The sequence below is a fragment of the Borostomias antarcticus genome (assembly GCF_949987555.1).
Source record: "Borostomias antarcticus genome assembly, chromosome: 13".
In the NCBI taxonomy this organism is placed as follows: Eukaryota; Metazoa; Chordata; class Actinopteri; order Stomiiformes; family Stomiidae; genus Borostomias; species Borostomias antarcticus.
The window spans coordinates 13,658,277-13,730,365 of NC_140246.1; the positions used below are offsets into that span (position 1 = coordinate 13,658,277).

Here is a 72,089-nt window from a genome sequence, read left to right on the forward strand (position 1 = left end):
ACACACACACACACACACACACACACACACACACACACACACACACACACACACCTCTCTTCTTCATCTCTCTCTCTCTCTCTCTCTCTCTCTCTCTCTCTCTAACTGGCACTGAAACACACAAACACACACACACACACACACACCTCTCTTCTTTCTCTCTCTCTCTCTCTCTCTCTCTCTCTCTCTCTAACTGGCACTCAAACACACACACACACAAATCTTCTTTCTCTCTCTCTCTCTCTCACTCTCTCTCTCTCTCTAACTTGCACACAAACACACACTCCCTCTCTTCGTTATTGCTTTCTCTCCCTCTCTCTCGCTCTCCCTCTTTAACTGGCACTCACACACACACACACACACACACACACACACACACACACACACACACACACACACACACACACTCTCTCTCTCTCTCTCTTTCTCTCTCTATATGTAAACAGTCTCCTCTCTTCCAATATACAATCTTCCTCTTCTCTGTCCCCCCCCCCCCCCCCCCAGGCCGTCTTTAGAAGAGGGATCATCCCACGTTGCATTTTCAAACCTACAGCAGAGAGATCATAACTGTCCATATACACTATTGTTCTCTTCCAGAAGCATCATTGAATTTACGTAAGAACAGAGTTCAAATGAAAAAAAGAAGGGATTTGTGATTGGATGTGACTGTGAGTGAGGAGGAGCCTGAGTGCTGATGTCAGTTTTGACAGCAGCGTGGCGTCTTCGCTCTACGCACCTGTCACCGGCCCGGCCGTCACCGTCAGCAGTCCTGAAAGCTCCTGGTGTAGTGACACGTTGACACCACGTCGCTACAACCACAAACCCAGGTGGAGTGTGCGTGCGTGCGTGCGTGCGTGCGTGCGTGCGAAGCAGCACAACGCTTCTCTACGGTGAAATCCCCCACACCAGAGAGCCCCCTCCCATTTCCCTGAATGACACATCACACGACCAGCGACGGTCAAGTCCGGTAAGAAACCAACCAGTCATCTCACGACGGGTAAACTCAGGTAAAGTCATCTTAGTAGCCTACACCCTTCACCACAGAGCACCGAACAGAGAGCTCGATTTGACTGTCAGCCCCACAGGGAACCCAGATGAGTACATCCACAGCTCTTATTAACATATCAAAAGCATTACTGTTGAATGAGAAATTAAGTCATTCCTTTCCAAGCCCTTTCATCAACCATGAAATCTTGAGGGGAGCAAAAAACCAATTCAACCATAAAAGTGTTACAAGCTCAGGGACGCTGTAATAAGCACAAAGGAGGAGAAAGGCTTTTTTCACTCAGCAGCAGCAGCAGCACAGATAAGTGGCTACAGAAATAGGACAAATTATGAATGATGTACAGTACCTGCTATTGAAAGTGGCTTTTATGATCCAACCCCCCCCCCACCAGGATCCACCCTGAACTTTGACCCTGGCCTCCCCCGCTGTTCCCCCTCCCTGTCTATCATTCAAGCACCAGCAGTTGGGGAGGGGGTTAGACAAACACACTGGAGCAGCAGTCAAGTTGCTTTGAGCTGGGGGGGAAAAACAGCCTGAAAAACAGCCTGAAAAACAGCCTGAAAAACAGCCTGGCGACCGTCTAGAACAGCAGCTAGGGCAGAACAAGAGGATACTCACCCCAGGAGAGAGAGCAGCGAGGAGGAAGGGGAGAGCAGCAGACACAGACGAGGTACGCCGCTCAGTGAACCTGTGATCTACCCTTTTCAAATACCTCTCCCTCACACTGTTCACCACTCTGACATCACAATCTCCCTCTCTCTCTCTCTCTCTCTCTCTCTCTCTCACACTCACACACACACACACCACACACTATCATGAATGAAACTAGAACATGACTCATACAAGCAGACACATACGTAGAATACACGCATCACAAAAGTATCTTAGATTAGACACACACACACATACACACACACACACACACACACACACACACACACACACACACACACACACACATACACACACAAGGAGTATTACTTTTTGTAGTGTAGAGGCAGAGCTCACAGCCCCAGCACCCACACGGACATAGCCATAGCCCCAACACACTATAGAGAGAGAGAGAGAGAGAGAGAGAGAGAGAGAGAGACAGAGAGAAAGAGAGATAGATAGATAGATAGATAGATAGATAGATAGATAGATAGATAGATAGATAGATAGATAGATAGATAGATAGATAGTTAGATAGATAGATGGATAGATAGATAGATAGAAACAGAAGGAGGGAGAGAAAGCGGGAAAGAAAGAGAGTGAGAAAGAGAGAGAGGGAGGGAGAGAAAGAGAGCAAGAAGGAGAGAAAGATAGTGATAGAAAGAGGGAGAAAGAGAGAGAGAACTCCTCGATTACCTACTGAGTCTGACTATATCCAACTCCATATTCAATTTAATCCTCAAAGAGTACACAAAACTGAATCAACTAGGCCTATATATGATATAACTCAATCTGATAATGTCGGCTAATCTGACCAAAATCTGGTTCCTGCCTTGATTTAATACCGTATGCTGCTACTTATGTCAGAGCAGCCCAAAACACCCCCCAAAACATCGTAATTACCAGCATCCACAATAACCATTGGCTCATCGCTGCTTTTGGACGCATCACAACCAATAGCCAAGCAGGGCAGTCTCAGCGACCTGTCAGTCCTATTACCCAACATGTTGTGTTTCATAGAGGGGTGATGCAAGGCTAGAATTCTATCTTACAAAAACAACAACAACAACAGAGCAGGAAAACAAGTGGGAGAGGTCACCCCATCTGTGGATGAAATCAGACTCTGTTCGGAACCTTCTGGACTTCCCCCTACCCCACCAGTCCGATGGGCCGAGGACAGAGGTGCAGTGTTGTTGAACTGGGGGTAAACATGGGAAAAATCTAGCCTGGCTCCAGCCTCTGAATCTGAATTTTCAGATTCTGGGTCTGGAAAGGCTCTCCTCCAGAATGATTTCTAAGTTGAAATTCCAACCAGGCCAATCGGCGTTCTTTGAATGCGATGACGGAATTGGTTAGGGGATGAGCTAATCACTGAGGACTCCTTTGGCAAACGGCTCCTCTTGGAAAACGGCTGCAGTGGGAGGCTGTTCAGACTGAATAATGAAGCCAGACTGAATAATGAAGCGAAACAAAATGGCCGTTCAGTCTGAGTGTCAGGCCAGGAAAAATCTACCTGGAATCCCAATTTCAAATCATACAGGACAGAAGACCCAAGTTGCTGACTAGCCACTGTCTAGCAGTGTGTGTGTGTGTGTGTGTGTGTGTGTGTGTGTGTGTGTGTGTGTGTGTGTGTGTGTGTGCATGCGTGCGTCCGTGCGTGCGTTGTTTATTTGACCTGCAATAAAAATCTTGTCACTGCTAAGAGGTTGACAGCTGCTTCCCACATACACACATATGCTTCTCCAAGCGCACACACTCACAATAACTGAAGATTCATGGGTGCACATCCATCATCATGTTCTCACCACATACCCAATCAGCCGCGCAGACCTTCAGCGCTCTCCAATCGCCCGCACCGTCCAGTTCTCAACGCTCTCCGAACCTCACTCTTCTCACCAGCACATTTCTCTCTTCTACATCCATCCCCCACCTATGCCCTGCCAAATACACTATCTATCTATCTATCTATCTATCTATCTATCTATCTATCTATCTATCTATCTATCTATCTATCTATCTATCTATCTATCTATCTATCTATCTATCTATCTATCTATCTATCTATCTATCTATCTATCTATCTATCTATCCTTTATTTTGACGGCAAAGTGAATGGAGGGTGAAAGGACTGTTGTCTGGCATGAGCGGGCATTCGACAACAGGTCTGAGAAGGGCTATCTATCTATCTATCTATCTATCTATCTATCTATCTATCTATCTATCTATCTATCTATCTATCTATCTATCTATCTATCTATCTATCTATCTATCTATCTATCTATATATGTCCTATTTCCTTCATAAGCTGAAGGTGTACACCACAAGGTCCTGATAGTAGGCTATAGTTTGTTCTACGAAATCTATGGGATTTCTAGATGTAGAGGTTCCACCCCTGGGTGTGATCAGCAGTACCAGTCATGAGGGTCAGTGTGACCCATGGATGTATTAATAGAACTGGATAGGGTCACTCCATTCACTGACTGCTCAAAAAAGTGAAGCCCTATAGGACCGCACCATCTTTGAAAAAAATATGTCACTGATACCTTTGACATGCGCAGTCAAAGGTATCAATGACGCATTCTTGTAGTCCACAAACAGATTGCGTTCATGGGTCTCCCCGCTCTGAGTTAGCAATGAAAAGCGACTTGCTTATTAATCTACTTTCGTCAGATATATCCGTTGGAAAACATCTTTTTTTATCCAGGCATCTTAGTTTTGACAGTATAATTGTGACTGAACATGTTTTGTTTGCTAATAGGTGGTATTCATTCTGTTTCGAGCTTGGCGGGTTAGCCGCGAACTTCATGCCGCAACGAGAGATCCCGTTTCTGGATGGACAGCTGTTCAACTCGCCTGGGATCAGGTACCCTGAAGCTATTTCGCCTGGCTATCCATCGCATTGTTGTGAACAGAATGAATACCACCTACTAGCAAACAAAACATGTCCAGTCACAATTATACTGTTAAAACTAAGATGCCTGAATAAAAAAATATGTTTTCCAACGGATATATTTGACGAAAGTAGATTAATAAGCAAGTAGATTTTCATCGCTAACTCAGAGCGGGGAGAGCCATGAACGCGCGTTTGCATTTCATATGAACGCAATCTGTTCGTGGACTACAAGAACGCGTCATTGATACCTTTGACTGCACATGTCAAAGGTATCAGTGACGCGTTTTTTTCAAAGATGTTGCGGTTCAATAGGACTTCACTTTAGATTTCGAATCCTGGGGGCCTGGTGTGACCCTAAAACCCCAGGTGAACCGATCCAGCAGCAGACAGAGAAGGTCATATGAGGTCGTCATGAAGCCTTGTGACCTCCTCACTAGGGTGTGGTTGCAGGGCTTGCCAAGTTTCATTTCGGAGAAAGTGAAACGTTATATTCCTAACACCTTTTTTTTTCTTAAAAAAAAAAGAAAAGAATCAATCACTCGCTGAGTCATGAAAAGGAATGATAATAAATCACATGACTTCAGTTACTATTTAAAAAAGGCCGACTGTTCTGCAGTGTGATTCAATTCATAACAGTTGATGACACATTTCAATGAACATCCTGCCCAAATAAGGCAGTCTCTCAGTTCACTGTCAGCTTTGCTCGGCACACTAATTTCACTCTGAAACGAAGGGCAGGTGTTTTTCCCTCAGAAATGAGGAAACTGCCATTGCCTGCCCTAGGGTGGTTTATAATTGACACTATAGACCAACTGTGAGATGAATGTGGTCTTAGAGAAACATTGAGAAGAGGTTTCTAATTGAGTGGCCAAAATGGAAACCGAGTGAACATACAGTAGGCCTGAGTACGACAGGACAGGCTTGGTGATCTGGGGCCCCATTAAAGAAAAACATCCTAATTTCTTGTCCTATCTTAATTAGGTTTCAAAGATAGGATTTTTCCTATTTTCCTACAGTATTACAGAAGCAATTCCTAAACTCAGGGCTGTATCATATCCTATCTCAGACCTCCTATCTTATCTTAATTTAGGAAATTCTAACTATAACTGTAAATTTTACTATTCAATCGGCACTCGTCCTGTCATGCCTGTATGTTTAGAATGTACAAAAGACTGTCGGCTACCTTTGATTAATACCGCTTCTCAACGCAGCCATCAACGGCTCTCACTTGTCACTGAGCTGGCTATGGATATGCAATGTTTCCCCCATAATTATAACAAGAACCATCACCAGTCCAAAAATAAATATTTTTTTTAATGGCAAAATAGAAGACTTTAAAGGACAATGTAATGGCGGTGATCGAACAACGAGAATGCAGTTTCTCAAAATCTATTTTCGGCCGCTAAACGGTTGTTTTCATCAATCAGATTGGATGAATCGACAGTTGAGATTCCTCAAAGCGAGGCATTGTTGTGGTTTTCAAATACGGGGTCTTTAGCCTCTGTAATATGATCTTTACACGCCTTTCCCCACTTGCTCCAGCACGCATGCGCACAGGCCAGCGCGCAGACTGGCTATTCTCCGGCTCACTCGCGGCTCAAAACGATATGGACGTCCGTCATATTCTAATTCATTTTCTAGATCCTCTAAATCTGACAAATATTCAGCCATATTCCCACAATATTCTAGGCACCAACAATCCGATCGTAGCGCAGAGAATGTGAGCCGCGAGTGTAGCCGGAGAATAGCCAGTCTGCACGCTGGCCTGTGCGCATGCGTGCTGGAGCAAGTGGGGAAAGGCGTGTAAAGATCATATTGCTGCATTCTCGTTGCCCCGATCACCGCCATTACATGGATATACTGGCTCGCGCTGGATTTTAAATTTCTTCTACAGGCCTCCGAACTACACAAAAGTGATCTCGGTGAGTCAAACTTCTTATAATATGTCGTAAATAAGGTCCAGGTTGTCAAAAACGAGCATTGTCCTTTAAGTCTTTAAGTCAATGGAGTTTAACATTAGCATCACGGCTAATAGCGGACATAATTCCTGGGTTTGACATAGCTGTATTGGCTAATAATCATTGCTAGTTGTGAGGACGTTGTGTCATCCCATTCACATATCAGCCAAGGACTACTGGGTCTAAATAAGTAAATATAGCATCTTAAAATGTAATAAGTTAGCTAGCTAGAAATCAGGTGATCAGCCATACACTCTTGCTTGACTCTGCCACCAATATGAGTTATGAATGAACTCCCACTTTATCTACACAGACCGTGGTGTCACCTAGTCCCTGAGCAGACAGATGACAGCATTGAAACTGCCAGCGATCTCCGACTGCGTGGTAGCAGATTTAGGAACAGGTGTTATTGTGATAAACTAACCACACGTTTGAAATCTACATGGTTACTTTCTACCCCCCAACATATTACAAACTTTAATAAAACAGTGTATTTTAGGCAGTTATATTGAATTTAGGACAGGTTCTATGCCATCCTAATTTAGGATTCCTAACTTGGAAAATCCCAAATTTAGGACGGTTCTGTTAAATTCCTATCCTAAGATGAGATAGGATTTTTTCCTAAATGCGGAAACGTGTTTAATACCAAAAATCCTAAATTTCATCCTAAACTGAAATAAGATAGGATTTCAGACTTAATACATTTCTGTAATGAGGCCCCTGGGCTCATATTCACAAAACATCCTAAGCCTAAAGGTTCCTCCCTAATGGCCGAATTAAGAGTAAATCCTAAAGAAAAGTGAGATTTTCACTCCTAAATTCGTCTCATAAAGCGTTAAGACAGCTCCAGGAATATTTTGGAATGGTGGAGAGGACTTTTAGAGAGGCCAAATTAAATCCTAAGGCAAGGGGAACGGCCGCTGCACGACATCTGAGCAGCAACGGGTGAACAAAGCAAAGCAAAGCAAAGCAATAAACCGGAGATGAAAGATGCAACTATTTGTTCTATTTGGCTAAAGGGAAAATCATTGCGCAGTGGTGATGATTTGGACTGAGCATAGCATACTGTACCACACATATAACCCAAACTATATGGGGCTGGATTATATGGGGCAGGATTAGGGTCTTTATGTTTGAAGTTATCTACAGTACTACAGTTATGACTGAAGTTATCTATTAAAGGGGCACAGTCATGTTTGTTTCAGTTGATATTTGGATTACATGTTTAAATTGAGTGTTTGCCTTTTTAAAATGACAGTCACTGTGGCCCTTTAAGAATGTGACAATGTGCGGTTATGTGTGGTTATGTGTGGTTCTTAAATCAAGCAATTGAAGTTAGCTGAGGCTGTCATAAACTTTGAAACTACTTTTTTTCAGTGAAAGAGAACAGTGGGGATATCATTTTGTAAGCTAAAAAGTTAGCCTTGCCGCTATTTGGTTCCGAGTTCTAAATGAAAAATGCCTAAAATGAGCTATGTGTTTAACAGTCCTAGTCTGAAGTATGTTTTGTTATAAAAGTTACAATAAATAATTGAAGATGCGTTTTGTGAGTTTTGAAGCCTTTAGTTGGTTCTGAGGTCAATGTTGCTAGTGCTATGCTAACCATGTTTTAAGCTAGACTACATAAGTCAAATGTGACAGCTGCCATGTTTACTGGGCTATGAAAATGTGTGTGGAATTCGCGCTCGTTGTAGCTAAATCTGTCTCTGGAATTCTGGGAATCTGTGGAGCTTTCCTCTGAGGTACGCTACTTACTCTAAAAAGTCCCTCCCACTTTGGTGATGACAGAGTCCTGTTTCCAGGAAAGTGACACATCACCAAGGTGGCAGGTCCTTCCCAGCACCAAGTGTTTCTTGGGAAAGCTGAGTACTTCAAACACACACACACACACACACACACACATACACACACACACACACACAAACAGACACACACACACACAAACATGCAGCATGAATGTGCCCCGTGTTCACTGAAACCCCCAGAGAACAGTCATGTGACCGTGTGGCTGTACCTCCTTTATCGCTCAGAGACTATCACAGCCTCATTGTGATTATTGGGTCCACAGATTTCTGAGCAGAAAGTCCCCTGCTGTCCTCATCAGACACAATGCCTGGGTTCCAGGAAACACACTCCACTGGCTCTCTATTCAGTTGGTCATTCTGAAACAGAGACTAGCTGACCAACAAGACCTGGCCACAGAGAGAGACAGAGAGCGAGACAGAAGAGAGAGACAGAGAGAGAGACAGAAGAGAGAGACAGAGAGAGAGACAGAGAAAGAGAGGGAAAGAGAAGGGGAGAGAGAGGGAATGAGTGAGAGAAAGAGTGCAGCGCCAATGTATGTGTGCGTGTGTGTGTGCGTGCGTGTGTGTGTGTGTGTGAGAGTGCGTCTGTGTGTGCGTGTGTGTGTTTATGTGCGTGTGTGTGCGTATGTGTGTGTGTGTATGTGTGTGTGTGTGAGGGTGGGGGGGGGGGGGGCAGGTAGGTAGGTGATGGAGAATAAGCAATGGTTACCTGTTTTTTCCTTTTCAAAACAGTAAAGCCTGTCTGAAGACTACTGTACTACAGTGCATGATAGACGTCATTAGGGCTCGTCATCCAGCGTTTGTATGTCAGACAATTCTATCACGCCCCCTTGTTGAAGGCACTGAATGGAAATAAACAATATCAATTTACAAGGACTCTTGTAAGTTCGAGAGAACTCAGCAGATACTGATGTCTCATTGTGCACCTGACCAACCAAGTCTTCCTTATTTTGGTTTTCATGTCTCAATTGGCTGCTGTATGGTCGCTGCACAACTATGACCGTTACGTCAAGCGACCACCGTGAATGACAATGAATCATTTATAGGTAGAACAATACTGCGTCCCACAAACAGTCTACAGCTCACTGTACTGTAGATGCAAATAGCTCACAGCAACCAACTCTCTCTCTCTCTAGCTTGCAGACAAAAACACACTCTTCTTTCTTCGTTATCGGTCCCCACCCCCCCCCCCACACACACACACTCAGAAAACTTTCCATTACAGTTTATTTGCCGTAGTAGCTTACAACATAGATTGTAATGCAATATTCCTTTGGTCAAGGTCAATCACCTACAGTAGTTGCCCTTCAGTAGTTACCGTTTCACTGTGTAATGGGTCACAACAACAACAGCCCAGGTCAAGGTACACTAAGGACACCCACTGGTCGGTAAAAGGGAGAAATTCATTGTTTTGAAATCCCTCTCTTTTAAAGCTTTCCAGGGTCCCATTGCCAAGCCTGGCACGCTGTTTTTTTCTCATCTGTCTCTTTTCTCTCTTTCACACCCTCTTTTTTCTGTCTCTGTCTCTCTCTCATAGTGTATTAGCTTAGGCATGTGTGCTGTTGTAAAAAGACAATAAAGAGGGTTTATTAGAAAATGACTCACGCCAGTTTTACCAGCCACTGACCTCCCTGCGGTTGCTATGGAGACACGGCGTGAGAAGTGCGGTGTCTTCCCTCCCTCTCAAAATGGGCCGACTCAAAAAGACTCAAAAATGACTCAGCCAGTCAGAGTCTGTTGTCAGGCGACCACTAGCCTTGACCAGGAAATTACTCTGAGTTTGAGATCAGAGACAAGAACCAATGATGTAGATTTAAGATAGGAAACGTGTCTCTTTACAAATTAGTTTCCCGTTTGCTGCTTTCAACCAATGAAACGCCTTGAATCCACGGCAAGCAGGGAAGGTCTAAGGATCATCTATTACCCAACGTGAAATTAGAACATGATGAAATATGAACTCCCCAACAGGCATCTCTCTCTCTCCTCCTCCTCCTCTCCCTCTCCTCTCTGTCTTCTCATCTCTGGCTCTATCTCCCTCCCTCTCCCCCGTCTCCCTCCCTCTCCCAACACACAGCTGCAGAGTCATGATGACTGAGGTCAAATCCTCCTGACAGCGTGGCCCCCACCCGCCACCTTCACTACCAGGAAGTGATGCGAGCAGACTGACAGTTTTGCATCGCTGCCTACCTCACCGTGTCGCACCAGGAAGGCGATACTCGAGTTTTGTGCTTTACAACTGATCCCGGATAAGCCTCTGCAACTCAGCCCTGATATTCCATCCAATGCTAACAGAAAAAACAACACTGTCCCTGGAACAGACAGAAACCATACGCCATACCGTATATAATGACTTAATTACGTGTAGCCTATGTAAATCACTGTGTGGGCGAGGAGAGAGGACTGTGGTGTAAGCAGGCCTCGTTACAGTGGGAGCAGTGCTGGCCGTAAAGATAAGAGAGAAACATGTTTATTACTCGGCTTTACTGCACGTCTTCCTCAGGGGCCGCCTCACGGGCACTCCAGCTGCACCGAGGGATGGAGGTAGGCACGCACGCACACACGCACGCGCAAACGCACGCGCAAACACGCGCACGCGTAAACTCTAAACACACAGGCAAAAATGCAGTCTGCTTCCCTGTCCCTCTCAAACAAGCAGGGGCGGACTCGCCATCGGGAGCACCAGGAATTTTCCCGGTGGCCTGGCGCGTAAACTGGGCTGGTGTTCCATCTCACCGCGTCGGCTCGGCCCGTGGCCTGACTGGGGCTACATTTCCCGGCATGAAATATTCACCCAGTCGGGCCCTGCAAACAAGGACACACACGCGAACACCCAGAACATGAATCATAACCAGCGGTTAGTGTAATTAGAGGCAAACATCTTAAATGTTCTAAACTTCCTCTCTCCAGAGAGGGGGTAGAGCGTGTTTATCGCGTTTCTCTCTCATAAATAAGAAATGCGCCTGAGTGAACCGAACAACCTCCAGCAATATGTGGGACACACCTCTTAATTGATATGAATCGCAATGTCCCCTTGGTGAATGATGGCTGGACAATAATAATAATAATAATAATAATAAGAATAATAAGAATACTTTAAAGGCCTATAGCACCTTTCATACAAATATGTAAATTCAGCTCTGTTGTAAAATGCTTTACAACAGAGAATGTGCATCCATGGAGTGCTTCACTCAAAATAGACATAAAATAAACAAGATAAAACACAATAAGAGATAATGACATTAAAGGGGATCTCTGTGTGTATGTGTGCGTGTGTGTGTGTGTGTGAGAGAGAGAGAGAGAGAGAGAGAGAGAGAGAGAGAGAGAGAGAGAGAGAAGCCAATCAGACTCTCCCACCCCTAAGCGCACATACCCATTACTGAGCTTATAGCGCACGCTCCTGTCTCCCCACGTGACCACAATGGCAAGGACTCGTTCTGAGAGAGACGCTCACGCGCACACAGACAAATGCTGGAGGGAAAAAAGGTGGTAGGACCATCTAGTGGAAATAAAGTGTACTGCTGCCTAACTGCACCGTGTGCATGAAAAGATCCTGAACAACATGCCTGACACAACGCAGCGATAACTGTACGCTCAAGGCTACAGGGACACTTTGAATACTGCATAAAATAAAAGTCTACGCCATACTGTGGTCTGATGTCTCTCCAGGCCAGTGACTGCTTGTAAGACTGCCAGATCTGATGACTGTGTGGATTACAAAACAGACATCAACAGAATGAAAGAAAGAGAGAGAGAGAGAGAGAGAGAGATGATGAAAAAGAGAGATGATGAAAGACAGAGAGATGATGAGACAGAGATGATGAGAGATAGAGGGAGATGATATCAAAGATGGCTGCCACAGTAAATTGGTTGTTTTGTGTTGTTTTGTGTGCACATTTCTAGTATATGTAAAAACTACCTGGCAATAAAACTGATTCTGATTCTAAGAGAGAGACAGGGAGATAGAAATTATGAATGAGAGAGAGAGAGAGAGAGAGAGAGAGAGAGAGAGAGAGAGAGAGAGGAGGGGGGGTGGGGGAGGAAGACCAGTGGGGGGAATGATAACACCACGAACAAAGTCACACATAACTTCCTCCGCCCACACAGTGCCCGCACATAGTACACAAACATAGACAAGTGTGTGTGTGTGTCTGTCACATAAGTTTCTGTGTCTGCTGTTGTATGCTAACAAGCAGCTCTGACTCTGTGTGTGTGTGTGTGCGCGTGTGTGCGTGTGTGTGTGTGTGTGTACCAGCCAGCTGCTTACATGTTTGGCACCTGCTGCAGTGGAGTCAAAGGCCTCTACAGTACGGCTGAGATACAGAGAGCTCTAGACGCCATGGCGGTGGAGGCGGTCAGAGTCTACAGTACGCCACAGAAATACAACCTTGACCGCTGCTGAACGTTATCAGAATACAGTCATTCCATAATATCTTCAGACAGAAATACACACCAGTCGCAAATCACACGTAGCATAAACAATGCCATACACAATTCCATAAATCTAATCCGACATGTCCTGTTCTTTAAGGCCTACAGCAGATGCCCTGACGTTTGAGATTATCTAACTTCCGTTGGTTGACGTATTTCCGACTCAAACCGGCTATAAGGGCGGGACATAACATTTAGAGGAATGTGATTGGAACGTTGACAAGTGGGCGGGTAATAACAACTTTAGACAGATTTGATAGACAGATACTGTAGCATTGATTGACGGGTGGATCTTGTGAGATTATTGGTTGATCTTGCTCTTGCATTGCTAACGTAAGCACTCGGGAGATTTTGTTTTACAGGAAGAACAAAATCATAGGATTTGATATAAGATTACAACAAAACTGAAATTCTGTATTTGTTGGGCATATATTGTTAAATAGGTGCACACTATGGCCAAGGATGTGATCCAAAATGGAAAAAAAAAGTATTTTTGTTTTCATGGCGTCTTTAAAGACTTGCCGCATGGCTCCGGAGCGGAGATGCAGAGGAAAGGGTTATAAATGGCAAAGTGTTCCAGGTCCATTCTCAGCGATCTAGGCCAGTCACCCTGACGCAGGGGAAGCACGGGAGAAGAGCTGGCGCAGCGCTTGTCAGCACGGAAACGGGATGCAAAAATCAACCTGTGGTTAGAGAACCGCGCGTGCGTGTGTGCGTGCGTGCGTGTGCGTTATTACTGTTCCTAGGAATCCTTATCAGCTCTGCGTTTCTCAGGAGAAACTGTCATCCCTCTTATGCAACCCTGCTTCCGTCTCTGACTGGACCCCCCCCCCCCCCCCCCGCCCCCCCCACCACCAGCCTGGAGGCCTCCGTGTGGAGAGAGAAGCCCCTTCAGCCAGACAGGGACACATGACAGGCCGGAAAAACTCTCCCAGGCAGTACCCAGAGGCGGATGTTCCCACACACACACACACACACACACACACACACACAAAGTAAAGATAAAGGCAAATACGACCATGTCGACAGCGAGGGCCGGCGAGTCGATTGGTTTGCCTTACAGTACTCGCTTGCTCTGAGTCTAACCCTAAACCGTTCCCTCTCCTTCCTTCTTCCTCTCTCTCTCTCTTCCTCCCTCTCCTTCCTCCTACAGTACTCCTTTGCTCTAACCCATGGGTTCCCAAACTCCATCAATGTGGGCCTCCCCTCTGAAAACAGTGACACACCCGCGCCCCCCCCCCCCCCAACCCCCCAAATTTGTCCATTTAAAGAAAAAAGACCTTGAAAATGTTTCATGTTTCATTCATAAAAACCATAGAAAATTCTAAAATAAAAAACATATTTTTCCTTCTTTTTTTTCTAACCATCCCTCCGCGCCTCACCTGAATTTCTTTGGGGCCCCCCAGAGGAGGCCCGCCTCACAGTTTGGGAACCCGTTCCCTTTCCTTCTGCCTCTGTCTCTCTCTTCCTCCCTCTCCTTCCTTCTTCCTCTCTCTCTCTCTCATTACTTCCTCTTTCTTTTTTCTGTCTTCTACCAAGTGCGGTGGTAGTCACGTTGCTCTCTTTCCCGAGAGAGAGAGAGAGAGAGAGAGAGAGAGAGAGAGAGAGAGAGAGAGAGAGATGGGGGTGGGAGCTGTCACTCTGGCGCTGGCTCACCACAGGTCACACAGACACAAAGGAAGTGACCTCACTTCCTACGTCCGAAACCGTAACCTCAGATAAGAACTGCATTAGATCCTGCATCATTTATACTGCAGGCTTGTCTAACCCCCCCCCGTACAGGTTACCACCCTTAATAAGCTCTGTGACGGGATAAGGAGACCTTTGTTTGATTATATGGGCCATTGGTCTCAAGGCACAAGATATTATGGGATGTTTAACATGTGCTCTATGTGTGTGTGTGTGTGCAGAGGGACTAGACACCAGAAGACATCTAAGCCGGCATCCATGTGACAGTGCAGTCCTTGTGCCTCTGGCCTACTTCTCTAGCTGTGGCATTCTGCACTTCCCCCTCCGACCCTCTGCTCAGCTGTCGACTGTTCCGCTTCCCCGAGGCAGGCCCAGACCCGGGCCCCAGACCGCGGCATAGACAGGGCAGCCTGGGTCCGGTACGGGTTCTGGAACGAGAACGTCTTGTTCTTTCTTCTGGTCGGAGTCAAAGCCGTCGGTGGACTGCCAAGTAAAGCTCATGTGGTGGCTGTGTGAAAATGCAACCCCCCCCCCCCTCTCCCCCCCCTGCCGGTCTCAGCTTGACAACGTTCTCGCTCTCTCTTTCTTTCACCTCCCGGAATTAATTTCTTGCTGGCGGATCTCTCTCTCTCTCTCTCTCTCTCTCGCTCCCACTCTCCCATCCAAATTCCAGTCTGCTTAATTGCTGTGACCAGACATATGGACAGTAGATTGTTGCAATTTCTCGTTTGTCCAACCTAATTATTGTCTCTACAGCAGAAATTCCAAACACAGAAACTCAAAACAAACTGCACAAATTGTAGGAACGTGTTGTATACATTTGAGAACAATCGGCACTGGGATCCCAGTGTCTCTCTTTCCCTCTCTCTCTCTCTCTCTCTCTCTCTCTCTCCCTCCCTCTCCCTCCCTCTCTCTCTCCCTCCCTCTCCCTCTCCCTCTCCCTCTCCCTCTCCCTCTCCCTCTCCCTCTCCCTCTCCCTCTCCCTCTCCCTCTCCCTCTCCCTCTCTCCCTCCCTCGCTCTCTCTCCATCTCTCTCTCTCTCTCTCTCCCCCTCCCTCTCTCTCTCTCCCTCCCTCTCTCTCTCTCTCTCTATCCACCACTCAATAAGGATGTGAGCGGGTGCTGTCTTCCCTCGTCGGTACCCTGCTGAGGCTTCCTGTAACATCCTCCCCAGGCTGCTGCCACTATGCCAACCGCCTCTGCCAGCTAAAACACTCTGCCCTCCTGCCTGCTCCTGCCCGCCCGCTCCTCCAGCATCCGGGTAGATCAGCCCTGGGAAATGACACTGTGCCACATTCCCCAGAACTCAGTTTCTAGTCAACCGATAAACAGAGTCATTATTTTCTATATAATTATATAAACATATAATGCAATATGACCTGTTCTATGTTGAAGAGTATTGATTGTTGCTGTGTGGACTGAAAAATACATTTGTGAAGACGTCTCAATCACGAATGCATTTCTTTCTGCGATCGTTTTCTCCCCCCCACCTGTCTCTGTACCAATCTCTCTCTCTCCCTCTCTCCCTCCTTCTCTCTCTCCGTCCCTCTCTGTCTCCCTCCCTCCCTCTCTTTTTCCCTCCTTCCCTCCCTCTCTCCTTCTCTCCCTCTCTCTCTCCCCCTATCTCTCCCGCCCTCTCCCTCTCTCTCTCTCCCGCCTTCCCTCTCTCCCTTCCTCTCTCTCTCTCTCCCTCTCTCTGCAGCACTTTAATGTTTGCAGCTCTTGCTTTTCAGCTGCTTCCTGCGTCACTTCCTCTCCTGGTTCTGTGAGATGTAAACACAAGCACAGCCATGCTCACATCGCGCACGCACACACACACTCACACACACACACACACACACACACACAGCCATGCTCACACACACACACACACACACACACACAAACACACAGACAGAGTCACATGGGCACATTAATCAAGACCACATACAGCGGAAATACTGTCACAAACTTTCCTAGCTGGGTTTAAAGCCATGCTCACATGAACAGATGTGCACACATGAATTATACAACATACTGTAAGCACTCCCAAGGCACATGGTTTTACATGCCTCAGCAAAACACTATATTGCTACATATGTCTTAGGAGAGCATAAACATTTCACACGTATTCTGTGACGCAGACTGTGGTGTGTCTGTTTTCCTGCATGCATATCCCCACACACGCGCGCGCGCACACACACACACGCACACACACACACACACACACACACACACACACACACGCACACACACACACACACACACACACACACACACACACACACACACATACACACACACACACACACACACATCCCCTGTCACCTCCATACTCAAGTGACAATCGAGACATTTCAAACATGTCAGTAATCTGCGTGCTTTTTTGGGAATGGAGTTCTGAGCATACTGCTTCTTTGCTGAGTGCTAAGCAATGCTCGAGCGGAAAGAACTGCTTATGGCTCCTCCGACTGTCCTCTGAAAGTGTTGCATCAGCCTGAGTACCATATTAAGAGCATTAACAACCCGCTTTGACAAATTATCAATTAGGGGAATGCCAGTTCAGCCCAAACTCACGTTTCACATTTCTACTGCTTGTTCATAAAGCCTATAGTAGCTGATTGCCCTACTGTTAACGAAGATGTGGAGAACATACAAATCCCTGTAAATGAATTAAACACAGGACAAACACAGCTGATTGCATCAATTACTACCGGATTACAAGATAAATGCAGAGAAAATTTGCAGCATTCACTGGAAACACACAATTTGAGTTCCACAGAAGCAGGATGTTGCACACGTACACACACATGCACACACACATACACGCACACGTACACACACACACACACACACACGCACGCACACACACACACACACACACAAACAAACAACTCACAATTCCCTGAAATTCATCCCATTCTTGTTCTTGCATAACAAATACAACATGCCCCAGCATGTGTTTGTGAACAAATCAAACATTACTATCATGCAGCTAGAACAAGCATCTCTGACTTAATAGACCTCGTTGTCATCATAATGGTAGCATATGAGAGCATCTTTGTGGCAGTATAGTCGAGTCCACAACTGTCTGATATTTGCAATTAGTAGGATTCAGAAAGTGTGTGATATCATCTCATCCTGTTTAGACATGAGCTCTTGCAATAACTATTCCCCCATGACAACGTGATGGCTGATAAAAAAAAACAACTAAAAAAACAAATGTTTACTGTAAAAAAAAAAAGAAAAGCTAAATGTAGGCTACCTTAAACATGGAACGATTTTATTATCTTAATGTCAAACTTATTTTATTGGGTGTTACATTGCTAGATCATCATTTTGAGACTACTCGGTGTTTAAAAATACGTTTCACTGCACTTTTTCAGAGACGGCTACAAGTGCGTAGCCCGTTGTACGCAGCATTCTATTCACTGCGGCGCGCTCCCGACCATGGTGCTCGTCCCATAGGCGGTCAGGTGCCAGGTTGCGCGCTCCCGACCATGGTGCTCGTCCCATAGGCGGGCAGGTGCCAGGTTGGTTTTGTCGCGGGCACAACACTTGAAGACAAGCAGTGACGTCGCATGTTTTTGCCACATTTGCCAAACATCCCTTCCATGGAAGGGAATGTTGAAGAATATTAAAGCCAAAGCCACGCCTACGTGTTTATAACAGCCATAAACTTTCTTAAGTAGCTAAAACTTGTCCATACCATAAATTAACATGTCAGGTTTGGCATGGATAGGCGAGCGATGTTAAGGCTAGTGGCTCTATTTAGCTAGGCTACTAAACTATGAACATCCAGAATCCTACTCTACCCCACAAACTCAATTTCTTCGTTATCCTAGGCTATATACTGGCTGTTGCGGCTGTTGCGTCAGGTTGTCATAGCTACCATTAATTCAGTGAAAGATTTTTTTTTTTTAAACATTGCAAAATCGTATTCACAATTTAAATCATTTTCAACCACCTTCAAATTCGGTTTAATCGTGTAATGTGGCCAGCCAATATAAAGCAAGTCATGGAAGCTTATGTGCGCAACTAAAGTGCGTAGGCTATGCGCTCGTCAGTGTGCACTCGATCATAATAGGCAGGCTATTGCCAATGCCAATTTAGCCTATAAAACTAAAAATGACCAACTTCAGTTTAACTTAAATCAGTCCAAGGCTTCTGTTCAACCATTAGTGTTGCCGTCCAGCGGGGCTATTTGCACGAACAAGCAGAAGGGGCGTGATGTTTTGAAGTGCACCCAGCCGTCGGCGATGACAGCTGAGGATGCTACTAAATCAGAACATTCATTCAACATCCAACATGAGTGGATAGCGAGTCCTTGGAAGCCAATTTGTTTACTTCCATTTCTATTTCAATCTGCGCAACACAAACCGGAATGCGGACACCGGCGAATATAAAGCCATGTGACATTTAGGTCCCAATAAAAAAATCTTCTCATAGCCTAACAACAGGAGTGGAGTGCATTTTCTTATCACGCACTTACAGAGCACATTCACCGATCAATAATACCCAAATAGTGTATCACACGCAAAGCAGGGAAAGCACCTGCGCTTCCGCGCAAACATGACAGCTGAGCGTACAGTAGCCTAGCTATAGAAACCATATCCCAGCTGCGTAGCCTATCAACCACCTGGGACATAATAAATAACTTTACTCACGTTGTACTGTGTCCCAATGCTTCTCCCGAGTGCAAATGGAATAAACATACACTTTTAGGCGATAATTCTTCCTTTACGAGAGCTTCATAGTCTGCAGGTGCAGTACGAATCGACTGCATGTCCCGTCAGCGGACGACGCGTTGTGGAGCGCCCGAAGTCCGCCGCTGCTGCGCTGCTCTCTGCTGCGCGACCCAGACCACTGGGTGTTTACAAATGATTGCGTAGATTGTCGCTTTTTTCATCAACCCAGAGTACACTCTGTCTCTGCTCCTACCATTTCATTATATCATGTCCATCATGTGACATGTTCAGTGCTCTGTCAATGGAAACTTAAAGGGACCTCCCACGTGATCTGATCCGTGCGCAGTCACGGCGGACAAGGGGAAGTCAGATGCAGCATAGTCCGCTTCATAAGCATTAATGAGCCGTATGATTTCATAATGGCTGTGAAGTTGCAATTCAGACTTTGACATAGCCTATTTATCATTATAATGAACTATCCATACTATCACAGAGCACAGTGGATATGACTCAGCTAACTCTAAAACAATTAGTCTATCGTTTAAAAAGAAAAACGCACTTTAGATATTTTGCTTTGAAGGCGTTGAAGTGGTCAGAGCAGAGGTCTCTGTAGAATTAGCATTAGGCCTATGCTATTGGCGTTTTACACATTTGGTGATTACGAAGTAGACCTAGGTTTCTGTGTCCATGAAAATAAGTGGATATACCCTGTATACAGCTGTCTACCACATGTCTTGGCTAGAGTCTGTAAGAAAGAGCCTTCATCAAAAGTTAAATCTGGTTATTGCAGATTAAAAAAAACTGGTAGGCTAAGTGAACATGGGCAATGTCACATTCATGCTGTAATTTCACTGCCACCTGCCCGTCTGTCTGGTCTGTCTGCTCGTCTGTCTGGTCGGTTCTCGCCTATTCCTCTGTGCCATCTCCCAAAACAACTCAGAAATTAATAATGACCACGCAGTGACTTTCCATTAACAGCAAATTAATATTAATCGCTGCCAAGTGCTGGACATACACTTAAGAGAAATTACATCGGTCAGGGTCTGTATCTTACCGCTAGCATCAGAAGCTTCCGGACAGTCCTCTTCCAGATGAGTCACTGGCCACAAATTGCACTAAAATTGAGAAATAACAGGATGAAAGCTTGCATTCAAGATCAAAGTTCTCACATCTTATAATGTAGATAGTGTGGAGCGTAGGCTACAGTGTTTAATTCCCCCCCCCCCACCACCGCCCTACCCCTCCCTTCACCCTGAGTTGTATGGTGTCATTGATGGGCCTGCCCCACACAGCCAACCGGGACCGTGTGAACATACCAGAGGTCCGGGTGTTCTGTTGCTCGCAGACCCCCCGTGGTCTGCATTAGAGAGGATTACAACTCGGACCAACAAAAGACACCTCTCCTTCCCTCCCCTCTCCTCCATGCCTGTAGGGGCAGGGCTATAACGGGGTGAGGTGACAGCCAGAAAAGAAACCTGTCTTTCCAAAAGCTATGGAGTGTATTTACTTCAGCCCGATCTCGTTAAATCTGCGTACAAATGATACGAGTTGACACCAGCAGCACTTCTATGTAACACAATATATAACAACATTCACACACACACACACACACACACACACACACACACACACACACACACACACACACACACACACACACACACACACACACACAGTGTATTGTATCACATTACATTACAGTAATTTAGCAGATGCTTTCATCCAAAGTAACTTACTGTACAATAATTGCATTTAACATGGGAAGTCAGTGTACTGCTACTCACCAGAAATCACAAGTGCATCTCCTTTCTAAACAATTGAGCATAATCTAGAGCTAAGCCAGCGTGCGAGTAGCAAACTAAATATATAACAGGTGCTTATATATATATATAAAAGAGAGAGAGAGAGAGAGAGAGAGAGGGGAGACACACACACACACACACACACACACACACACACACACACACAGATGAACATGAGTTATTGGCTCATGCTAACTGGAAATCAGATCATTATTGGAAACGGTTCCATCACGTTCAGAACTCCTCTGTTAGTCATCATGTGCCCTCTGAGAATGTATCAGACTACTGAGATCACTATTGTGGGGGGGGCTCAGACATCAGCCATGCCAGCACCTCAACCAAATAAAAAAAATGCCAGTGAACCATTCTAGCAAACAAGAATACTATTGATTCATTCTCTTATGCTTCTCTAGCATCTTTCACTGCATTGGCTATTATTCTGTCCAATTGTAGCCTATACAGGTATACCTTATTATAATAACAATTCAATCACAGCCACGTTTAGTATCATTCACTCTAGTGAAAATGTATTTCTTAGCACTCTGTTGTCGTTGAACTCGTTATAAAAATATATTTTTTGAAAGGTTTCAGTGTGTTTGAGTGTACTGTCTCTTTAATATCTGCCACCACTGTCACTATCGGGCCTTGGCTGCCTGGCTGCTCGCTTGTTATTTTGTGCAACAAGATGGCTGTCGTTCCTGAGAATAGAGTCCTCTCCTTCAGCGTTTTCAAATGGAGCTCTTACTCCTCCACATATTTACCAGAGTGAGTAAAGCACATAAACACATACACGTTTTGTGCGTTCGTTTCCGTGATTGCCGTGTCCTTTATCCGCACAATGCATAGGAATAGGCTTTCCTTGGCCTATCTTGACAGCGAGCCAACTGTCGTAAGCTAGTCTTGTGCTAGCTAGCTACTCAGTCTGCATTTAATGTTAGCCGGCGCTGTCGAGTTTCTTTGGCTGGCTATCATATTAGGTTGTTGTTTTACGTTTAGCTAGCTAGAAGCCCTGTAGGTTATGCAAGTTAAAGATAACCTGCTGAAAGACTAAAGTTAGCTAGACTAAGCTAGCAGCTAGGGTTGCATAGCTGGTGGTGCTTCTGCAGCTAGCTAACCAGATACCAGCCATCTAGCTAGCTATGCCATTCTAACAAATGCTCTTTTGACTGTGCGAGCAGAGTTCACCCGAACACATTTGCTAGCCAACTGGCGCAGGTAAACGCTAGTTTATGTGTCTGTTAGATACCTGCCTGTTTTTTTGCACAGGTATAGTTAGTGAACGTTAATTAACTGGTAGTTATCTGTTCTGTGCTTGGTCATGGATGTTACGTTTGCTGAACGGTCGTTGAAAACCAGAAATAAGCTAAACTAGAGAACTTCAACCCTTTGCGCCTCTCTATACAGAAACATCTTGGTGGACAAACCCAGTGACCAGTCCTCCAGATGGTCCTCTGAGAGCAACTACCCACCACAGGTAATGTGCCACGCCCCCTCTATAGACGCATAGCAACATGTATACATGTAACCATGAATAGTTTGGTTATGTCCAGAAGTAGAGTGTCTGTGGATGTTCCTCCAGTATTATAGAAATGGGTACACATGCTCAAGCATAGCTTGGAAGGTGGTTCCATGCTAGAACATATGCCTCATTGATGTCCATGATGGATTTGCAAGGGTGGCAGTTTGTGTGTGTATGTGTGCATTGGCTTGTCTGACAGGCTATGTTAACACAAGGTGGTTAGAGAAGAGTCTAGTCGTACTTGTTAGACGTTGTTTTCCCTATTGGCAATACATTTTTGCTGTGAACACTGAAACTGCTAGCCTAACATTATGTGTTTCAGTAAACATACATTCTTCTACTCGGGGATAATTCTACTTTTCAAATTCACAGTCTACATTATGTAAAAGCTTCCTGCCTTGTTTGATCCTTTATTTTTATTTTTTTTTATATACATGTGAAGAGCTTCATATGTTAGTGCGTCATATGAATTCAAAAAGAAATGACATGTTTCCATTCCATCATTGCCACAAAAGAATATGCATCATGATCGGGGAACAAGATGTTTACTGTGCACTTGTTAAGTGAGATCCTCTCTAGTCAAGCTCCTTTATTTAAAAAAAAAAACATTTTATTCATTCATTCATTCATTCATTCATTCATTCATAATTCACCTTTCTTACTTATCTAAAGACATTATGGCAAATGGTAAATAATGGGCTGCACTTGTATAGAGCTTTTATCCAAAGCGCTTTACAATGGCCTCTCATCCAGCCATTCACATGCACGTTCACACAGCATGCATGGTGCTAGCCTGCTCATTGGGAGCAATTTTGGGGATCCTTCTTGCTCACGGACACTTCAACATGTGGACAGGAGGAGCTGGGAATTGAACCGCCGACCTTGCGGTCATTGCACGACAGTCCGCTCTACCTCTTGAGCCACAGCTGCCCCCTCATCTTATTATAGCCTAGACACTATATTATGTGTAACACTATGAAGAGGAACCAGCCTCACCCCAGTGACATGCATGTGACCTCGCCAAGAAAGGAAGTTGTCTCTCTATTGAACCTTGGTCTAGTGAAGTACAGAGGGATGTAACACTAACTTTGCCATTAATTCAACTGGCAAATCCATTACGTCACTGTACAAACCAGCACTGAAAATAATGGACCAAAAACAAATGAAATGGCAGCACATTATAATTCTGGGAAAATTCAAGTTGCTCAGTTATGATGGCTTCATCAAGTTGTGACAAAAACAAACACCAATAGAATCGCCACTATAGGGGATGAACAAATGGCATCTGCAAGGTGGCACAGCGCAAAACCATGTTCAGTCAGTCTTCTTTTTCAGTAAAAGGGATTCATTTTTGGAATGCCCTACCAACTGAAATAAAAACACTAAACTGAAAATGTTTAATGACGAGGGGAAACACTGGCTGAAACAAAACCAAACCCGGCCGCGATCATTGATCATGCACTGACTGCCCACACGAATGGACACACACACACCCATAAACATAGATGTACAATAAGTACTGTAAGTAAAAGTACTTATAAAGACTACGCGCATGCATGCACACAGACACACACATCTATAAACCACACATACACATATTGCCATGAATTAGTGAACATACACGTGCGCACACACGCAACACATGTAAATGTGATGAAATTATTGTATGATGTAAACACTGTCATTACTTACTAGGTGCTCACTCACATCAATGCTTTTAATTTTGACATCTCATCAATCACTCATTGATGTGATTTATTTTGGCCTCTTGAAGCAATACATTAATGCAGAACCATGTGATAGGCATGGATCGAACGGATTGACCAGCATGCATTGCGCAAAACTGAGCGGGAGGAGGCAAAACGTGTCGAAGTTCGGCAGAACAACAGTGGTAGCCATTATTAACTCGAGTGAACATTTGTCACTCAGAACATTTGCCAGATCCTGTATCTAGCTATATTTGCTATTGAAGAAAAACACAGATGGTGCCAAAATACTGTGCAATTTGTGGAATCAAGGATTTACCTGCCTAGGGTAGCCTAGAGCTAGAGGGTTAGCATGGTGCACTCGAGTCCCCGTCTTCCTAGATGTTTTTGTTGTTGTTGTAGTCCTTGTTATTTTGCTTCTGGGGATTTGGCAACTCGTTTAGATGCGGCAAATCCCCGGAAATGCAGACTTCGTGAAGATGCTTTGTTTACATGGAGCAACTATAGTCAAGGAAACAACATTTTTCTTTATTGTTTTGTGGGTGTCTAGTTGTTGAGCCTAATGTTGTTCTAGGGTGGAATTCTTCTTTAAGAGTGGTATCCCCCCTTTTTTTTTTCTTTTTTTTTTCCTCCACTCGGCACAGCTGTGGCCGGATGGCATTATGTTTCCGGGTTGTCCGTCCATCCCATTCTTGTGAACGTGATATCTCAAGAACGGCTAGATGGAATTTGTTCACATTTGGCCAGAATGTCCAGTTACACTCAGGGATTAACTGATTAGATTTTGGTGGTCAAAAGGTCAATATCACTTGACTTAAGGTCAAGTTCACAAAACATGTTTAGAGCAACTTGACTTTTGGCGGACGCATACATCCACGAAGCAGTATTTCTAGTTTTCTATGAATTTTAATCAGGAAAGCTATTGTAGTGAACTATTGAGCATGTTGATCATCATTAGGGTTGCACAATTCCAGGAATATTCACAAACATGCATGGTAGTTAACAGAAATGTATGGGAATTAACAGGAATAAACGGGAAAACAATTTTTGCCTGTTAATTCCCATAAATGTCCAGTTTATTCTTGTAATTCCCATAAATTCCCATTGGAGGGGAATTTGGGGAAGTTTTAGAATATTCCTGGAATTTTGCAACCCCAATCATCATTAATTGTTGTCATAATGGAGTGTGACTAATTGTTTTTTTTTGCGTAGCGACGCACCAAAGATGGCAAATGTCCGGTTGCCCCTCCCTCCCTCCCTTCCTCCCTCCCTCCCTTCCTCCATCGGGTTGTTGACCTGCAGTTCTATGTTGCTACCACTGAGTCTGTGTTTTTTGTGCGTGGCTGTAAGCCAGTGCACCTACCACAAGAGGCAGTGGTTTTTGTGCGTGGCTGTAAGCCAGCGCACCAAAGACAGCAGATGTCTGGTTTTCACTCCCTCCCAAGGGGCCAGGAAGCAATTTACTTCCTGAAACATTTTGATCAGCGCCATCTTGCCGAATCGACCCCTTTTGACATGCGCAGTTGTGCTTTTCTCAGACCCTGCCGCGTTCACGAACAGTTTGCACGTTCCTGTGGATTTCCAATGCGCATTCACAGCTCCCCCCGCTCTGTTAGTGTGTCTGAATTAGCATTATGAACTAGCTTGTGTAAAATACTGATTCTGTCAAATATATTGTTTCTAAAAATTATTTCTTTATTCAGGCATCTTAGTTTTAACAGTTTCATTATAGCGGAGCAGGTTATATTTGCTCGTATGTGGTATTTATTCTGTTCACAACTTTGCGATCGTACAGCCAGACTACAGAGCTCCAGAACCCCCTATGCCAAGCCGAGCTGCATCACATTCTGGCTGGCCCAGAGAGCTCTATTGCGGGTACAAGCACAGGGCTAATAGCTCAGTTTGTGGTGCTATTTTCCATTCGCTGAGTACGGTTATGATAATAATAATAATAATAATAATAACAAGAAGAATCATAATGAATATGTTATAGATATGGATTTGTGTTAGGCTTCATCAAAGACGAATGGAAAATAGCACCACAAACTCCGCTATTAGCCACGGTACTGTACCGCAACAGGAGCATTCTGTTCCGGCCGCTCCTCTGCTATGGCTACGGTTTCTGGAGCTCTGTAGCCTGGCTGTACGATCGTGAAGTTGTGAACAGAATAAATACCACATACGAGCAAATATAACCTGCTCCGCTATAATGAAACTGTTAAAACTGAGATGCCTGGATAAATAAATTATTTTTTGAAACAATATATTTGACAGAATCGTGATTTGATGGCAGGTACTTAACAATGCTAATGCAGGGACACGCAATACAGTGGGGAAAGTGGTGAACATGCATTAAACATCCACATGAATGTGTTAACTTCGTGGACATGGCTGGGTCAACAAATCAGGTGGTTAGAAAGCACAACTGCGCATGCCTGTGACGCGAGAAAACACAGCTGCGCCAGGGTTTCCGTTAGAGAAAATCGGTACCGGTCAATGTGTCCGGGAAGATTAGACTTTTCCGGACAAACTGGAGAAATTCCGGTCATTATATTCTAATATAATATTAGGCCTATTATAGGTGTTTGTCGTGGTGATTGGCTGTTGTGTAGCTTATATATGCCATGTATTGTCTTATTTTGCATCCGTATGATTAAATGGGTGATAGGCTGTCATGATTCCATGCGCTAGGCCTATAGCCTATGTAATTGCGAAGCCACAAAAATAGTCACCTTTGAATTGCAACTGTAGCCTAGAACATGAATGTTTATTTCAATTGCATGAATCGGATTTGAGGATGCAGGCTAATTGGTTTGGGATTTGCGACAGTAGCCTAATATGTGTTTACTAATTTCTCTTTCCAGTTTTAGCTTACCCTTTTTATCAATAAAACAGCGTCATTATAACCACGGACATCGCAGTAGGCTATGAGGATGAGGAAGACATAACTGTTGAGAAACAACTGATAGGCGGGCTGGGCTAAATAAAGAAATGCCACAATGCATGTCTAGATATATAACATTTTTATTTAAAAGTGCAAGAGGTTAGGCAACTAGGCTTCTCGTAACATTTTAATTTAAGGCCTACGGCTGCGCTGATTGGAATTCATAGACTAGGCCTATAGTCTAATTTCGGCCTTTTATCAGATAGGCTAAAATAGAACAAAACTCTGAAAATAAATTATATAGCCTACTTAAATAAAGTGTAAGAACTTAGAACGTTCATAGGCTAATTTCCATTCGATATTAATAGGCCTTTCCATTTTTGCCTCAAGCTCCGTACCTGGATCAGGCTCCCTCTCGCTTGCTATGGTGGCCCGCTAGCCTATAGGCAGGTTTATCTTACGGCTGTTTTTTCATCGCATAGGCCTACTAGCCAATAGCCTATACATTAACCGAACAAAATTAATTGGCCTATTCATTTTTTTTTATATTCAAAAGGAATCATAATATATGGAAATTTAATTTTAGCCTATTGTAGGCCTAATACAATTAGGGGGAATTATTTCTCCGGACATTATGACCGGAGAGATTTTAATATATTGGACTTCAACGGATTTTTCTGGACAAAAAACGGTAATTACCAGCTAACGGAAACCTAGAACTGCGCATGTCAAAAGGGGTCAATGGCCCGTTCAAAAAGCTTCACTCTCAAGAACGAGGCGTCAACGTAGTCACAGCATCCAGTTCTATTAATACATCCATGCTCCCTCCCTCCTTTCCTCCGTCGGGTTGTTGACCTGCAGTTCTATGTTGCTACTACAAGAAGCAGTGGTCCCAGAACATCAAAACAAAAACATATTCCAGATTTTCCAGATCCCTGGTGGTCTAGTGGATAGGGCAGCCGCCTTCCATGCCAAAGGTTGCAGGTTCAAGCCTCAGTGTGGACAATATTTTGCCACTGGATGTTATAGAAGCTATGTAAAAATACAGTTACCTGGTGGTCAGTTATTGAATTTATGTGCAGTAATTGAACATTTGAAATACTCCTGTTTTGAAATTGTACCTACAGTATAGGTGTCTCAGTAATTACCCATTATATATTAGGCTATACTTTGCATGTATTTACCAGGTAAATGTTTAGTAATTGGGGGACTATGAAAGGAAGGGTTACCCAAAAAAATTTCTGAGTAAGTTAATTTAGCAATAGAAATACATAAGCATAAGTTCTGATATAGACAATAAACTACCGGTGGAATGGTGGTGGAGCATCCATCGGGGACCCGCTGTAGGTCCGCTAGCCTTGTGTTATCTGGGTTTATCCCTTACCTTGGTCCAGAAACAGAAGTTGAACCAATTGCAGCAAAACAGGTAAAGTTATAGGAATCATCAGTGTAACTGCTTTAACCACTGACCGCTAGCATTAATGTTATGGAAGCTGCTGCTAGTTGTTGTGAGCTCATGAGCTAACTGGCTATCCCACTCTTATGGTGCTGAATTAGCATTGGAAGCATTGGAACTGATGTGTCCAGGCGACAAGACCTATCTTAATTTATCAAACATTATTTCATGTAATTTCAATTCACAGCTACTGTATTTCAGTGGCATGACTAGCTTCTGTCCTACCAGTCCTGAACAGAAACAAGTCAGCCACGCACATAAGCCAGGTGGACCTGGCCAGGTTCTAATATGTGCCTTTTCTAAATGTGAATATTGACACCCCCTCCCATGCTAGGACTTATCAAACCATTTGTCTTTAGCCTTTTAATTGGTGATCAAGCACTGTTCTTACTCTTCTTATTAGATTGAGACGTCTATCCAAATTTTTTGTTTTAAATATATATTGTATATATTACATATAATACAAAGATAATTGTAAGTGCTGATGTTAAATTGTTAAATGAAAGAAAATTGTTTTGCTCTTCACTGTAAATATTGGCCTTAATGTTAGTCTGTGACAATTTAATTAAGGCATAGCTACTTTGTATACTATACTGTAGGCCTGAATCTTACTGACCAGTTGCCTTCAATTACCAGTCATGTGACCTACACCCCTTTATAAGGAGAACTCATGCCCTCTGTAGACCTGAGGAAGATTCTCACGGATCGAAACCTATGTCCTAATAAATTATAAGTTATATTTTGCAGCTCAGTGGCCTTGTGGTTAGTGTCCGCCCTGAGATTAGGAGGCTTGGAGGTTCGATCCCCGGCCAAGTCATACCAAAAACTATAAAAATGATGGTACCCAAAGCCTCCCTGTTCAGCATCAAGGGCTGGATCGGGGTTAAGTCCTGCGACATACCAGCGTCATGTGCAGGGGGTGGACTTGTACTGTAGCTGCCTCACACTAAGGAATCAGGAGATAGGCTCCTGCGCTATAGGCCACTAGGCTTGAGAACCATTGGCTCTCAAGGCTACTTACTTACTGATTATATTTTGCTACCAGCAGTGTGTGTGATCTTTCTGAATGCTGTGGCACAACTTGACTGAGTAGAATGAACACGATCAATAGCCGTGCCTGGAAAGAAGCCTTAGTGGTAGATATGGCAGTACGTCTAGCTTTTATCAATTAATTTATTTGAAGATGAAATTGTATCAAAGGACCTATACAGTAAGTTAGTACAGTTACAGGACTTGCAGTCAGTCAGGCATGACTGAGGAGGGCCCTCTGCTCGTGGACTTACTCATGAAGCTATTTAAGCTACAGAACAGGGGATGTAGGAACATGGGTCTCCAGGGTTTGTTGAAAGCCTGCGATCCGGAAAGCAGATTTAATCAGTGCTACATCTGAACTGAGTAAGATCTGTTCTGTCTGTAGCTCTGTCCCAATAGGTCCTGTTATATTATATATATATATATATATATATATATATATATATATATATATACAGTAGGACTCCACTTATCCGAACCCAACGGGACCGAAGGTCGTTCGTATCTCTGAAATGTCCGGATGACGGAAACATATGTTAAAATGCACCAAATTCAATAAGTGGTATACTTGTTCCATATAGACTCATAATAGACCGATAAATAACCTTAATTACTTGTGAAAATTCATAAAAATTGCAATCAAATAGCCAACTAAACTCATATAGCCTAGCCTATAATAGACCTACAGTAGCCTATAATAAAATAACCGAATTTCCAATTGAGTGCGTGCTTTGATCAAATACAGTACTTTATTCTCAAATGAGGCGTACGCTGCCGATCGATAGGCTACTGTATTCGTAGAACAAAATGGTATAGCCTAAAAACAACCCAACATTAGAACAATTAGAGCAAATTATAATCAATAAATAAATAAATGAAATGACAGACAAGTTGTCGTGTCTTAGGCTATTGTAGCCTAAAAGAAAGTCTCTAAAACAACCGATGTAGGCTAACGTGGCCTAGGCTGTAGGCTATTATTTAACAAATACAGTAGGTTTAGTAGGCTAATCTACATGCTCACAACACGTCTGTGTTCCTGAAGTCCATTAACTGGGAACGAAAAATGACTTGATGCTGCTTCAGGTTGCTGACGCGCTTTCTGGCTACCAAGGAATGCAGCTCTCGCGCAGCAGACTCGTTTGCGTTTTATGCTCGACATTAGAGTAACAAAGAAATGAAACGTGACAGTAGGCTACAGCCTACAGGCAACATGTAGGTCTACCTATAGTTCTTTTTTTATTCACAGTAGGATACAGTACTGTAATGAAAATCCCACCGGTAACCAGATAGCAGGCTAAAAAAAATAATAATAATTTTTAAGCCTGTCCAGTAGACCGGGAGGATCGGATCTCTGAAGTTCGGATGAGTGGGGTCCTACTGTGTATATGTGTATATATATATATATATATATATATATATATATCAGAGGAGGCTCATCCATTGAGGTAGAGGAGGACAGTCCTCAGTTTTTGGAGAGAAGAGAGGGATTAAAATATACATAAATGCATTTATTTATTTATAATTAATATTTAATATTATCTCAGTTTTGTTCATACATCAGGTTTTCCATATGGATAAAACCCCATTATTGAAATTCTAAAGCTCCAACAGTGACATCTATAACATGCAGCTGGAGGACCCATATATATCTATGGAAGGAAGGAATTCCTCCCTTGCGCGTGTCCCTTAGGGGTCTATCAATGTAATGCAATTTTTTCATGCTAATTTGTGATTGGCCAAAACGCTGAAAAATTACCGCAATGGAGGACAGTACTCTGAACAGGATTTAATGATTGACATTTTGTCAGTCCAATCACATTCCAGATCCCAGATTTACCACAGTGAAGGCCGATTGAGTCGGCGTTGATGTCTGTGTTTCTCTTCCCTGTGCCATTGGAGACTTTTTGTGAGTTTGTAGCTCCGTTATATAATACATCCGAAAGTATTATGGGACATGTTATACATCAAACTGTTCGTCTATTTGTCTTGATTCTAGCCATCTAAATATCTAAGCTGACATAAATACTTTTTGAGCTAGAGCCGTCTGAACACGACAGTTCCACTGGCTGGCTATAGCCGGTAACGGGGCTACGAGGTGCACGTGAGGCTACGGCATAGGCAGGCGCGCTGATTGGCTGGAGGCGCAAACTGTCGACAACTCGTCCAAAACATTTCTAGAGACTGGGTCGCAACACCGGATCGGAGAAATGCAATGAACAGCCTGTCTCCTGCTTGCGTGAGAATTGATCGCTTTGCGATGCTTATTCCTCATCCAGTGATGGATGGATGGATGGAAAACTTTCAACTGAATGTTCATATTGTGCTGATAATTGTAGGCTATAGCAACATAAGAGTGGCAGCTTTGACAGCAACCCAAATGAACTAATCCCATAGCTGTACCATTGCTGAGCGAACTGTTGGATACTGCATTTGCTGTGCAACGTATTCAATTGTCCAGTTGTCAAATCTATTTGCCAACAAACTGTTTGAGAGCCAGCACACCTCAGTGTCCCCTAATCAATTTTTTTTTTTCATATATCACCTAACCTCTCCAGCACCTCAACAATATCAATTCTTTTCTCTTTTTAGAGAAGAGTACAATCCATTACAACAACTATTGCTTACAATGTTTTGTTGTTTTGTAATATTTTATCATGAATATGATAAATAAATGCTGCATGTAGTTAAAGAAAGTGTTATTCAGTTTTTCATATGCTAAAATTGACTGTAAATCCACATTTTAAAGCTGATATTTCAAATAATAACTGACTGAGGGAATGCCCCCCCCGGCGCCCATGGGCGGTTCGCCTCTCTTCCTCCTGTCCTCCTCAGTTTTTTGAGTCACCAGTTGCCATATATATATATATTTTAGGGTACAACATGCGCAGGCTTGCTAACATGCAACAGAACTGTGGGAATGGCCTAACTGTGTTCCGTGTCCCGTTCTGTTGTTCTGTACAGTTACAGTACATAACAATGGTCCAATACTGTTGGCAGAGATGGAAACATATAGCTGACTTTCTTTGTTCTCTTTCTCTCTCTCTCCATCTATCTCGCTTTCTCTCTCTCTCTCACTCTCTCTGTTTCTCTCTCCAGTACTTGATTCTAAAATTGGAAAGGCCAGCGATAGTCCAGAGCATCACCTTTGGGAAGTATGAGAAGACTCACGTCTGTAACCTGAAAAAGTTCAAGGTGTTTGGTGGGATGAGCCAAGAGAACATGACAGAGCTCCTTTCCAGGTGAGAGCAGAATGTCCACGGATTGGGTGTGGTGCGACATTCGATGACCCTAATGTGTGGTCTTCCATATGGAATAGCCATTTTCTTATCTCTTCGACTACGTCAGCTTAATGACACATCTTTCATTTCTCTCATGAAAGAGGGAAGTGTTTGGACTTTTGGGAAACTGATGTCATCTCCAATGTCATCTCCAATGTCATCGCTGATGTCATCTCTGATGTCATCACTTCCCCTTTCTCTCAGTGGCCTTAAGAACGACTACAACAAGGAAACGTTCACTCTGAAGCACAAGATCGATGAGCAGATGTTCCCCTGCAGATTTGTCAAAATAGGTGAGCGTGGAGAAGGAATGCCCCCCTGGGTCTAGTGGTGTTATTCCCGCTATCTGACATGGATGGAGGACCGAGATAATACCTGATCTAGACAAACCAAATCTCTCTCTCTCTGTCTCTCTCTCTCCCTCTCTCTCTCTCTCTCTCTCTCTCTCCCCTTCAGTGCCTCTGATGTCCTGGGGCCCCAGTTTTAACTTCAGTATCTGGTACATTGAGCTGCACGGCATAGAAGACCCTGACGTGGTGCAGCCTTGCCTTAACTGGTACAGCAAGGTAGGTCTGCATCCTGCCCACTCCTGCACTCCTCCAGGCCTTAGGTTATCAGCATCACTGTCTTCACTAGCAGATTGTCAGTTTCTGATACCAAACCAGAACAGATTTCCAAAGCCTTAGAACTGTCATATTAGTCATTTGCGAGCGAGCAGCGTCAGTTCCGAGAACGGTCGGAGAACCACTGATCAGACATTTCCAGGGAGTGTCCCCTCCCCACGCCTTCCCTAGACGCTTTGCTAGACCCAATTTGCAAAAATTCCAAGGGTCTGGAACTGCTGAGTTTATCTTAGATTTCCGAAGCTGTGTTACCAACGGGCGTAGGTCAAAATGCCTCTATAGGCCGACGACCAATCGGAGCGACGAAACGTGGGTTGGTCATCGTATCATCATATTAAGTGGGCACAGCTGTTGTATCAAACCCACCCCTTATTAGATGCACTGTTGAGATTGGCCCGGCAAATGTCAGGCCGAATGGGAGTGTGACCAGACTGATCCGCGGAGAGAAACAGAACGTCAGCTCATATGATCAGAATGGCGCTGTCTGGCTATTCCCTAACCCCCCCCCCCCCCACATCCTCACCCTGTTTTCCAACAGTACAGAGAACAGGAAGCCATCCGCCTGTGCCTGAAGCACTTCCGGCAACACAACTACACGGAGGCCTTCGAGTCGCTGCAGAAGAAGACGCGCATCGCGCTGGAGCACCCCATGCTCACGCACCTGCACGACCGCCTGGTGCTGCGGGGCGACTTCGACGCCTGCGAGGAGCTCATCGACAAAGCCGTGAGAGGTACCGTCGCCGCGGACCGACAGACAGACGAGCGGACGGGTTTAAAAACCGTGTCCAAGGACGCAAAAACCCCAAACGCACAGCACCGTTTCGAGCTTGAGCTTTTGATTAGCTGCAGCTTGTGAATGTTCCACGTCGACGTTCGGACTTCGAAAAGTCGAGCTGGTGGATAATTTGTATGCTGTAGCCCCAGGAGAGAATGAAGGAGAGTCTGTCTGTCTGCTGTGTGTGTTTGACCTTCTCCTCTGCTCTGCTCACTAGATGGTTTATTTAACCAGTACATCAGCCAGCAGGAATACAAGCCCAGATGGAGTCAGATCATCCCCAAATGTAACAAAGGTATAAGCGCCCAAGAAACCTGCCAGGACGACATGAACAGTGAGGCAAATCTATTCAAGCAGGAACTATTCTCACCAATGTTGCTACAGTACCTCCGCAATCCATACACTGTGTGCCTGTGCCTCGTAGCCAAGTTAATGTCCTTATGTCCTCCCTGTGTTATTCCTGTGTCGTTACCACCATTTCCTCCTCTCTCTCTCTCTCTCTCTCCCCCTCTGTCTCTGTCTCTCCTTTTCTCTCTCTCTGTCTCTCCCTCCCCCTCTCTCTCTGTCTTTGTCTCTCTCTCCCTCCCTCTCCCTTACACCATACCCCCCCCCCCCCCCCTCCCCCCTTGTCTCCCCAGGTGACGGTGATGATAACCGACCAGGAATGAGGGGGGGTCATCAGATGGTCATTGACGTACAGACAGGTGAGGTCACACCCCTGAATGACGAGCACAATTGATATTCCCCCCACCTGGCATTCCTCACTGATGGCTGTTACCAAGTATGATCAAATTAAACTTAATTTCCTCCTCAAAAAAAGCAGTTTGCCTGAAGACTAAAGGCATCTAAATGGCTCATAAAGCCCTACTCTTTTGGGAGGAAGACACACTAAACACAGCAAGCTATGTTTTCATAGTGTTTGGAAATGTTTCAGTGGTGTTTTCTCCCCCAAGGCATTCTGAAGACAAAGGCTTGCACTGTTGGTGTGTGTGTGTGTATGTGTGTGTGTGTGAGAGAGAGAGATCCAGTGTGTGTGTGTTTGTGGTTGTGCTGCTGTGGGAAGCCTCACATCTCTCCGGCCACTCTCATGCCTCGCACACTGAGCTCTGTGTCTGCGCCCCACTGGGGGGGGGGGGGGGGGGGGGGGTTAATCGATTCAAACGACCCAGGGTAACCCAACGTACTAGAGTGACCCTCACGCTGTCCAGACACCACACAGACACTCTGGCACAGACTGGCCAGCGACATCGGTTTAGTCCAGCGAACATGCGCACTACCGCGTCAGCGACCATACTACTGCGCCCGGTTGATATTAGTTGAATCCATAGAGATCATCCCGTGGTGAGTTAACCGCTAGAATATTAGACGTAGTCTCAGAAACTCTTTGCGTTGCGTACAGGTAGTTATAATCACAGACAGAACTCCGGGCCGTCCAGTGATGCCGGCAGGCCTCGTGTCCCGTGTCCTGCAGAGACGGTGTACCTGTTCGGGGGCTGGGACGGAACGCAGGACCTGGCGGACTTCTGGGCCTACAGCGTCCAGGAGAACCAGTGGGCCTGCATCTCCAGAGACACCGAGAAGGAGGTGAGACCAGGAGGGAGGCGCTGAGGAGGACTGGAGGGGGCGTCACTCCTGCCTTTTTAAACGGTTGATATTCGTTCGTTTGTATGAAACCGAAATGTACATTTTTATGCTGCCCTCTTCGCCAGGTCTCTCTTGAAAAAGAGATTTTAAATCACAGTGAGTTCTTTGCCTAGTTAAATTAAGGTCTAGTAAATGATAAAAACTAGGATACAATGTGAAAAGAAGAAAATCCTGGTATCTCCTCTTTGTGTCGAATGAGTATGACTGCCAAGACTTAGTCAATGATGAACAACGGTGGCCAGAAAGGCGTTCCGCAGCCTATCCCGTTAGTTCCCGTTAATTCCCATAAATTCCCATGGAAAGTTTGCGAATATTCCTGGCATTTTGCAACCCTACTCCTCCTGTAGTTGACCAGCTCAGTGGCCTTGTGGTTGGAGTGTCCGCCCTGAGATTGGGAGGCTGGGGGTTCGATCCCCGGCCGAGTCATACCAAAGATCTATACTCTCAGACTGATAGATTGACATTCAGCATCAAGGGTTGGATTATGGGTAAATCCCTGTGACAAACTGCACTAGCGTCATGTCCAGGGGGTGGACTTGTACATCAAGCTGCCTCGCGCTAAGGAATCAGGAGATAGGCTCCTTCCCTATGGGCCACTAGGCTCCAGAACCATTGGTTCTCAAGGCTACTTACACCTGTAGTTGATGGTTAACGAAGAACAGCGGCAGTCAGAAAGGCGTTCCGCAGCCTAACCGGGCTCCGCCCCCCGTGTCCCCAGAGCGGTCCCAGCGCACGATCCTGCCACAAGATGTGCATCGACTCCCAGAGGAGGCAGATCTACACGCTGGGACGCTACCTTGACTCCAGCGTCAGGAACAGCAAGTCCCTGAAGAGCGACTTCTACCGCTACGACATCGACGCCAACACCTGGACGCTGCTCAGCGAGGACACGTCGGCCGACGGGGGGCCCAAGCTCGTCTTCGACCACCAGGTGGACCCTACACACACACACGCACGCACGCACACCCGCACGCACACACCAACTCTCGTGTACATGCAGCCCCCCCCCTCCCCCCCCCCCCCCACACACACACACACACACACACACACTGTATAGGCACCCATTTTATAAGGGTGGTCTGAGGAACTTTGGTCTCTGCTTGTACAGAATAAGTCAATGAGTTTCTTTTGAAGATGGAGGGAGTTGAAAATCTTGACACATTTTTCCTCCAGTCCCATTTTTTAAGTTATAAATGGAGCTAAAAATGCCCAGGATTTTTAATATGTCAGGTTTCCGCTTCTCTAAGCCCAATACAGAAATCCAGATGTGAAGACTCATTTCTCTCTCTCTCCCACTCTCTCATTACTACCTTTGTTTTTGTTCCTTGTCCCCCCCCCCCCATCCTGGTCCTTCTCTCTTCACCCCCCCTCCCCCGTTGTCTCCTCCCTCTCTCCTCCCAGATGTGCATGGACTCTGAGAAGCACATGATCTACACGTTCGGCGGCCGCATCCTGACGTGCAACGGCAGCGTGGAGGACAGCAGGACGTCAGAGCCCCAGTTCAGCGGCCTGTACGCCTTCCACTGCCAGGCCGCCACCTGGAGCCTGCTGAGGGAGGACTCGTGCAACGCCGGGCCCGAGGACGTCCAGTCCCGCATCGGACACTGCATGCTGTTCCACACGGTGAGCTCGGCCTGGGCTGCTACACTTCTAGCCTGCCGGCTGGCTCTTGACGCAGACGGCCTCGTTAGCCACCGCTGTCTGCGCCAATCGGCTAATGTTTGAGTTGAGCTCGGTGGTCCTATCCATCACCATTGAGGCTAAACGCCGATGAGTTAGCGTAGCTACTTTGGATGTACTGTTATTTGGTTAGCTTAGCTACTGTACTTTGATTACTGTTAATGAGTTAGCTTAGCTAGTTTGGCAGCTGTTATTGGGTTCGCTTAGCTACTTTGGCAGCTGTAATCGGTGCTAGCGGCTAATGTCGGCCCTATGCTGCACGGGGGCCAGACATGGATCAAATAAATCACCCACTGAGAAAGTCTGAAGAAAAGCCAATCATTTCTTGATTCAGATTTTCTTGATATTACTTTGAGCTTTGTTGACCTGGTTCCCATGGAGACGCAGCCAACACTGACATTAATTTATGTGTGTTATGTGCTGTTGGAGAACGCCAGTGCAAATGTTCTCAGATCTTAAAAGGAGTCAAGGAAAATCTGGGAACCGGTAGTTCCAAGGATAAAATGTGTTCCAGCGCAAAAATGTCAGCTATTCGGTGTTGAATGAAAGTGAGATTTCTTCTCTCTCTATCCCTCTTTCTGTCCATTGTCCTCCCTCTCTCGCTTTTTCTTTCTATCTCTCTTTCTCTCTCACAGAGAAATCGCTGTCTGTATGTTTTCGGGGGTCAGAGGTCGAAGACGTACCTGAACGACTTCTTCAGCTACGACGTGGACGGAGACCACGTGGAGATAATCTCCGACGGCACCAAGAAGGACTCTGGGATGGGTAAGACCGCAGCTACCAGTCGCCTAGTCTCAACGCCAGACCCATGACCGTGCTTACGCTGATCACCCTACGTGAGCCACGCTAACTAGCGTCACCGCATGCTGCAGATATCTCGGTGGGTCTGGGATGCCGCGTGCTAAAAAGTGGGTTTCGAATCCCGGCCAGTGATTGGTGCTCCCGACATCCTGGGGGAACCGATCAGTAAAGACTTTCGCACGGCCCATTTTTCGAGCCGCTCTCTATCTCTCTCTCGCTGCTACGACCTGTCAAGTCTTTCGATTTTGACACCTAGAACCGCCCTCAGAGCACCAGCCAGGGTGGCGAAGTGGCACAGATGATCATGTAGCGTACAGAACGCCACGATTCCACGTAATATTTGAGTGGGGAGAGACCACCATACCACACAGAGCTGCTGGACGTACAGTACAGGAGTAGACTGCTCTCTGTTCCAGTGTAGACCGTCTAGACAGTCACTGGCTATGACTCAGCAGTGACCGTCAAGACAGTTACCGGCTATGACTCAGCAGTTTTCAGGGAACGATTCATTGGGAAGACAGAGGGAACTGTAATCATCCAGAGGAGGATCAAGCTGAACAATAATTGATTTCACCACATTATGGAAATTGTGTTTTTGTTCAGAGAGTGTCACTCACGCATTCTGCGGTAATTATAAGGAAAGTCTCATTCCAGAACTGACATTCTCTCTGTGAATGTTCTACTCACACACACACACACACACACACACACACACACACACACACACACACACACACACACACACACACACACACACACACACACACACTCCCTGTTGAAACCTCTTACACATTTTTTTCCCTCTCTCCACTTTCACTCTCACTTTGTGTATCACTCTCTTTTCTCTCTTACCCTCAAACACACACACACACACACACACACACACACACACACACACACACACACACACACACACACACACACACTTGTCGCTGGAGTGCTAGGCTAAGGGAAAGATTACAGTGCGTCCCATTTAGTGGCCGTCAGCTGATTCTTGCCTGCGTGGTCCAGAACCACAGCCTTGTTCTGGGAGAGAGCGTCCGGCTCCTCCCAAGCCCGTGACTCCATTAGACAAAATGATCGAGTGACCAGCCCAAACGCTAGACTGAGGACTCTTAATGGACGCTGTGGTCTCAGATGCTGCAGATGGCTGGGAGATACCATCACTCCTCTTTCAAAGAGGTGTGCGTGCGGGGGCACCGAGTGTGTGTGTGTGTGCGTGTGCGTGTGCGTGTGCGTGTGTGTGTGTGTGTGTGTGTGTGTGTGTGTGTGTGTGTGTGTGTGTGTGCACGCGCACGTGTTAAAAAGCACCTGGTTAAAAGCACAGGCCAGGGATGACAAGACACTTCCTGCGCCGATAAACAGATTGCCAGTGATCTCTGGATGGACCAGTCTGACATGACTGTATGAATATAAATAGACCTCTGTCTGTAAGTCTGCTAGAGAGAAAGAGAGAGAGAGAGGAATGGAAGGAGGGAGGGACGGATAAATGGAGGGGTAGAGGAAGAACGAGGGGTGCAGATACGGAGGGGGAGGGGGGATACAAATCGAAAGACTCATAATGACGGTGCGAGAGAGAGAGGGAACAGAATGTATTTTGGCAGGAAGGAAGCAGCAAGACCAAACAGTGCTCTCGTAATCATTCTCGAATGTTTATGCGCAGCGCTCTCTCCCACCAGACAGTCCCTGCTCTCCCGTCTGCAAAGCAACACGCCCATCTCCGTGGTCCGCCCCATCCCATAATATCACTGGTCCAGAGAGCTCTGCTGTCTGCAGAGCAACACGCCCATCTCCGTGGTCCGCCCCATCCCATAATATCACCGGTCCAGAGAGCTCTGCTGTCTGCAGCCTGGCTCTTTGCTCTAAACAACTCAACAGTTGTCCGGCTGTGTCATTGCTTTAAAAAGCACGTTTGAGCCACTGACGAATACGCAGACGATCAGTATTTACTGATTGGAACCGGATGACTCCAAACTGCGTGTGTTTTCTCACTACCACTGTAAACGCACGCATGCACATGCATTGCACACACACACTTTCTCTCTCACACACACACACACACACACACACACACACACACACACACACACACACACACACAGACACACTCTCATGTAAACATGTCGGTGAGTGTTGACACTGCTTATAGGATTAACCTGCTGCAGACAAACGGCATACTGTCGGGCTTTTCAACACCACCATTGTGATTTGCATTACGCTCTGTTTGTCCTCAGGCTGTCTGGTTGCTACGCTACGTTGCTATGCTAACAGCCGTGGTTTTCGCTAGCCTGCCGCAGCTATCCCAGCCGGCCTTTCATCTGGGCAGATGAAGGCTGTTGGATGTTCTTCAGGAACGGGCGTATTAAACCCACGTTCCAGATCACCGTCTCCTCGTCGTACCCTAGTGCGTGTTGTTGGTTTGTTCCCTCGGTGCCAGCACTCCCCAAGTTACATAGGTACTCTGTGTGTGCGTGTGTGTGTGTGTGTGCGCGCGTGTGTGTTCGTGGATTGTCCCGCAGTGCCGATGACAGGCTTCACCCAGAGGGCCACCATCGACCCGGAGCTGAACGAGATCCACGTGCTGTCTGGCCTCAGCAAGGACAAGGACAAGCGAGAGGAGAACGTCCGCAACTCCTTCTGGATCTACGACATCGCCCGCAACAACTGGTACAGAACGCAGGCCCAGACACACGCGCTATTGTCCCAGCTTGTCAGTGCGAGAGGAAAGGAACATAACAGTGCCAGGCAGCCAAGAGAAACAATGGCAGGGCTAGCCCAGAGCATCACATTTCACAGCCCGCCTGACCTCCGCGAAGTTAAGTTAATCGCCCCCCCCCACCCTGCCCTTCAAAGGAGAACTAAATGTTCTCGCTGAAAGTGCGCTTGTCCGTCTGTCTGTGTGTGTCCGTCCGTCTGTGTGTGTCCGTCTGTTTGTGTGTGTGTCCGTCTGTTTGTTTGTGTGTCCGTCTGTTTGTTTGTGTGTGTGTCTGTGTGTGTGTGTGTGTCCGTCTGTTTGTGTGTGTGTGTGTGTGTGTGTGTGTGTGTGTGTGTGTGTGTGTGTGTGTGTGTGTGTGACGTACCTTGTCTCTCCTTACCAGAGGGGGGAAAGTCTTTGTTCCTCCCAGCCTGCTAAAGTAAGCGTCTTGTGAAAGAACGGACTTTCGGTGCTGCCGGTTCCGGTACACTGGTTTCAGTAGCTGTTCTTTGACAAAGTGTCCAGACAAATAAGTCAATAAAGTGTGTGTGTGTGTGTGTGTGTGTGTGTGTGTGTACTGGTGGTAGCAAAGCACTGTTTGTCTCCCCTCAGGGTTGTGTGGTTTATATCACCACCAGTCAGAACCTGTTTCATTTTACTTCAGTCACCCCGCTCAGTCTGGTGTCATACAAACATAGTGGGTACTCCGTGGGTTTGAGTGTTTATTGTAACTGTGCGTGCGTGCGTGTGTGCGTGCGTGTGTGTGTGTGTGTGTGTGCGTCCGTGTGTGTGCCCTCTCCAGGTCGTGTGTCTATAAAAATGACCAGGCTGCGAAGGAGAACCCCAGCAAGGCTCTACAGGAGGAGGAACCGTGTCCACGCTTCGCCCACCAGCTGGTCTATGATGAGATGCACAAGGTCAGACACACACACACACACACACACACACACACTCACTCTCCAGTGCGTACCGAGTCCGACTGTTGTGGCGTCCCCCGCGTGTCCAGGTGCACTACCTGTTCGGCGGGAACCCTGGGAAGTCCTGCTCTCCTAAGATGCGTCTGGATGACTTCTGGTCCCTCAAGCTGTGCCGCCCCTCGAAGGAGTACCTCCTCCGCCACTGTCGTTACCTGATCAGGAAATACAGGTACCCCGCCCCTTCACATCAGTACATGCTTTTATGGTCATCAAATCCTTTTATGGTCATCGTGACCGGGTACGCTGTCGTGTGCCGTAGGCTCAAGTGCCCTAATTGAATTGTAAGGCTGGAAATAGATTTTTTGTTTTTTTTGTATTGATTTGTATCATGGGATTTTATCAACAGGGGCTGTGTGGACCCTCGTCTTTGGATCCAGTGCCACCCAGTGGTCATGTTTTGCCATTGTAGAACATTTTTGTGAATTTGTTTGGTCACTTTTTTGTCAGTTTGGTCACTGTCCTTTTTTTGGGGGGTTGTTTTTCATAACTGTCCGCCTGATTTATGAGATTTGCTTGAGTGTTCTCTTGTTGATGTGTCCGTGCGTATTACGAGGTCCTGTGTCATAACGTTTCGTCGTGGTCCTCTCGCGGCCAGGTTCGAGGAGAAGGCCCAGTCCGAGCCCCTGAATGCCCTGAAGTACCTGCAGAATGACCTCTCCCTGACCGTGGACCACACAGACCCGGATGAGACCAAACAGGTACGCAGAGGGGGAGGAGGACGGAGGAGCAGTCGTCGGTGTGACGTGCCTCTCGTTGGCATTGAGGAGTGGTAGTGTAGTGTTGGTGGAGTGTTAGTGGAGTGTTAGTGGAGGTGACAGAGGTTTGTGGAGTGATAGTGTAGTGTTGGTGGAGTGTTGGTGGAGTGTTGGTGGAGTGTTGGTGGAGTGTTGGATGGAGTGTTGGATGGAGTGTTGGATGGAGTGTTAGTGGAGTGTTTGGAGGTGACTGAGGGGGGTGTGGAGTGTTAGTGGAGGTGACTGAGGGGGTTGTGGAGTGTTAGTGGAGGTGACTGAGGGGGGTGTGGAGTGTTAGTGGAGGTGACTGAGGGGGTTGTGTTAGTGGAGGTGACAGAGGGTTGTGGAGTGTTAGTGGAGGTGACTGAGGGGGTTGTGTTAGTGGAGGTGACTGAGGGGGTTGTGTTAGTGGAGGTGACTGAGGGTTGTGGAGTGTTAGTGGAGGTGACTGAGGGGGTTGTAGAGTGTTAGTGGAGGTGATTGAGGGGGTTGTGGAGTGTTAGTGGATGTGACTGAGGGGGTTGTAGAGTGTTAGTGGAGGTGATTGAGGGGGTTGTGGAGTGTTAGTGGATGTGACAGGGTTCTGGAGTGTTAGTGGAGGTGACTAAGGGGGCTGTGTTGTGTTAGTGGAGGTGGCAGAGGGGGTTGTGGAGTGTTAGTGGAGGTGACAGAGGGGGTTGTGGAGTGTTAGTGGAGGTGACTGAGGGGGTTGTGGAGTGTTAGTGGAGGTGACGGAGGGGGTTGTGGAGTGTTAGTGGAGGTGACAGAGGGGGTTGTGGAGTGTTAGTGGAGGTGACTGAGGGGGTTGTGGAGTGTTAGTGGAGGTGACGGAGGGGGTTGTGGAGTGTTAGTGGAGGTGACTGAGGGGGTTGTTTTTGTGTTAGTGGAGGTGACAGAGGGTTGTGGAGTGTTAGTGGAGGTGACAGAGGGGGTTGTGGAGTGTTAGTGGAGGTGACAGAGGGTTGTGTTGTGTTAGTGGAGGTGACGGAGGGTTGTGTTGTGTTAGTGGAGGTGACTGAGGGGGTTGTGGAGTGTTAGTGGAGGTGACTGAGGGGGGGGTGGAGAGGTAGTGGAGGTGACAGAGGGTTGTGTTGTGTTAGTGGAGGTGACTGAAGGGGTTGTGGAGTGTTAGTGGAGGTGACTGAAGGGGTTGTGGAGTGTTAGTGGAGGTGACTGAGGGGGTTGTGTAGTGTTAGTGGAGGTGACTGAAGGGGTTGTGGAGTGTTAGTGGAGGTGACTGAGGGGGGTGTGGAGTGTTAGTGGAGGTGACAGGGGGGTGTGGAGTGTTAGTGGAGGTGACAGAGGGTTGTGTTGTGTTAGTGGAGGTGACTGAGGGGGTTGTGGAGTGTTAGTTGAGGTGACTGAGGGGGTTGTGGAGTGTTAGTGGAGGTGACAGGGTTCTGGAGTGTTAGTGGAGGTGACTAAGGGGGCTGTGTTGTGTTAGTGGAGGTGGCAGAGGAGTTTGTGTTGTGTTAGTGGAGGTGACTGAGGGGGGGGTGGAGAGGTAGTGGAGGTGACAGAGGGTTGTGTTGTGTTAGTGGAGGTGACTGAATCAATACTTTTTTGTATTGATTTGTATCATGGGATATTACCAACAGAGGCTGTGTGGACCCTCGTCTTTGGATCCAGTGCCACCTAGTGGTCATGTTTTGCCATTGTAGAACATTTTTGTGAATTTGTTTGGTCACTTTTTTGTCAATTTGGTCACTGTGCCCTTTTTTTGGGGGGGATTGTTTTTCATACCTGTCCGCCTGATTTATAAGATTTGCTTGAGTGTTAGTGTAGTGTAGTGTTGGTGGAGTGTTGGTGGAGTGTTGGTGGAGTGTTAGTGGAGGTGACAGAGGTTTTTGTAGTGTTAGTGTAGTGTTGGTGTAGTGTTGAAGTGTTGGATGGAGTGTTGGATGGAGTGTTAGTGGAGGTGACTGAGGGGGTTGTGTTAGTGGAGGTGACGGAGGGGGTTGTGGAGTGTTAGTGGAGGTGACAGAGGGTTGTGGAGTGTTAGTGGAGGTGACTGAGGGGGTTGTGGAGTGTTAGTGGAGGTGACTGAGGAGGTTGTGTTTTGTTGGTGGAGGTGACTGAGAGGGTTGTGGAGTGTTAGTGGAGGTGACTGAGAGGGTTGTGGAGTGTTAGTGGAGGTGACTGAGGAGGTTGTGTTTTGTTAGTGGAGGTGACTGAGGAGGTTGTGTTTTGTTGGTGGAGGTGACTGAGGAGGTTGTGTTTTGTTGGTGGAGGTGACTGAGGAGGTTGTGTTTTGTTAGTGGAGGTGACTGAGGAGGTTGTGTTTTGTTAGTGGAGGTGACTGAGGAGGTTGTGTTTTGTTAGTGGAGGTGACTGAGGAGGTTGTGTTGTGCTGTTCAGTTTCAGCTCCTGCCCTCGGCGCTCTTCAAGTCCAGCTCTGACTTCATCCCGCTGGGTAAGAGGATCCCACCTTACCTTACTGTTTTACTACAACACACGCAAAACGAGGCCTGAAAAGCTCTTCGTTAGTGAGGTAACTCCCTCCCTCCCTCTCTCTCTCCCTCCGTCTTCCTCTCTCCCTCCCTCTACCCTCCCACCACCTTCTCTCCATCCCTCTCTCCCCTCCTTCTCTCCCTCCCTCTGCCCCCCCTCTTGGCAGGGTTCTCAGATGTGGACCAGACCTACGCCCAGCGCACGCAGCTCTTCGACACGCTCGTCAACTTCTTCCCCGACAGCATGACCCCGCCCAAGGGCAACCTGGTGGACCTCATCACCCTGTAGCCCCGCCCCCCCACCCTCCACACCGACACACCCGGCAAGACCTCTCGCTCTGATCGGTTGGCGGCGCGGAGCCAGACTAGTTTTTGCTTCTACACCTGACCCCTCCCAGGCGAGGGCGGGGGGAGGGGGGGGTTTGCTTGTGGACTGCACCCCCCGTCCCCCCGTCCCACCACCATCCTCCCCCTCGCTCTCGGTCATTGGTTGTTCAACGACGGTACTAACTGACTGAACGTAGAGGGCCAAACACGAGGATTGGGTGGTGGTGTGTGTGTGGGGGGGGGGGGGGCGGCGGCACTCAACATCACTGTGGATTAAGGAACAACCTACCAAGACGTAGAGTGTGTCTCTAGGCCCGATTTCGTCAAGGAATTATATGATTTAAGAAGTGGGGCAAGTGAACCCTGAAACTCTGCCAAACTGTTCTCTTTTTCCCCATTTGAGTTTGAGGTTTACATGAAGAGGATTTGCACGTGTTTGCATTACCTGCTGTTTAGTTTGTTGAGGAGTCTCCGACGGGGTATTCCTTCTCCTTTCCCCCTCTTAGTCTTGGTTTTGTATTGCATACAGTCGACATATCGCGTGCGCGCACACGCACACACACACACACACACACAGGATGCTGTTTGCCTGCTTCACCCATATTATACCCATATTTATGATAATGGCGGTTGTGCATTTTTTGCCCTGTGAAACTGTCCATAGTGTTCTAGACACAGTAGGTGAATGATCCTTAAAGATGACAGATTTGTCCAAGTCCAATAATCCAATTTCTATATAAATCATTGTGTTTGTCGGTTTGTCTTTAGCTCTTGATAATGCCAGTGTATGTACCTTCAATATCATTTATCTACGGAATGGAAAAGATTACCAAACTGTCCCAAGAATCATTGGAAAACAGTAGAGGGGTTTTAATAAGCACATACACATACACACACATACACACGCACTCTCTCACACACACACACACACACACACACACGGGTGTGAATTGCCTCTTCACCAGTGGGAGTGAGTGAGATATGGTGTGCTTTGGGGTTGAGTTTGGGTATTCCATAGTGTGGATATATGCTGTGAGCTCCAGATGCGTAGATCCTTAAGCCGAGGCATTAACACCCACATCTCTGTCTGAGCTAGTCCATCTATTAAGATTCTAGTGGCTAGTAAAGGAACGAGTCTGATTGCTTCCACTAGCTCCAGCTCCATAATCAGTGTTGTCTTCTGGCTGTGGTGTATATGTATAACTGTGGAGAACATTCTACTCTGTACTGTGACCGGTCTGTCATCAGCCAGTTACTGACAGGACTCGCTGCTTCCATCTCTCAGTTGGGTTCTCTGTCTGTCGTCCTGGCGATGTCTTCACAGAGCTCACTGCATGGAAAGGGAAGAGGGGTTTAAAATGGCTGCCATTTGACATCTCTGTTCTCCCTTCTCCAACTCTCTGCAGTTGTCTTCCATTGCTTTGTCGAAAGGGAACATTCATTGTCAATGTATCTGGCATGTGCCACAGACAGGCTGGTAAACCCTTCCATGTTCTGCTGAAGCGTATAGGGTCTATCAATCATGTACTTTCATTATCTCGCCTGGTGATATGGGACTTAACAGGTGATGAAAACATAGGAGTTCCCTGACTGTTTCAACCTCCATTTCAAGTTGGTGAAGTGTGGATAGCCAAGGCTGGTGAAGGTGTATTGAAGACAGACCACCTGCTGTGCAATGGCAACACCCTCAAACCTGCCAGTCTTGAAACTAAGACATTTGACCTGCGCCAAAAAATGGTTTCAGCGCACCTGACCTGAGCAAAATGTAATGGAAGCTGTTTGATTTGTTGATCCCTTGCTGTCAGATTCAGAAATCGTTGATTTCACTTCAGTCCTCAGTATGAGCTTCAATTGAACAAATCAGTCAGGTTTTTGTGCATATGCTGGAGTGTGTGCCATGTTGTACCGTGTGTTTGCACTGTTGGCGTGTTTGACAGTGTGTTTGTGTGTGTCTAATGTATGTGCCTGCTGCTCTCATAGAGGCTAGCGGACAGCCATGTTTATATATATATATATGTATATGTATATATATATATGTATATATATATATATATATATATATATATATATATATAGTGATATTTATTTGATAGGGACAGATACAATTCAAACCTTGACACGTGTTGACAAGAGTCAGATGCATTGTACCTTCATGCTTAAGCTTTCACTACTTCTCAGCATCAGTCCCAAAGAGCTAACAACATGTCTACAGTGAATAGAGATGGAATAAAACGGCAACAATATACGTTCAAATAATTCATAAAAGGTCATGTTAAAGGACTATGCTCGTTTTTGACAACCTGGACCTTATTTACGACATATTATAAGAAGTTTGACTCACCCAGATCACTTTTGTGTTGTTCGGAGGCATGTAGAAGAAATTTAAAATCCAGCGCGAGCCAGTATATCCATGTAATGGCGGCGCACGGGGCAAAGGGAATGCAGCTTCTCAAAATCCATTTTCGGCCGCTAAACGGTTGTTTTCATCAATCACATTGCATGAATCGACAGTTGATATTCCTCTACGCGAGCCATTCTTTCGGTTTTCAAAGACGTGGTCTGTAGCCACCGTAATATGATCTTTAAACGCCTCTCCCCCACTTGCTCCAGCACGCATGCGCACAGGCCAGCGCGCAGCCTGCTATTCTCAGGCTCACATTCTCTGCGCTACGATCGTAGTTGGTGCCGAGAATATTGTCGTCGTCATTCGTCAGCAACAATCCGATCGTAGCGCAGAGAATGTGAGGGAGCATAGCCAGTGTAAAGATCATATTACAGTGGCTACAGACCACGTATTTGAAAACCGAAAGAATGGCTCGCGTAGAGGAATATCAACTGTCGATTCATGCAATGTGATTGATGAAAACAACCGTTTAGCGGCCGAAAATGGATTTTGAGAAGCTGCATTCCCTTTGCCCCGTGCGCCGCCATTACATGGATATACTGGCTCGCGCTGGATTTTAAATTTCTTCTACAGGCCTCCGAACAACACAAAAGTGATCTGGGTGAGTCAAACTTCTTATAATATGTCGTAAATAAGGTCCAGGTTGTCAAAAACGAGCATAGTCCTTTAAGAAACAGACCGATTCCAATGCAAATGAAATAGGACAGTTGATAAATTCAATAAAAACAAACAATATGATATAAAAAGTAACATGGTACTTACCATTAGGTTACATTCCTGTGAAAATGCCTGAATATCTTGCAAGCATTTAATAGGATCTGGAAGTGAGATCTGGAAGTGAGTTCCAGAGATGAACACCTTTTACCAAAAAAAAAAAAAAAAAGGCTGATTGTCCAAGAGCTGTTTTACATTTTGGAACTTTGCATTTTTCATGTAGGTACAGCTCTGTGAGTCCATGCTGTGATAGGTTTGAATGTGGTCACTTGACTTTGGTGAGTGCTTATCTACAGACAGTGGAATGAAACTGTTTGCTGGTCAGTAAACCCGTCACTTCACAAGGAATTATCATTTATGCACCATTCACATAAATCAGGGCTTTGGTGACAATTACATTATGGTTTGGGTTTTTTTTTATACCAGGAAAAAAAATGAGAAAACAAATCTAGAAAAAGTATAGAAAAATTTGGAATGAAAGCACCTTTGTAAAACAAAATGCCAAATACATTTTATTTAGCTTTTGTTTAGGATAAAGATTCTAAATGAGCTAAATGGAATGTGAGTTATTTTTCCATCTTCCTCTCTTCCTGAAGCTCTCTCCTGCCCCCTGGCTGTGTCTCAGGAATGTGGGGGATCTTGAGCTGGTGATAACTACTCTGTGGGTTTCATGAATGTGTAGAAAGCATATTGTAGAATTGCATTGTATGTAATGTACATAACGAATAAAGATTGTATTTTGTTCAAGTTTTCTTAATCTGTGTCTCATCTTTGATTTTCTTTTTTTTTTCTTTTTATGTCTCATTTATATGGAGCCAACAATTTATTGTTACTGTCCAGAGCGAATGTTACAGTACTAAAGAGGCAAACAACAGCACATATTGAAAAAAAGTTATTGAAAAAATCTTTATTGGTAACTTATAAGAAAACAAGGCTGCCCTGGTCATATCGTTACGGCGACTGACCAGACAGCTTCCAGTGTGTCAGACCCCTGTTGTTTGGCTTCATCAGCAAACAAACCATAAATATGTCAAATACTGCTAAATACTTTGGTGAAAATGACAAAACAAATTATAGAAGTGAGACTACACAAGTCATGACAATAAAACAAAGGATGGGTGTGTGTGTTGATTGTTTTGTGGTGATCAGTTCACTCAAGACTTGAAATATGATTGGAAATTAGTGTGTGAATATATTAATTTGAAAAGATAAACAATGGGAAATGTCAATACAATGCTATTAGAATTGATTGACAAAAGACAGAACCATCAACGAAAATGCGAATAGAATGTGCTCAGGCCTGTACTGTTCGGAGGCCCATAATTCACCTCTTGTGTTTAGAGCACTAAATAACTGCGACATCAACAAACAAGGCGAGTGAACATAGTTTGTGGAATCAAAACATTTAAAAACATACAGTATTTACAGTGGTTTCCCTTCTTTTCTCTAGACGGTTCTAGCATCCGTCAGCCCCGTCTCTATGGACACGTTTGTTTATTAGTATGCTTCACGACACCCTCGGTTGTACCAGTCTGGCTGTTCTTTCTACAGAAGCCACCGCTGGGTCTCCACACCTGAGATGCACTGGTCGTGTGTGCCAGGATGATCATCCTGCAGTCATACTGTCAGTCAGCACTGTACTATCAAAGATTTGATGGTCAACGCCAGAAGTATTGAAGTTTAAGTTTCATCTTCCATTCTAATTTTCTTTTGTGGAACACGGTAGAAAAAAAAAACTTCATGTATGTGCTCATGTGTACAAATCAACATTCAGCATAACTACGTTAATTATGAACATGCACTGTTGAGTTATATTGTACCTCAAAATTAAACCCCTGATCTTTTGGGGTGCTTGGTGTTGTTCTCCCTAGTTGAAATCTTCATTATCATAATTTTCTTCGGGTGGTACTTGGTCAAGTCCCAGAAATAACAGACTGAAAATGGCATTTCGCAGTTGAATTATGTACATTAGAGAGTCATTCGTTTTTAGATATTTTTGCTGTGTAAAACTGGGCACAGCAGTGTGCAGTCTTGTGAGAATTGTCGGTTGAATGGCCATGGTGGCGTGCTGCTTAGCCACTTGTTTCGACTGCGGTGGTGGGTTTTGGTTTGGAATCCTCAGGATCATCTCTGCAGATTTCTGCACATGGTGCCATACCATTTGGGCCTCCATCTACATCAGTATGGAGGAGAACACCGGAAGCCATTAAAAATAGAAATAAATCGCATAGAAGTGACATGATTCTCTCACTTTGATTGGATGGCCCATTCTATGCGATGTATGTCTCTCTGCCTGCAGCATTCCTCCAGAGCCCGTCTCCGTGGAGCAGTGGCTGAGGGCGTGGCCGTCAGTCAGTCAGAGGGTGGGGGGAGGAAGGGGATGGGAGGCCGGGGGGGGAGGGGTTAGGCTCCGCCTCCTCCTCCCGCCCTACAGGTGTGTGTCCTCCTCATCGGGCGCGTCCTCTTTCAGCAGGTTGTCGATGGGGACGATCCAGCTGTCGTTGAACTCTCCGTTCAGCGCCGTCTTCTTCTCCTGCATCTCCGGCTGCACCTCCATCACCTCCAGCGTGGGGTTGTCGTGGTAACCGTTCTCCACTGTCTGCAGCTCCTCCGTCAGGTGTTGCTTTCGGGGACGAGGGGCAGATATGTTTTAATCAAAACATCCTCTCACATATGGTGCTATAATTCTAGTTTGTGTGTGTGCGTGTGTGTGTGTGTGTGTGTGTGTGTGTGTGTGTGTGTGTGTACCTGGTTCTCACAGTAGGGTTTGCGGTGTCGGGAGATGACGATGGCTCCGCACACTATCATGGCCAGCAGGGCGCCACAGGAGGCCAGGATGGCGATGAGAGTCGTGTTGTCGTGTTGTTTCTGAGAGAGGCGGAGCAGACACGATCGAGATCAGCACACTTACCACCAAACACACTGCGTAAGCTTTCTCTTGTCCCTTCACAAAGATGAGAGTAAATTTACACGCTCGCAAAAATTTACCTTATTCATTTCCTCATAGTATCGACGTGCCAATGTTGTATCCACTGTAATAAGATTGAGAAATTATCACGTCATCCATTACTGTACAAGTTGATACAGTTCACGACGGATAAAATTGACCTAGAGTCTGAAAATGTAACTGTGTACCTTTGCCACTCATCTCTATGGAGTCAAACTCTGTTTTGCCGTTGTGCTTGCGAACTGTCAGGCTGCAGGTGCCGTTGTGCATGTCCTTCATCAGTCGCTCACACAACTGCCTGAGGTCGTCCTTGTCGTGGTCCTGCCGAAAGTAAAAGAAGTGTCTTTAGAACTTCGATCCTGTCATCCTGATCATAAACATGCAAAGTGAAAAGGGCTGGGCTGATGTAATGTCACCATGACATCATTCACCCATAGACAGGCGAGTGAAGGGAAAGGTCATAGGTGAATGTTGAGGTCAGTTTCCTTTGTAGGAAAGTGCAGACTATTCCTTTTTTTGTGCGTGTGTAAGCCAGCGCACCTAGGATAGCGTTTATCCGGTTATCACTCCCTCCCTCCGGTCAACGTTGACCTGCATTTCTGTTGGCACCACAAGAGGCAGTAGTCCCCTGCACAAGTAGAGTAGCGGTGAAAGCATTGGACTCCCACCCGGGAGACCGGGGTTCAAGACCTGGTGGGGATGACTTTATGGGACTATACCCCAAACCTCCACATGTGCATCCTTTCACTCCAACATTTACCCCTTGCCTTATAGATCAGATCCTGTCCCAACCCCAACCCATATTCTAACCCCAACCCACACTAGGGACTGGAAGAAGGACACCAAAACCAATTTGTTGACCTCCACTGCACAAGTAGAGTAGTGGCGAGGGCATTGGACTCCCACCCGCGAGATCAGGGTTCAAGGCCCGGGTGGGGATGACTTTATGGAACTATACCAATTTCAGGCAAGTTTAGGAGCAATAAGCGAGAGAAAGAGAATACAACAACAAAGTTGACATTCCAATGTTCATTTTGCATTTTGCATAAAAAAATGATGTCTCTGATTGGTGGAGCTTGCGTTGGATTGTGGGTAGTGTAGTTTTATAAGTATGAAGTGTTGGTTTCAGAGGACAGAATTAAACATATTTTTAAAAATGCATTTTTTGAGATAAAATTCTGAGAAAAATCACACTACATCTACCATGTCATGACAATTATGCCCTAATTTTTCATGAACATTGGACATTTATTGAGCGAGAATTTGTATCAAATGTACAGTATTGCTAATAGTAAAACATTTTGATGCATCATGCGCTCAGTTTTTGATATTTCAAAAATCTGTCAGGATCGTTTAGTGTGGGCTGTCTGATGATGCAGTGTGTCCATTCTGGTTGTAATTGAAAAAAAAATGTGGGAGAAGTTAGGTTTAGATATGTTCTTTTCTATTGACAATTTTGAGGGTATAATTCAGACTACTGTAAAAAAAATCATTTTTTGACATAAAATTCTGAAAAAAATCACACTACATCTTGGATATGTTGCCGATGTCACTTTTTATGAGGATGATCAGACATTGATTTGGCAAGAATTCGTAAGAACTGTATACAGAACTGTTAACAGTAAAACTTTTTGCGCTGTGTCAGAAGTCAGACTTCAGAGGGAGATGGAGAATAATAATAATAAGAGTAATACTAATAATAACTAGTGCTGCGAGCAGCAGTGAGCGGGCCCTCGCACCCCACGCGGGTCGGGGTGTGGCGCCGTTAAAGGGTGTGCTATTTCGGTGTCCAGTACTGACAGAAACTTCCTGTCACCAGTAGATGGCGCTCTAAGCGTGACTCAATACCGACGCATAGATGTGTTCAGGACAGTACCTTGATGAAGCGTGAGAAATGTTGTGTAAATCGGACAAAGTATGTAGGAGTTATGAGGACTTCCTGTAAGCAGTAGGTGGCGCTGTAGGTATGACGCAATACTGACCTACAGATGTGTTCAAGATGCGACCTTCATCAAGCATGAGCAATTTGGAGTAAATCGGATAATGTATGTAGGAGTTATGAGTACTTCCTGTTTCACCAGTAGGTGGCGCTGTAAGTGTAACTCAATACCGACGCATAGATGTGTTCAGAAGGTGACCTTCATGAAGCGTCAGCAATTTGGTGCAAATCGTATGATGTATGCAGGAGTTATGAGGACTTCCTGTTTCACCAATAGGTGGCGCTATAAGTATGACGCAATACTGACACATAGATGTGTTCAGGACAGAACCATCATGAAGCGTGAGATAAATCGGACAAATCGGATAATGTATGGAGGAGTTATGAGGACTTCCTGTTTCACCAATAGGTGGCGCTATAAGTATGACGCAATACTGACACATAGATGTGTTCAGGACAGAACTGTCATGAAGCGTGAGACATATCGGACAAATCGGATAATGTATGGAGGAGTTATGAGGACGTACTGTTTCACCAAAAGGTGGCGCTATAAGTATGACGCAATACTGACACATAGATGTGTTCAGGACAGAACAGTCATGAAGCGTGAGACATATCGGACAAATCGGATAATGTATGGAGGAGTTATGAGGACGTACTGTTTCACCAATAGGTGGCGCTATAAGTATGATGCAATACTGACACATAGATGTGTTCAGGACAGAACCGTCATGAAGCGTGAGACATATCGGACAAATCGGATAATGTATGGAGGAGTTATGAGGACTTCCTGTTTCACCAATAGGTGGCGCTATAAGTATGACGCAATACTGACACATAGATGTGTTCAGGACAGAACCGTCATGAAGCGTGAGATATATCGGACAAATTGGATAATGTATGGAGGAGTTATGAGGACTTCCTGTTTCACCAATAGGTGGCGCTATAAGTATGACGCAATACTGACACATAGATGTGTTCAGGACAGAACCGTCATGAAGCGTGAGATATATCGGACAAATTGGATAATGTATGGAGGAGTTATGAGGACTTCCTGTTTCACCAATAGGTGGCGCTATAAGTATGACGCAATACTGACACATAGATGTGTTCAGGACAGAACCGTCATGAAGCGTGAGATATATTGGACAAATTGGATAATGTATGGAGGAGTTATGAGTACTTCCTGTTTCACCAATAGGTGGCGCTATAAGTATGACGCAATACTGACACATAGATGTGTTCAGGACAGAACCCTCATGAAGCGTGAGATATATCGGACAAATTGGATAATGTATGGAGGAGTTATGAGGACTTCCTGTTTCACCAATAGGTGGCGCTATAAGTATGACGCAATACTGACACATAGATGTGTTCAGGACAGAACCGTCATGAAGCGTGAGATATATCGGACAAATTGGATAATGTATGGAGGAGTTATGAGGACTTCCTGTTTCACCAATAGGTGGCGCTATAAGTATGACGCAATACTGACACATAGATGTGTTCAGGACAGAACCGTCATGAAGCGTGAGATATATCGGACAAATTGGATAATGTATGGAGGAGTTATGAGGACGTCGTGTTTTATGGCGAAATGTCAAACTTTGGCAGGGCGCCACGGCAAGGGTGTTTGGTGAAAACTCAATTTTTTTGATAAATTTTGATCACAAAGGTCTTAAGATGAAGCTGACCCGATATGAAGTTGATCGGATGAAATCTGTAGGAGGTGTTCGTCGAAGTACGAGGCATGGAAATGGTCAAAACAAGGACAAAATGGCACATTAAGAGCAAAATGGCGGACTTCCTGTTGCATGTTGGGTATAGCTCCAAGAGACATTTAAGTGTGGCTCGATGAAATACATATGCCCACCGAATTTCGTTCGCCTACATCAAACTGAAAGGTGGGGCTCGCCATTTGAAACTTTCCAGGGGGCGCTCTTGAGCCGTTTTGCCACGCCCATTTCCGTCACCCATGAATTATCAAATTTTTCACCGGGACTGACGTATCTGCAAAGTTTCATCTGTTTTCATCGATGTTCAGGCCGCCTAAAAGGCATTTGTTTGGAGTAAAGGAGAAGGAGAAGGAGAAGAATAATAATCCTTCGAGTTTCAATAGGGCCTCGCACCGCCAGTGCTCGGGCCCTAATAATATAGGCAAATACAATAGGGTTCCGGCAGCTACGCTGCCTGGCCCCTAACTACTTTAGCCACTGGACGCTACCATTAATGTTATGGAAGCTGCTGCTAGTTGTTGTGAGCTCATGAGCTAAATGGCTATCCCACTCTTATTGTGCTGGATTAGCATTGGAATCATTGGAACTGATGTATCCAGGTGACAAGACCTATCTTAATTTATCAGAAAATATTTCATGTCATTTCAATTCATAGCTATTTCAGTGGCATGACTAGCTTCCGTCCTACTAGTCCTGAACAGAAACAAGCCAGCCACGCACAAAAGCCAGGCTGGACCTGACCTGGTTTAAACAACAGGACTGCTGTGCACGGACAGAAGGAGAGGGGTGAGTAAGTGAGAGGGCTGTGGGAAAGACGGAAACCAGCAACGGGAAGGATGGGTTCCACTCAGACACTTTTCCACCCTGTGACTGTGGAGTCCTTTTTTTATACCACGATATCACCACTTCCTTCCTGCCGGAGGACAGCTGGTCATGAAGGGAGGCCTACTCTGTCGACTAGGCATACCAGTGTTATATGTTGATATCGGTCATAGTATATAGTCAGGGGACTATATTGCCAAAAGTATTCGCTCATCTGCCTTTACACGCATATGAACTTGACATCCCATTCTTAATCCATAGGGTTTAATATGACGTTGGCCCACCTTTTGCAGCTATAACAGCTTCAACTCTTCTGGGAAGGCTTTCCACAAGGTTTAGGAGTGTGTTTATGGGAATTTTTGACCATTCTTCCAGAAGCGCATTTGTGAGGTCAGACATGATGTTGGACGAGAAGGCCTGGCTCGCAGTCTCCGCTCTAATTCATCCCAAAGGTGTTCTATCGGGTTGAGGTCAGGACTCTGTGCAGGCCAGGCAAGTTCTTCTCGCTCATCCATGTCTTTATGGACCTTACTTTGTGCACTGGTGCGCAGTCATGTTGGAACAGGAAGGGGCCATCCCCAAACTGTTCCCACAAAGGTGGGAGCATGGAATTGTCCAGAATCACTTGGTATGCTGAAGCATTCAGAGTTCCTTTCACTGGAACTAAGGGGCCAAGCCCAGCTCTTGAAAAACAACCCCACACCATAATCCCCCCTCCACCAAACTTCACATTTGGCACAATGCAGTCAGACAAGTACCATTCTTCTGGCAGCCACCAAACCCAGACTCGTCCATCAGATTGCCAGATGGAGAAGCGTGATTCGTCACTCCAGAGAACGCGTCTCCACTGCTCTAGAGTCCAGTGGCAGCGTGCTTTACACCACTGCATCTGACGCTTCGCATTGCACTTGGTGATGTATGGCTTGGATGCAGCTGCTCGGCCATGGAAACCCGTTCCATGAAGCTCTCTACGCACTGTTCTTGAGCTAATCTGAAGGCCATATTAAGTTTGGAGGTCTGTAGCGATTGACTCTGCAGGAAGTTGGCAACCTCTGCGCACTATGCGCCTCAGCTTCCGCTGACCCCGCTCTGTCATCTGTTGGATGGGTGAGTGAATACTTTTGGCAATATAGTGTATATTGTGGCCTGTGTCATGTGCTGAGGGATCACACTTGACTGCTTCATTTTAATGGTGAGTTTCGAGTGAGATTGATACAGTAGCTGTTGTTGCTGCTACATTTTGAATGAAGTTGAATAAACAGTCTTACCATATCTCCTTTGGACATGGAAAACTGTGAAAGAAGCCAAACACAAACAAATTATGTTACGAAGAAACAGACATTTTAAAAGGGCGTCTTATCAGAATGGCAAGGGAATGTCCATGGAACTCGTTCTGTCTTACTTGAAATATTGTGGAAGCTTCGGTGGCAGCGGCAGTGATGGTTTTGGTCGCGCTCGCCATGGTGGCCGATACAGAGGCTGACAGCAGCACGTTCGCCGTGCTGTCCGGGCGGTCTGCCTCCGTGGCGCCGGCCGCGGTGCCTGGGGACGGAGAGACGAATCCAGAAGTGTCGGGCTGACCCGTCCTCCCCTCCTCGTCCCCGCTTTGCGTCGTTGCCGATCCCTGTGTTCCTGCTGCGAGACAAGAGACGAGATGGTTGAATTGATTATTGCGACTTCCTGTTCGACAGCACGATCGTGAAGCCAGACCTGTGAGTCCCATGTGAAAAGTCAGTCGACGTTTGTACTTTACAACTTTTGTACTTTATCTACAGTATGTGCTGGTGTGATTGGTGATGTATACGTGGACTATGTGTTATGTTGGTATGTATAGTGGTGTGTTTAGGTGTGATGTGAGGGAGAGGGCCCTGACCTCCGCTGTCGATCTGAGGAGAGCGGGGTACCGCTGATCCATCTTGGGGCAGACCGGTGGTGGGCTCCCTGCTGGTACCCGGCTGGCTCACAGGGTGGTCTGCAGCAGGTGGCTCTTTCTCTGCGGAGGTGACAGCAATGTGAGGGCTGAGCTCGGTCCCTGGGTCAGGAACAACAGCAGGGATGGAACCGGTGGCAGGGTCAGGAACAACAGCAGGGATGGAACCGGTGGCAGGGTCAGGAACAACAGCAGGGACGGAACCGGTGGCAGGGTCAGGAACAACAGCAGGGACGAAACCGGTGGCAGGGTCAGGAACAACAGCAGGGACGAAACCGGTGGCTGGGTCAGGAACAACAGCAGGGACGGAATCGGTGGCAGGGTCAGGTTCAACAGCAGGGACGGAACCGGTGGCAGGGTCAGGTTCAACAGCAGGGACGGAACCGGTGGCAGGGTCAGGTTCAACAGCAGGGACGGAACCGGTGGCAGGGTCAGGTTCAACAGCAGGGACGGAACCGGTGGCAGGGTCAGGAACAACAGCAGGGACGGAACCGGTTGCAGGGTCAGGAACAACAGCAGGGATGGAACTGGTGGCAGGGTCAGGTTCAACAGCAGGGACGGAACCGGTGGCAGGGTCAGGTTCAACAGCAGGGACGGAGCCGGTGGCAGGGTCAGGAACAACAGCAGGGACGGAACCGGTGGCAGGGTCAGGAACAACAGCAGGAACGGAACCGGTGGCAGGGTCAGGAACAACAGCAGGGACGGAACCGGTGGCAGGGTCAGGAACAACAGCAGGGACGGAACCGGTGGCAGGGTCAGGTTCAACAGCAGGGACGGAACCGGTGGCAGGGTCAGGAACAACAGCAGGGACGGAACCGGTGGCAGGGTCAGGTTCAACAGCAGGGACGGAACCGGTGGCAGGGTCAGGAACAACAGCAGGGACGGAACCGGTGGCAGGGTCAGGTTCAACAGCAGGGACGGAACCGGTGGCAGGGTCAGGTTCAACAGCAGGGACGGAACCGGTGGCAGGGTCAGGTTCAACAGCAGGGATGGAACCGGTGGCAGGGTCAGGAACAACAGCAGGAACGGAACCGGTGGCTGGGTCAGGAACAACAGCAGGGACGGAACCGGTGGCAGGGTCAGGAACAACAGCAGGAACGGAACCGGTGGCTGGGTCAGGAACAACAGCAGGAACGGAACCGGTGGCAGGGTCAGGAATAACAGCAGGGACAGAACCGGTGGCAGGGTCAGGTTCAACAGCAGGGACGGAACCGGTGGCAGGGTCAGGTTCAACAGCTGGGACGGAACCGGTGGCAGGGTCAGGTTCAACAGCAGGGATGGAACCGGTGGCAGGGTCAGGATCAACAGCAGGGATGGAACCGGTGGCAGGGTCAGGATCAACAGCAGGGACGGAATCGGTGGCAGCTTCGCAGTGGTATAGGAGACCTGGAGAGAATAATCACAAAGAAGTACATTTTAAAAGTCTTTGTCAATTGAGCTAAACAATTCTGGACAATTCAATGTGTAGCTTCTCACAGGCCTGAATAACACTGTTGTCTTAATGCTTGTCATTTTTTGCTGCACTAGTACTTCAAGAGATTGTGAAGCTGGTTCTGGTCTAGCTCTGGTCCAGGTCAGTATACTATTCGGGGCTCTACCCCGGTATACCGCCCTGCCAGGGACTGTTCATTGCGCCATTGATTTTTTTCACTCAGTCAATTTTACCGCATCTAAAGACAATATTATTTTGTTACTCACCGAAGTGGAGACATTTTTCAAAAGATGAAGGCCTTTTCTCCAAGGTGGCTACAGTTGTAGTCCCCCAACTTGTATAAAAAAGCAACTTTTTGCACTTAAATATCACATATCCACCGATATTCACTCATGGAACTATTATAGTATCCACTAGCCTGGCATCGCGACCCTAATCACGTGATCTCACGCGCTGTTTCTGTATTGTGGAGAGAGATCACGTGATCAGGGTCGCGAAGCCAGGCTAGTGGACATTGGTGAATATGTGATGTTTAAGTCCAAAAAAGTGCTTTTTATATAAAAGGTGGGAGGCTGCAACTGTAGCCACCTTTGAGAAAAGGCTTTCATCTTTCGAAAAATGCCTTAACTTACAGAAATAATATTGTCTATAGATGTGATAATGTAGAAAAACGTTTATGGCACCATGAATGGTCCCTGGCAGGGTGGTATACCGAGGTATTTTCCCCAAATAGTATACCAACTTGGACCAGGGATAGTTCTGATCCTGCTACTAGCCTACGTCTACGCCTGCTGGCTGATCCTGGTTGATGCCAGCTGCTAATGCTGGTTCTGGTCATGCTGGTTTTGACCCTGCTCCTCCAATTCTGTGGACGCAGGCACACGAGAGAGCGACCTATCACACACCAAGCCCTCAACTCACTGACCCCTCCACCAGAACTATCACCAAGACACCCACGGCCCTCCCCCTCATCAACAACTCTTGTGTTTGATGCTTTTAGGGGGGGTCCAGCAGGTAGTTGTGAACTTCTACAAGTTTATCTCCCTCTGGTGGTTCGCTATTCTATTTATAGTGAACAGGACAGGATGCTTCACACAATAACCTAGGAAGCACCACACCTACCCCTAAAGACTGACCCGGCGTGGGAGGAACAATCTTGGCCCCATTAGGCTGGGATTTAGGGGGCATGGAACAATGCCTTCCATATAGAATCCCATCAGGCTCAACATACACACACACACACACGTAAATATATTTCCACATGCAGTGGAAAGTGTGCGCACACACACACACACACACACACACACACACACACACACACACACACACACACACACACACACTTCTTAGGTTTACATTTCATATACTGGTACATGCCCTCGGCTCCTAGCCTTGTGAGACCATGCTGATCCCACAAGAACAGGCTACTCAGTCATCATCATCGTTGTCATCATGTGTTCAAGGTCTAAGGTTTCAAACAATACAGTAGCCTACATGTAAATGGTAAATGGACTGCACTTATTAGCACCTTTCTACCTTAACGGACAAAGCGCTTTACAAAGGCCTCATTAACACATTCACACACACATTCACACACCAATGTGCACATGGTACAGGAGATAAACACCAACAAACATATCAGAATCAGAAACCGTTTATTGCCATGCAATTTTTAACATGCTAGAATTTGCTTTCTGGCGAGGTGCATAACATTTAGACAACATTGGACAGGGTGCAGGAATGAGACAGGACAGTGCAAAGAGGACAGTGCAAAGGCAAGTACAAAAAGCTAGTGCAAAAAAGGATAAGCTAAAGAAAAGAACAATGTACAAAAAGTAGTGCAGTCAGTGCATATACAGTGAGTGCACTACTTTTTGTGCATTGTTCTTATCATAGTGCTTACTCTCACCATTTTGCATTCTATTATAGAAAACAATGCTGTCCAAGCACTGACTGATTCAGCTTTAGAATCACTACACCAATTTTAGCATGGTGTGTGAATTTTCTATTAATAGTTTTCCAGTAATGAGACTGTAACTTTCATCTTTCAAATGCCACCCACGGGATGGAAATCTAGACCCTGTGAGTCGTCATGGTGATCAACAGTAGTTGTCAGGGCGACGAGGCCATTGAGTGGTCAGATAAGAGGCAGTTTTTGTCGAGTGGTGGGGTGTGTGCGCGTGTGTGTGTGTGTGTGTGTGTGTGTGTGTGTGTGTGTGTGTGTGTGTGTGTGTGTGTGTGTGTGTGTATGTGGAGGAGTGGCCCTGTCTCTGAGGCCCTGTCTGTCACCCTAAACTGCAGACACGTCACTTATCACGTCCCTAAAAACGCTCACTACTGGGAGGGGCAGGCCAGCTGTGTCCCTCCCACCCGCTGTAAGAGTCAGATACTGTGTCTATTGGCTGTAGCCTGACTCAATGGATGTAGTTTTGGGCATAAGCTTTGTCATTTGTTTATTAGCCTAACGCCCAATCAGTGGCGGCGAAATCTGTTGCCCGCCCAATCAGATTCCATCAGGACTACAGTACGTGAAACGACAACAACCTAGAAACCGCTCCGCCGAAGGCCATTGTGATTGGTTTAAAGAAATACAGCGCCCTGTCCCCCTGTCCCCCGTTCTCTAAACAGTAAGGAGTCCAGCCGGACCTTTCTCCAGCGCTGGCACAGCGTAAAGCGAGTGTGGAGATGATGGGTCCAGCTATGCGAGACTAAGGCTGACAGCAGGATCACCGTTGCAGATAAAGAAAAGAATGTCTCTGAAATGGGAACAATCTGGCGAAATACAGATTGAATGAACACCTCCAAGCTCCAACCCCCCACTACCCCCTCTAGGCATGGTGTATGTGTCATATTTGGGAGTGACCCCCTCTGACCTGGGCTGTCACTGACTTTTTAGTGGGCTACAGCCCTCTACCCCCCCCCCCCCCCCCCCCTTCCCCCCGTTCCTACAATAATACCATTATCAGCACTGCAGTCCCTCAGAAACACTTTCCCCAGACATGTAGGCGATGTAGAGGAGCTGCTCCGGGGTTCGCTTGCAGCTCCCACGTCTCGTTAGGGTCTCCCATGTTCTCTAGAACGACTATAAAGACAAGCCTCTTCAGTTTAAATCAGGCAGTAGATCACACTAGCAGGGGGTGAACGTTATACTGTTCAGTGTGAGATGTTTGTTAAGAACTAAACCTTAGCAGCATAATAAATGTTGAAACCTCCAGCGATTTATTAAGCTCCTGCCTCCTCTGGTTTCTCTGAAGGGGAGGTACTATATAGTATGTAGCTCTGTAATTACATTACATTAGTCATTTAGCTGACGCTTTTATCCAAAGCAACTTACAATAATTGCATTAAACGTAGGAAAAGCCAATGTACTACTACGATGTAATGCTTGCTGACCGGCGGGTCATTGGTTCATGGATAGTGACTTTGTCTGTGTCCGACATCTTCAGACAGCGAGAAACATCCACAGTCCTTTCTGTCCCTTCATGCAATACGATATGCGGGTTTCCTTGCTGTGTGTGTGTGCGTGTGTGTGTGTGTGTGTGTGTGTGTGTGTGTGTGTGTGTGTGTATGTGTGTGTGCGTGTGTGTGTGTGGTGGGGGCGGGGGGATAACAACCCCGTAAACAGCATGTTTTATCTCTAGACTTTGGGGCATTGCGAGCTCTGAGTAAAAACAGCCCAGTTCACTCAGATTTGGCCTCTGGCGCTGATTAACATCAGGCTCATTTGCTAACGCTGTAGCTGGTCCCGGTAGTGGACAGTAGGACACAGCTGTGTGCGGCCGCTCGTGAGAGACAGTGCTGGGATCAGAGTGTGCTCCCTGTCCTGCCCTCTCCATGGGTGGGGTGTGTGTGTGTGTGTGTGGGGGGGGGGGGTTCTCTTGTTTGGTCTCAGTGGGCGTCGACCCAATCCTGTTTAGCTGTGAGAGCCTCCATCCGTACACAGTTAAAGCAGAATGACAATCAGCCGGGTGGGTGGAGACTTGTTGTATTGTCCTGCCTTCCTGCCTGCCATGCTGTAAAAATAAACCCCAGGCTGTAGGCCCCACACAGTCTGAGGGGATGAGAGGAGAAGAGAGCGAGATGGAGAGAGAGAAAGAAAGAGAGGGAGAGTGAGAGAGAGAGAAACAGTGGAGGGAAGAAGATAGGCCGTCTGTCCAAAATTCAGCCAAATGCACTGTTTCCTCGGTGTAGTGGTGAGTGTTGTCTGCTGCCTTGGTGTGTGTGTGTGTGTGTGTGTGTGTGCGTGCGCACGCCAGGCAGGCCCTCCCTCACCACAGACTGATGTGCGTCTGAGCGCCAACGCTCGCCAGAGTAAATAAATAAACGTCGCTGTCGCTCCGGAGGACAAAGCCATCCCGTTAGGCGGCAGACGGGCGACACAAAAGGCCCCTCCGGCCCCGCGTGTGGCTCTGCCAGGAGGGGACACTCTCTCACTCCGGCCCCCTGCTGCGACTCGGGCTTCTTGGGGCTCCATGCATACACCCCCCCCCCAGGGATGGTGTCCCATTGAGACGGGTAATTCAGACAGCTATGGGACTGAGGAGAGGGGTGGGGGTGGGGGTGGGGGTGGGGGGTAGCGTGGGCCGCACAGAAGGAAGAAGAGGGGCTGTGAATGTTTAAAAGAAAAACACTCCATAGGAGTAAAACAGGGAGGTGTGAAAGACAGGGGAGAGAGAGAGAGAGGGAGAGAGGGAGGGAGAGAGGGAGGGAGGGAGGGAGAGAGAAAGGGAGGGAGAAAGGGAGGGAGAGAGGGAGGGAGGGAGGGAGGGAGGGAGAGAGGGAGGGAGGGAGGGAGGGAGACAGAGAGGGAGGGAGGGAAGTGGTTAGAGGACAAGGAGGGTTAGAGAAGGAAGGGGTCTCAAGTGTTGTAAATCTAACTGCCATACGGGCCTTACAGCATATACACAGACACATATATACCGGCCGCACACACACACACACACACACACACACACACGCTCTCACTCTCACTCACACAGACCCGCACAAACACATTCCCAGTCCATGGATACCAGGGTGGTATGTGTGTTTGGCTTCGTAGAGCTGTGGGATGCACTAATGAGAAATGCCAGCATTACAACAGCAGCACGTTGCCTTCAGCTTGTGAGAGTTCATCTCTAATGGCTTCAGATGATCTGACCTACGGGCTGGAGAGTTAGGACTTCTATCACAGTCATCCATTTCCATGTGGATATTAGAGGGAGGTTAGTTCAATCAATCAATCAATCAATCAAAGCTTTATTTGTATAGCGCATTTAATACCCAGAGGCAACACAATGCGCTTTACAGAGAACAAGGGAGGTGGGCTGACATCCCACCCCTACATATTCCAGAGGGAAGCAAAAAAACAGTAATCACCCGGGGGCCAGATAAGTGAGCTGTAAAAATTCTTCCCTGACCCCTCTCAACGAGGCGATCGAGCAAGCTCCTGGAGTATGTTTGTCTTAGTTAGGTTTAGTGAAAGCTGGTATGGAGTAACAGTGCTCAACACTTTCTTTTTGTCACACAAACAAACACACACACACACACACACACTACATCTTGTTTGCCTCGTTCTTAGGTCTTATGAAGAGACATCCGCCGATTGTTTTCTTTGAAGTTCGAGAAGTGAGGGGAGTTCACAAGAAGTGATGAGGTGGAGAGAAATACGTGTGGAGAAAGTAAGAGTGGGAGTGGGAGTGCGTGTGTGCGTGTGCGTGTGTGTGCGCGTGCGTGTGCGCGTGCGTGTGTGCGTGTGCGTGTGTGTGTGTAGAGAGATCAAGCGGGGGGGAGGCAGCAGAGCAAAGTATCGGGGAGGAGACGGGGAGTTTGAGCGACGGCCCTCGGCGGTACCAGCCACAGGTCTCGTTTACAGCCACCTGGGCACAGAGCAAGGCATGCTGGGTAGAGGTAGGAGTGCGGGGTCAAGAGTGGAGGTGGAGGACGGCGGCGCTTCATCACGGAGATCAGACAGTGATGAAACGCCAGGCTTTGCGGCGCTCGCCACTCCCTAGGAGGAAACCACTCTCTCTCTTTCCTGTTCCCATCTCTGGTGTTTAACAAGCCCCAACCTTTCATAGAGATGTGTGTGTATAAATCCTCCTTTTTTATCTTCCATCTCCCTGCATAGCGTCTGTCCAGTGTCCAGGCCAGCGTGTCCTTGTGGCTCAGTGTTTCTCCTAGAGTGAGTGGGATAAGGGGGAAACTCGATTGCAGAGCAGGCTGGGAATCTGCTGCCACTCCTTCCCTGGGAACAGGGATGTTGATAATGGTCTTTCCTATCTATTGTTCTCTGCTCTCTCCCAGCGGCTGTGTGGCCGCGCACAGGAAGCCCGTCGTGCCAAGAGACATCACTTCTGAAGCCGTGCGGGGCAGGAGGTCCTGACTATACGGTTAAATCGGGACCCCGGGAATCCCGGGTCCAGGCCCTCAAACCAGGAAATGAACAGCGGGAAACCGGGAATTTCGCAATGACCAGTTAGTAGTGGATAATAGTTAATATAGCTAATACTATACTAGTTAATATGTCTTTGACCAGAACATCCATTGGCATGGGTTTCAATGAGTATGCTGAGCTGAATGATATTATGCAAGATGAAATTGAGGCATATTTGAATAGCTGAACAGTGCAGTGTAGGCTTCATAGCCTATAGCCTAACTTCCTAGGCCACTAGGTCTACTGTATTTCTCAAATAAATAATACAATCTGTGCAAATTAAATGAGTAAATGAACAAATTAAACATGTATCAGTCATCGCCAGTCTCATTTCTTTCCACAACCATATCCTGACTGTAGTCTAGGCTATAGGTCAAAAGTAAAACCTTGCCTTCTGGCCCATAGCCTATATATAGCAAGAGAAAATGCGGATGAATCAATACATCTTACTTTTACGCAGTGTTCTTCTTTTTCAGAATTGAAATGTTGTTGGAGTGGAAATTACTATCCACATTAGGCCTGTGTCTGAGAAATGAACTTATTTCTGTCTGCGTCTGTGTCTGAGAAATGAACTTATTTCTGTCTGCGTTCTGATGTAGATAACTTTACAGGGATCATCAAAAGAATGAAGAGTCAAGGACTTGCAAAGCTGCGCATAGAGGCTGTGATGTCTGCAAAAGATTAAACACATGAAGTGTTATATCCTGATGGTCAGAAAAACAAATCTTCTGTAAACATTGAGCATTGAATGATCATTTAGATCATTTAGCGACCTACTTGATTTATTCAATGAATTTCTTAGTTTATTGTGTAATATCACTTCCATGAGACAGAAGGCTGTTCTGATCCCTGCAGACGGATCACAGGTAGCCCAATGAATCTGGCATTACATCCCTCCTCTCAGATAACATTACCGAAGTAGCCTACAAGCTGCTGATTATGGACCTTTAAACTCCGTTCGTATACAGTGATTCATTTTATTGTGTGAAAATGATATATTGTTATAGGCCTATAAAGTAATGAAAACAGACAGCTTCACTATTTTCTGCATTTTATTGACTGATTCAAAGAGGGCTCCACGCCAAAGAAAATAATAATGCAGAAAAAAACAAAACCCAAATTAAACATCTACATTCCCGGGAAACAAAATGTCTCAAATTCGGGAAAAATAGCCTATTTAACCCTAGTCCTGACTGACCTTTACCTTGCAGGAAAACACCTGCCCTTCTATGTACCCGCCGTCAGGTTCACGGCTCAAGGCTGTTGAGGAGGAGATGGATGGATGGACCGGTCAGGGATTAGGGAATTGGCCGAGCCAGTGGAAGTAATATTCTGATAACCCTTCTCCACTACAAAACGTATTTGCACATCAAAACACGTTTTGTCCCCGTGCAAAGTTGGAGCCGAGCCATTCTGTCAATTGTGAAGAACAGACGTGTTAGGCCTAACCCAGTAATTTAGTTGGATAAATTATTTTTGGGAAAAAGGGCTGACCCTAGATTTTTAGATTGTTTTGGCACAACGTCTAACAACAAATCCTTCCGTGTCTAATTTTCTTACATGAGCCGAGGAGCAGGTGCGGCCCGTGCGTAATTAAAGAATAACAGTGTCCTCTCCTCCTCTCGGGTCCTCTCCTCTCGCCGGGTCACGGGAGCACTTCATTATGCGGGCCCGTTGTTTCTCAACCGGCTCTCGAGCACAGAGCGGGGCGGCGGGGGGACAGGACCCGCCAGTGAAGAGGGGCAGATGTTTGAGCTCAATGGTCCTGACTCTCTCTCTCTCTCTCTCTCTCTCTCTCTCTCTCTCACTCTCTCTCTCACACACAATATCTCTCTCTCTCTCTCTGTCCGTCTCTCTCTCCCGGCGAGCATGTAGTCCTAGGCTTCACACGTTGTCTTTTGACATTAATGTCATTGTGGGAAATGGGAAAAGGGAAATAATGACATTTTTTAATTGACTTATAGTTTCCAGTCAAGCCTGCCTAAATTAATTGCAAGAGCAATGGTATACTGGCACTACGTCTACATTAAAAACACGTGCGCTACTGATGCTAAGTAGCCTATGGATTAGCCTAGGTTGACACATTTAACATCAATCATTGAACTTTTTCAACGTTCTAGAAGGCTATTGCGTCTCCACTCCTGCTCTAGCCTACAGTTCTTACATGTCCTGAAGCTTTGCCTATTGGTTCTGTCCAGGGACCACATATTAGCCATTAAAGACATTATGGAAAGGGCAAGGTCTAAATGCAGAGGGGTAATCTCTCCGAAACGGGGATCTATTGGATCCCCCAATAACAGTTGACACAACACGTCTTCAAAATAAAAATTCAAAAAGACTTACCAAGCGAAACAAGTGCCCACGCGATTCGCATCTTTGTTGTCATTCTGATTCTTTTTTTGTGTGTGGAAAATGTATATAAAAATTCACTGTTGCTTCAGCATTCAATCCGCGTTTTTAGAGTTTCAAAGTGTTCAATAAATGTTGCAGGTTCTTGGTGGCGACGCCGTTCTGTTACGCCTATCTCCTTGAATGTGTATTTTCAGTAAATGATTTTGCCGAAGTTATTGTTTTTTGTTGAAAGCAAAGAATGCTTTTGTTTGCGCGTCTCCCCGTCTTTTCTCCCTCTCTCTGAGTAGGGGATTTGAGGGAAAGTTTTTCACCCGTCTCCTTGGCTGCGCCCGATTGTGCGCCGTTGTGGCTGGCTCCCTCTTCCCGAGCGGCTTGGAGACGTATTGTGCTCTCGAAGAGAAAACCCCGCGGCCAGTCCAGACCGCAGTCTAATCAACAAGTGTTTGGCTGTTACTCATAGGCTAGCACTGCCCATCCCTGAAGACTGTCGGGTTCGGGTGGACTATCAGACACACACACATTGACCAGCCTAAAAGGAAGCCACTCGTTTTTTTATGCGATAGCCTATCACGATATGCCCTAGATAATGACATGATGGGGGAGGGGGGGGCGGCATTTAGGGACACTTGCTTCGATTGACACTTTCGATTTTCATGAAGTCATCCACACAGTAGGTTAGGCTATAGCCTAGACCTTCTATAGCCTATAAGCCTAAGGTCCTCTGAACATGGTTAATTCTAAGGATGTTATTTATCCGTTTCACCATAACTAGGCTATCTATTCCTGTACTATTAGCCAACAATGACGGACTAATTTGCTTGGGAAATGACATGTCGCAGCCGGTGAGATGTTTGTCTTCAGGATTTGGGGCTACACTGTCAGCCACAGTTTGACCCTTTAGGGAGGGTTGACTCTGCCCAAAGCCATGGCAACAGGAATGTAGCCCTCCTGGAAATGCTTTGAAAGCAGTCTTGATATGCCCCCATTCAATCTGATTCAAATGTCTTGTCTCAGCTGACAGAATGTTGCGATGAATTACTTCAAATAAAAATCTTAACTACAATTTGTAAAAGCTTTTGTGATATAATGGGCAATAGCTTTGTGACAGGCTAAATGTTTTTAGAGATGTATAGAGGGCATGATGAAAGTTCCAACCTCATGATGGGAAATGACTGGGGACACTAGATAAGATCAGGGCAGGGGAGCTTTCCTGGGCGTTTCTCTACACAGGAATAGTCAGGGACTCAAATCATGCTGTTTGGATGTGGAGGCTTCAAAGCTATGTGACCCAACGCCTGACTTCCACCAGATCCAAGACCACAGTACAAAGACTTGTACTGTAGATGATTTGATAAAGTTTGTGATTCCTTGTGTTCCATTACGTGACTGTGTGTGTGTGTGTGTTTAAATACGTGTGTGTGTTTATTTGTGTGTGTGCGTGCAAATGTGTTTGTGTATGCCCGTGTGTGCGTGAGAGTACGTTTGATTCGTGCCACCCATCATCCCTGATCCAGCAGCTGTTGAGAAGAATTCTGTGCGGTGTTGATGTTAGGGTCAGAGATGGATCTCATCATCCACTGCCCCTAACTGACGGACAGGAGGACCTCATCACCTCCGGGGGGTGGGGGGGGGGGCGGGGGGGGGGGTGGCTTGAGAGGGTGAGAGGCTTGAGAAAATGGCGGCATAGAGTAGAGGAGACCAAAAGAGAGTCACTGAGGACGGGGACAGAAAGAGGGAGAAATGGAGTGATGGAGAGAGACAGAGAGAGAGGTGTACTGTAACTCCTGGCTCTTACATTCTTCCGTGCCAGCTTCCCAGAGTCATCGGTATGAGTATTCCCAGCTTCCCAGAGTCATCGGTATGAGTATTCCCAGCTTCCCAGAGTCATCGGTATGAGTATTCCCAGCTTCCCAGAGTCATCGGTAGGAGTATTCCCAGCTTCCCAGAGTCATCGGTATGAGTATTCCCAGCTTCCCAGAGTCATCGGTAGGAGTATTCCCAGCTTCCCAGAGTCATCGGTAGGAGTATTCCCAGCTAGCAGATCGTGGGTCATTGTGTCATAAACATCCTGTGCTGATAATGGTAATTTCATGTAATGACTTCCGTTTAACAAGTGTTCAAAGCCTATCTTTGAGCAAGCATAGATTTCATCTAGTCTCACTCAACAGATGTAGGTTTTGGGTATAAGCCTTATCATTCATTTATTACTGCCCAATCAGTGGCAGCGAAATCTGTTGTCCGTCCAATCACGCGATTCAATCCAGACCACGTGAAACAACAGCAACCTAGCAAACGCACTGCCGAAGATGATTGTGATTGGTTTAAAGAAATACAGCGTTCCCCCTCTCTATATATATATATACCCTGAATGGTAATGAGTCCAGCCAGTCCTTTCTCCAGCGCTGACACAGCGTAAATGAAGTGTGGAGCTAGGTCTGGGTCTGAGAGACTAGGCTTCATCTAACTCACATCTAGGCCAGCATGGAGAAAATGTGTGCAGTCGGCAGCGGAATCTCTGGGTCACTCTCTGGACAAACACTCTTCAAAAACCTGCCTTTGAGATGTTTGCGTGTGTGTGTGGGGGTGTGTATGTGGGGGTGTGTGCGTGTGTGTGTGTGTGGTTATCAGCATGTGTGTGTGTGTGCTTATCAGCATGCATGTGTGTGTATGTGTGTGTGTTTGTGTGTGTGTTTGTGTGTGTGTGTGTGTGTGTGTGTTTGTGTGTGTGTGTGTGTGTGGTTATCAGCATGCATGTGTGTGAGTGTGTGAGTGTGGTTATCAGCATGCATATGTGTGTGTGTGTGTGTGTGTTTGTGTGTGTGTGTGTGTGGTTATCAGCATGCATGTGTGTGAGTGTGTGAGTGTGGTTATCAACATGCATATGTGTGTGTGTGTGTGTGTGTGTGTGTGTGCATGCGTGTGATCAACAGCATGCACATGTATGAGAGCGATCTGCTGGCTCCGAGCCGCGTTCTAATGTCCGGAGTTTAAATTCCTCTCCCGTTAGCTCAGTCGCTCTGAGGCCGGGCGGCGAAGCTGCGAGCCGTTCATCCCTCTCTGCCACCCCCCCGCCTCGTTAGCCTTGCACAATGGTGACGGGCATGCCTGGCATGTAAGCATGCATTCTCCCTCACGCACCTCTCCTGTCCTCCCAAAACGCCCCACAAGTCTCCCCCTGCAGCCCCCACCCCCCCCCGCCCCCTCTCTGTCCCACACCCCCCCTCTATGGCCCCCTGCTGTTTCCTTCTCATCCACTACTAGCAAGGCTGGTGTCTCATATAGTCCATGTGACAGACCAGATTACCACTCAAGGTAAAAAAAAAAGTACTTATCATTTTTTAGATGATCCATGTCTGTAGATGATATTTTGGTATGATCACCATTCCTGGTACTGTAGCTGTGTCACAGTAACTAGCTCATGAAGTTACCACCCCCCTCTAAAGTAAATTACATTTTAGACGCTGGTGCATATCCTGGTTGGCCTTGTGAGATCATCCTGATTTTTGCGGGCTCACATTTTGTTTCTCTTACAATTCAGTCTGGATACTCTCCATAGAAATCCGTTTGTGCCAGATTAGAACATTTTCTCGCCAATCAGCGCTGGTTCCGAGGAATTTGAGATACAAACAGCTACGCTGGGCGGGTCTAGGTGATGACAGTGAGGAGCGGTTGATGTTGCAAGATGTGCATCATAGACGCTGATAGACAGATGGTTCATCCAATCACCTGCCAAGTATTTTCGAAAGTGCCTGCCCTTTTCCAAACAGTTTCCAAGATGGTGATGCGAAGCAAATCATCTGGCGCATCAAGTTATACGCTTATGGAAAGTTTTATAATATTGAGTTTGATATTATTTTAAAGGGAACATTCTTAGCTTTCATTCAAGCCCAGTTGTGAATCGTTCTGACAACTGGTTCC

At 46.3% G+C, this 72,089-nt stretch overlaps 1 protein-coding gene and 1 pseudogene across 4 annotated transcripts in view; both read left to right on the top strand.

The window, feature by feature from the left end:
- Nucleotides 1-21,575: 21,575 nt before the first annotated feature.
- Nucleotides 21,576-45,468, top strand: mkln1 (muskelin 1, intracellular mediator containing kelch motifs). 3 transcript variants are annotated; one of them, XM_084447835.1, is made up of 18 exons: nt 21,576-21,664; nt 22,304-22,373; nt 32,593-32,735; nt 32,979-33,067; nt 33,231-33,340; nt 33,936-34,128; nt 34,390-34,506; nt 34,811-34,876; nt 35,644-35,756; nt 36,535-36,747; nt 37,218-37,439; nt 38,132-38,261; nt 40,817-40,964; nt 41,795-41,909; nt 41,999-42,138; nt 42,565-42,667; nt 45,062-45,116; nt 45,330-45,468. In XM_084447835.1, the coding sequence occupies exons 1-18, from the start codon at nt 21,585-21,587 to the stop codon at nt 45,440-45,442; spliced, it is 2,220 nt and encodes a 739-aa protein (XP_084303961.1). In that variant the 5' UTR covers nt 21,576-21,584; the 3' UTR covers nt 45,443-45,468. The 3 variants fall into 3 exon arrangements, with proteins under 3 accessions (XP_084303961.1, XP_084303960.1, XP_084303962.1); XM_084447834.1 differs by having other exon boundaries at nt 45,321-45,448; XM_084447836.1 differs by having other exon boundaries at nt 34,390-34,467; nt 45,321-45,448.
- A 16,028-nt stretch (nt 45,469-61,496) lies between these two features.
- LOC311317012 (histidine ammonia-lyase-like) overlaps nt 61,497-72,089 on the top strand; it is a 24,387-nt pseudogene continuing 13,794 nt past the window's right edge. Inside the window, exon 1 of the transcript in view lies at nt 61,497-61,540. The product of the transcript in view is annotated as a histidine ammonia-lyase-like (transcript). The remainder of the gene's footprint in view (nt 61,541-72,089) is intronic.

What these genes read in the sequence shown, in the direction of transcription:
- mkln1 (XM_084447834.1), top strand. Translation starts at nt 21,585, where the DNA reads ATGGCTGTCGTTCCTGAGAATAGAGTCCTCTCCTTCAGCGTTTTCAAA. An exon ending in CTGCAGATTTGTCAAAATAG is followed by an intron (nt 33,068 to 33,230) that starts GTGAGCGTGGAG and finishes TCTCCCCTTCAG; the next exon opens with TGCCTCTGATGTCCTGGGGC. An exon ending in GCCTTAACTGGTACAGCAAG is followed by an intron (nt 33,341 to 33,935) that starts GTAGGTCTGCAT and finishes GTTTTCCAACAG; the next exon opens with TACAGAGAACAGGAAGCCAT.